Source organism: Mauremys mutica, unplaced genomic scaffold (genome assembly GCF_020497125.1).
Source record: "Mauremys mutica isolate MM-2020 ecotype Southern unplaced genomic scaffold, ASM2049712v1 Super-Scaffold_100416, whole genome shotgun sequence".
NCBI classification, from domain to species: Eukaryota; Metazoa; Chordata; order Testudines; family Geoemydidae; genus Mauremys; species Mauremys mutica.
In genome coordinates, this window is record NW_025423336.1 from 1 (window position 1) to 52,547 (window position 52,547).

Here is a 52,547-nt window from a genome sequence, read left to right on the forward strand (position 1 = left end):
CCCCTTCCCCCATTCTGTGGTTGTCTTGTCTAGTTAGATTGTAAATCGTTTAGGGCATGGGCCATCTACTATTCAGTGTTTGTACTTTGCCTAGCACAATGGGGATCCACTGTTAGCTGGTCCTTAGGCACTAAGGTACTGCATATGATTTATAATAAGAATAACTCTCCTGCCACTTTGAGCCAAGGAAGCCGGCCTTGGGATGTTACTGCTTAAAAATGAACTGGGGTTAAAACCGTGGACTATTCTTTGTGACAAGTATCCCACAAATTCCACTGACCTCCCTTGTTTTCTTTTCCTGGCATAGGGTTTCTAAATTCCAAACCTGATGTGATCTCGCAGCTGGAACGAGGGGAAGAGCCGTGGGTCCCAGACCTCCAGGGCTCTGAGAAAGAAGTGCTCCCGAGAGCTGCCTGTACAGGTGAGGGATTGGTTAAACCAACTCAAAAACTCTCCATGAATACAGGAAACATTTGGGATGCCCTACAAAGACCTTGTGAGCTCTCCAAGTTCAGGATTGTTCCCTTCAGATGTGGAATCATTAGGCAGATGTCACTCATGGCTTCCCACCTATCCTGACTAACAACTGGCAGCAGATCCCTACCTGATCCCGCTTTCCCCTGCATGTTCTGGTGAGATGCAGACCAAAACTGCTTCCTTTCTTTCTCCTCTGGGGAAGGGTGTGGGGAAAATCTGCTCCTGATAGGTTTGATCTCTCCTGCACATATTTTGGTTTGTTCATCCCTTTTTAAATTCCTGTCTCTGAGATTTCCTTTTTCTCAGGCACAGGGAGTGACCTGTGTCTGGATTCTGTCTGTCTCCCATCAGGTGTTCGGATGGCGAGTGAGAATGAGGAGACACCCCAGCAGGAAGATGCTGAGCAAGTAGAACCACATGGGATGTTATCAGGAAGACCCAAAGGGAATGTTTCCGGGAGTTGTGCACTGCCAGAAAAAGCAAAAGCCTGTGAGTCTCAGCAGAGTCCAGAGGAAAATTTCAGTAGCCACTCAGACCTTATTACACAAGAGAGAATCAACTTGGAAGAGACTCGCTACACGTGGCATGAGTGTGGGAAAAGCTTCAATGAGAGCTCAGACCTTTTCACACATCAGGGAATCCACAGAGGAGAGAGACCCTACATGTGCTCCGAGTGCGGGAATAGCTTCAATCGGAGCTCTACCCTTATCGCACATCAGATAACCCACATGGGAGAGACGCCCTACACATGCGCTGAGTGTGGGAAAAGCTTCAGTCGGAGCTCTACTCTTATCACACATCAGAGAATCCACATGGGAGAGACGCCCTACACATGCTCTGAGTGTGGGAAAAGCTTCAATCGGCGCTCAAACCTTATTGCACATCAGAGAATCCACACTGGAGAGACGCCCTACACATGCGGTGAGTGTGGGAAAAGCTTCAGTTGGAGCTCTACCCTTATCACACACAGGAGAATCCACACAGGAGAGCTGCCCTACACATGCTCTGAGTGTGGGAAAAGCTTCAGTCGGAGCTCTACCCTTATCACACACAGGAGAATCCACACAGGAGAGCTGCCCTACACATGCTCTGAGTGTGGGAAAAGCTTCAGTCGGAGCTCTACTCTTATCATACATCAGAGAATCCACACCGGAGAGACACCCTATACATGCTCTGAGTGCGGGAAAAGCTTCAATCGGAGCTCAAACCTTATTGCACATCAGAGAATCCACACTGGAGAGACGCCCTACACATGCTCTGAGTGCGGGAAAAGCTTCAATCGGAGCTCACACCTTATTGCACATGAGAGAATCCACACCGGAGAGACGCCCTACACCTGCTCTGAGTGCGGGAAAAGCTTCAAATGGAGTTCAAACCTTATCAAACATCGTAGAATCCACAGTGGAGGGAGACTCTACACATGCTCTGCATTTGGGAAAAGCTTCAATCAGAGGTCATTCCCTATTAGACATCAGAAAATCCAAACAAGAGAGACCCTACACATGCTCTGAGTGCGGGAAAAACTTCATTGAGCGCTCAGACCTTGTCATACATCATAGAATCCACAGTGGAGAGAGACTCTACACATGCTCTGCATTTGGGAAAAGCTTCAATCAGAGGTCATTCCCTATTAGACATCAGAAAATCCAAATGGGAGAGAACTGTAAGAAATGCCTTGATTAGTGTTGGCCAAAGATTTGTTTTTAAAAAAATCACATTTGCTAATTCCAATATAGTGATCTTTGCACCATCTTCACCGTGGTCTCTCAGCTCCCCCAGATCACTTGCCTCCTTCTGCCTTTTGCAGCTCACCCTTCTTTGGGGTCAGTCCTATGATCTTTTCTATCAACTCCTTTCCTTTTGATTCGTAGGAGCGTGTTCCCCTCCAGCCAGGAATGTTCATCAGCTGCAGGTCGGGGAGAGAGGGTTGATGCCGCCAAGCTACCCTGAGGCAAAAGCTACCTGTGCCTTATATCCACTAGGACTGTACATGGAATTGGCTGCTCAAGTTAGTGATTTTGGTGTAAAAAGACAATTATAGTTGTAGAGCAGAAGCAGCCCAGGGAGTGAACCGAACAGGCAATGATCAAGTGATCTCTCTCCTGCCATCCATCTCCACCCTCTGACAAACAGAGGCTAGGGACACCCTTACCCATCCTGGCTAATAGCAATTAATGGACTTAACCTCCATGAATTTATCCAGTTCTCTTTTAAACCCTGTTATAGTCCTAGCCTTCAGAACCTCTTCAGGCAAGAAGTTCCACAAGTTGACTGTGTGCTGTGTGAAGAACTACTTCCTTTTATTTATTTTAAACCTGCTGCCCATTAATTTCATTTGGTGGCCCCTAGTTCTTGTATTATGGGAGTAAGTAAATAACTTTTCCTTATCTACTTTCTCCACATCACTCATGATTTTATATACCTCTATCATATTCCCCCTTAGTCTCCTCTTTTCCAAGCTGAAAAGTCCTAGCCTCTTTAATCTCTCCTCATATGAGATCCGTTCCAAACCCCTAATCATTTTAATTGCCCTTCTCTGAACCTTTTCTAATGCCAGTATATCTTTTTTGAGATGAGGAGACCACATCTGTACGTAATATTCAAGATGTGGGCGTACCATCAATTTATATAAGGGCAATAATATATCCTCCGTCTTATTCTCTATCTATTTTAATGATTCCTAACATCCTGTTTGCTTTTTTGATTGCCTCTGCACACTGCGTGGACATCTTCAGAGAACTATCCATGATGACTCCAAGATCTTTTTCCTGATTTGTTGTAGCTAAATTAGCCCCCATTATATTGTATGTATAATTGGGGTTATTTTTTCCAATGTGCTTTACTTTACATTTATCCACATTAAATTTCATTTGCCATTTTGTTGTTCAATCACTTAGTTGTGTGAGCTCTTTCTGAAGTTCTTCACAGTCTCCTTTGGTCTTAACTATCTTGAGCAATTTAGTGTCATCTGCAAACTTTGCCACCTCACTTTTTACCCCTTTCTCCAGATCATTTATGAATAAGGTGAATAGGATTGGTCCTCGGACTGACCCTTGGGGAACACCACTAGTTACCCCTCTCCATTCTGAGAATTTACCATTTATTCCTACCCTTTGTTCCCTGTCTTTTAACCAGTTCTCAATCCATGAAAGACCTTCCCTTTTATCCCATGACAACTTAATTTACGTAAGTGCCTTTGGCGAGGGACCTTGTCAAAGGCTTTCTGGAAATCTAAGTACACTATGTCCACTGGATTCCCCCTTGTCCACATGTTTGTTGATCCCTTCAAAGAACTCTAATAGATTAGCAAGACACAATTTCCCTTTATAGAAACCATGTTGACTTTTGTCCAACAATTTATATTCTTCTATGTGTCTGACAATTTTATTCTATTTATTGTTTCAACTAATTTCTCCAGTACTGACATTAAACTTACTGGTCTGTAATTGCCGGGATCACCTCTAGAGTGCTTTCTAAATATTGACGTTACATTAGCTATCTTCCAGTCATTGGGTACAGAAGCCGATTTAAAGGACAGGTTACAAACCATAGTTAATAGTTCTGCAACTTCACATTTGAGTTCTTTCAGAACTCTTGGGTGAACGCTGTCTGGTTCCTGTGACTTGTTACAGATAAATGTATCAATTAATTCCAAAACCTCTTCTAGTGACACTTCAATCTGTGACAGTTCCTCAGATTTGTTACCTACAAAAGCCAGCTCAGGTTTGGGAATCTCCCTAACATCCTCAGCCGTGAAGACTGACACAAAGAATCCATTTAGTTTCTCCTCAATGGCTTTATCATCTTTAAGCGCTCCTTTTGTATGTCGATCATCAAGGGGCCCCACTGGTTGTTTAGCAGGCTTTCTGCTTCTGTTATACTTAAACATTTTATTACCTTGTGAGTTTTTGGCTAGCCAATCTTCAAACTCCTCTTTGGCTTTTCTTATTAATTTTTTCACTTAATTTGGCAGTGTTTATGCTCCTTTCTATTTACCTCACTAGGGTTTGACTTCCACTTTTTAAAAGATGCCTTTTTATCTCTCATTGCTTCTTTTACATGGTTGATAAGCCCCGGTGGCTCTTTTTGAGCTCTTTTACTGTGTTTCTTAAATTGAGGTATACATTTAAGTTGGGCCTCTATTATGGTGTCTTTAAAAAGCGTCCATGCAGCTTGCAGGGATTTCACTTTAGTCACTTATCAGAGGGGTAGCCGTGTTAGTCTGGATCTGTAAAAGCAACAAAGAATCCTGTGGCACCTTATAGACTAACAGACGTTTTGCAGCATGAGCTTTCGTGGGTGAATACCCACTTCTTCGGATGCAAGACTTGCATCCGAAGAAGTGGGTATTCACCCACGAAAGCTCATGCTGCAAAACGTCTGTTAGTCTATAAGGTGCCACAGGATTCTTTGTTACTTTAGTCACTGTACCTTTTAATTTCTGTTTAACTAACCCCCTCATTTTTGCATAGTTCCCCTTTTTTAAATTAAATGCCACAGTGTTAGGCTGTTGAGATGCTCTTCCCACCACAGGAATGTTAAATGTTATTATATTATGCAGTTTATTTCGAGCAACTGCAGTTAGTCGGGAGAGTACACATGGGCCGAGTTTCCCCTCCTGAGGTAGGTCTCGGTTAGATAAACAGTTAAGGCAAGCATTTATACCTTTTGTGACATACAGTAATGAGCAACAACTGCATTTTGTTTATACATATTCCTTTCTGATAGCTTACTTCTCTCAGCAATTTCTGCTACAGTCTGCATTCTATTCTTCTCTAACACAAGGTCAAAAAACAGCATCTCTTACAGTTCTTTTCCACTCGCCCAGGCCCTGCTTGGAAGTCTCGCGTTATTAGCTGTTAGAGTTAGCCTGTTAAATATCAAAATAAGGAGAAAACACAGTACTACAAAGCAAAACGAAATCACAAACAAAAATGTCATTGGAAATACAAATATAAATAAGGGAAATGCAATCCCCATCACTTTATCATGTCTGGGCCATTCCTGTATCGAGAGCACCTGCTAAGGTCCCTGTGTGCTTACGAGAAACCTGGAGGAACTCATACCACAGCCTGAACATGAAACTCAACTGCTACCAGGTGCCTCAGTAAAACCCTGTCCCTGCTGTGACGGTGCACTCCATGTGATTTTATGAAAATATGCTAATGAAGTGTGAATATAATGTAGTTGGAATATGCTTCATGCAAAAGGTCTCTGGTACAGTATCATTACAAAGCTTATAATCTACTCTGTGTGTTCATCCTATTTGTATGAACCGATCATTCCTGTATCTGAAACTAGAAATATGAAGTATCAGAGGGGTAGCTGTGTTAGTCTGGATCTGTAAAAGCAACAAAGAATCCTGTGGCACCTTATAGACTAACAGACATTTTGCAGCATGAGCTTTCGTGGGTGAATACTTGCATCCGAAGAAGTGGGTATTCACCCACGAAAGCTCATGCTGCAAAACGTCTGTTAGTCTAGAAATATGAACTATAACTCTGAAGTCCTGTGGTAATGATGCAAAGTGTGGGCCATTAATAGTGGTTTGGACTCTTGAATGCTCCCATTAACCAGGACAATTGACTGGAGATGGCTCTGTCCTGCACCATCTGTGAGTCAGGCCAGGAAGAATGAAGGCTTGGGGTCTCACAGAACATGTGACCATGTCCCCCGGTACAGGAATCCATCTTAAACCTGGGGCTCTTCTCCAGAAGAGAGACAAAAGATTCCTGCCTTGTACCAAAGCTGTATAAGGGGGTGCAACTGAACAAACATGGCTGCAGTCATGAGACATCCCCTAACTATCACCTGAACTGGAACACGGACTATACCAGGTGAAAATATTGGGCCCAGACTAGAAATAAGTCTAGTCTGCAAAAGAAGCTTATTGGAAGATCTCTGAGGATGAGATTTTTATCTGTATTAGGCTTAGACTTGCATGTTTTTGTTTTATTTTGCTCTATGGAGAATAGAAACTCCACAGAGAAGGAAAAGTTAATGCCCTAGAAAAGTGTCTGTGTGTGTGTTAGATGGGTGGGAGGGTGTCTAGAAACCACTCTCCTCTAGTTTCTTTTCTCTGATTTCCTGTAGAAAATCTGAAGCAGGGAGCAAAAACCATTGCTTTCTCTGACGCTTGAACTCAGGACCTTCAGATTATGAAATTGACATGCTGCCAACTGCACTAAGAAGGCTTGGAAAAGTTTTAGGCTCAGTGCATATAGGACCCTCCTACAGCAGTGACTGGGGCAGGGAAGGAGCCAGGGATGTGCTGGAAGAAGCAGGGAGCTCTGGTGACCAGAGACTTTTCCTGGCAGCTTTCACAGTAGCAAAGAAATCAATTCATGCTGCCAGTGAACAATCTACTGGAACTAATGGCAGCACACGGGGGATATTTCCAAGCTATGCACCTACTTCCACATTTTAGAACTTACTCTCCTTTTCCTAGTAGGGCACTTTCCATGTGAGTTAAGCAAAGCAAGTTGGGGAAACTACACAAGGAGTAGAAACCAGGGCACCAGATAAGGCTTGAATTCATAACCCCAGCAGTATCCCCCTCTGCGCTAACCAGTTGCACCACTGCAGGTGCTTCTTAGACAAAGCTGGGAAGTGGCAGTTATCAGTCTCTGGGGGTTACACCTTTGCCTGGCGATTGTCAGGCTGATGCATCAAACCTAATTCAAGATGCGGCTTTTCAGCCATGAGACTCCAGTACATTTTAACAGGAAGAAAATCTCCTCGATTCTCGTTTAGCCCCATTTGACTCCTTCTGCCCATCTTCTCCACCCCCACCCCCACCCCCGCCAGTCTCTTTCCTTCCCCACTGGGGCCATGCAGAGAGGAGCCCCAGTCAGTTTCTGTCACAGAGTCTGTATCCTGTAAAGGGAGGGAGGGGTTGCTCCAAAACATTGATAGTGGGGAGGGGAGGGGTGGGCATGTTTAGGGGGAGAAAGGCTGGAGAATTAACAGTGGGGCCCAGAGAGATTCCCCCAGATTGGGGAGATCCCCCACTACCCCCATCAGCCAGCTGGGGGAAGAACAACTTGGGATTGCTTGGGGAAGCCACCTTTAAAAAAACAAGTGTAACATGCTAGTTACATTTTAATATGACCAAAGCCTCCTCAAACCCAGGGTCACGATTACTGGAATGATTTTGTCCTGATATTTTACTGGCCGCAGACACAAAGTGAGTCAAATTACAGTTTCCGTTTGGAGTCAGTGCACACACAAGAATCCGGAGGCTTTTAATTCCTTAGGTTCTGCTGCCATTTCATTTCTGTCCTGTTCCAAGATTTATTGTTGTGCAAAGCAACGTTAGGCCCTTGGGAGTGTTCCCCCTGATCCCGCCTGCCGCCCCTGGGCAATTTAAAAGAGCCTGCGGACCCCCGCCATCACCACCAGCAGCAAAAGGGGACTGGCACTTTCCTGCCCGCCCTCGCTCCATGTGGCATGCCACTCCCGGAAACACCTGGCACATCCCTGCGGCCCCTGGGGTTGGGCGGAGTCTCTACATGCTGCTCCCTCCTCGAGTGCCAACTCTGTCAACTGTGGCAATGGGAGCTGCGGGGGTGGAGTCTGCGGGCAGCGGTGCGCAGAGACACCCCCGGCCCTCCCGCTTAGGGGCTGCTGCCGGGGGGGTGAGGTGCGGGTTGCTTTTGGGAGATGCCTGAGGTAAATGCTGCACCCCTCACCCTCTCCTGCACCCCCTGCCCCAACCCAGACCACACCTGCACCCCAACCCCCTGACTGAGCTCAGACCCTGCACCCAAACTCTCTCCCAGAGCCCAGCCCCTCTCCCTCCCTCACCCAAACTCTCCCCCAGAGCCTTAGGCAGGTGTGTGGGGGTGGGGTGGGGTGGGGCAGGACTTGGTCCCATTCTGGGCACCACCAAAAATTATACAAACCTGCCGCCCCTGTCCAGCCCAATCTTCTGCTGATGCACCTCAGCCCACACCCCTGCAGGGTTTGAAGCTTCCATTGCTTAAACTCCAGGACACTGAGGGATTTCAGCTCCCCTTTGCCCAGAGGGAACCTTCACCCCACTCCCAGCCAGGTTCTTGTCCATGGGATCACTGTAGGGGGGCTGGGTCCCTCGATGTCTTTTCTCTCTCTGTGACAGGCCAGGGTGCAATAACTGGGGCATCTGAGCACCCAGGACCTTCTGTGGGGCTGCCATTCCCCTTCCCCTTCTGTGGTCTCGTCTGTCATTGACTCCAGCCTTTTTTCTATCCATCGTCAGCACCATCCCAAGCCAGCTGCACTCGCCTCAAAAAGACAGAGAGTCCTGTGGCACCTTACAGACTAACAGACGTATTGGAGCATGAGCTTTCGTGGGTGAATCCCCACTTTGTCGTATGAATGTAGTGGAAATTTGCAGGGGCAGGTATAAATATGCAGGTAAGAATCAGTCTAGAGATAGGGAGGTTAGTTCAATCAGGGAGGATGAGGCCCTCTTTTAGCAGCTGAGGTGTGAACGCCAAGGGAGGAGAAATTGCTTTTGTAGTTGGCTAGCCAGGCACAGGATTCCCACTCCATTCATCTGACGAAGTGGGGATTCACCCACAAAAGCTTATGCTCCTGTACGTCTGTTAGTCTATAAGGTGCCACAGGAATCTTTATCGCTTTTTACAGATCCTGACTAACACAGCTGCCCCTGTGATACTCAAAAAGACAGTGTGCCCTGTTGGGTGCAAATCACTGACCTCTCTCCTCTCTGAGCACTGACTGCCCCTGTTTCCTTGCCTCTCAGTCTGTGCAGATGGGACCTTTCTCTCCAGTGCTGGAGATTTGCCCTTCTCATCTACCCTTGTCCCAAGCAGCACAGCGGGTGGGAATCTTACATGTACCAAGGTGACTTAGGAACAGAACCCCCCCCAGACCTTCCATGCAATTGGCACTTGCTCCTCACTGAGCAGGACTGAAACTCCTGCAGGGAGACTGCTGGGCCACATCCCCTCTGGGCATGAGCAAAGCTGCAGGGTGAAAAAATGAACGTGGAGATTGAACCCAGGGCCTCATACATGCTGAGCATATGCTCTACCACTGAGTTACATCCCCAGATGGGCTGTGGGTGCTATGGGTCACTCTCAGAGCCCTCCTGTTCCCAGCACATCCAGTGACATATACGTTTCACAAGAAGCACATTCCCTTCTCTGAGGGCCAGACCTGCTCTCCTGCAGGTTAATTGTTCATAGGGGTCACTTTGCAGCAGGACCAGATTTGATGTGTGGGGAAGAGAGAGTTTGTGCCCTGGACTCAAGGTGCAGAGATGCACTCAGCCCTCTCCCCTGCATTGGGTGGGTGGTGCTGCCACCTCCTGCTGGAATGTCATGATGGTGGTGGGCTCTGTGAGCAGCTCACTCCCTGATCCTGGTGGCAGAAATGATGAGATGGAGGCTCCAGCTGTTTCTAGGATTTACTATTTCCACCTGCCTGTGAAGTCCAGCTTTCCCCAGCACATTCACTGCGGTGCAATTGGGTCACTGTTTCCATGGCTGAACAGCAAAGAATCACTCCCAGTTTCCCTTCTATCTGCAGCAGGGTTAGCCTGTGTTGGTGGTTAATGAGGTGGATCTAGTTGTAAATTGTTATTCATTCCCCACCTTGACAATTCACACAGTCCCTTTCCCATGCAGATTCCCAGCACCTCAGTGATCCTGGTAGCAGGGGTTGGGGCCTGAGATTTTCAGGGTTCTTTCCCCTTCTACCTGGAGTGAACTCAATTTTTTCTCCATCCCAGAAATTCCATGAAATAACAACAGGGGCATAAAGAAAGAGGGGAGAGAACATTGATCCAGACTCTGGGGCTTTGGGCTGATTTAATTCTTGGTAAAAACATGAACTTGATTCCAAGAAGGGAGAGAGGAGAAGCCTGAAGCTGACTTTAGTCCCAAGCTGGGGTCTCCTAAATGGTGGGAAACATCCTTGGCTGCTACCCAGGGACAGCAGCTACTGGTGACATACCAGGGCTGGGATGAGAGGGGAATGTTACATGGACTTTATCATACAGGCCCCAGCCTGCTTCTCAGAGCCCACGGGCAAGAATCTAGAGAAGGGTGAGTCATTTCTCAGCTGCATTCTCAGGAGAAACCGGTAGCCGTCCTTGACCAGAGACCCAGGGGAGCAACCACGGCAGTTCTGCAGAGAGCTCTGGCTGCCAGGGGATCCAGCCAGGAGAGGAATTGCTGGGGGATCTGGAGGGCCAGTCCAGTGGGGCTGTCTCAGGAGTCAGAGGTGGCTTTGCCAGTGGGGAGGCGCTAGGTCACACGTTGGTGGGGTGGGGAAGTAGGGACTACACGATGTGAGGCTGGTTAAAATGAAACTGCACAAAAAACCCTCCCCCTTTGCTCCAGCTAAAGGCCCTACTTTGGCCTCTCCCCTTTCATAAAAATCTCCATATCTACCCATCTGTCAGAAACCCCCTTTCTCCCATGGGTAGTTTCACAGTTTCTTCCTTTTTTCATGGACTCGTACAAATATTTTTGCCATGGAAATGATCAAGTACATTTAACATGAGAAAAACAATCAAACAACACATCTGTGTCTTTTTCTCCAAGCATGGCGTGTCTCAATTTATCTCCTGAAAAGTCTAGGCAGGCAGAGTCACCCCTATGCTGTTTAGGGGAGGGATAGCTCGGTGGTTTGTGCTTTGACTTACTAAATGCAGGGTTGTGAGTTCAATTATTGAGGGGGGCACTTAGGAATCTGGGGCAAAATCAGTATTCAGTCCTGCTAATGAAGGCAGGGGGCTGGACTCAATTGTCCCTTCCAGTTCTAGGGGATAGGGTACCTCCCTTATCTCTTTTTTCTTACTTCACATCAGACCCAGGATTTGCACCCAGCAGTTCTTGGGGCCGTGGGACAGAACTGAGCTTCAGAGGCAGCAGTGAGGGAGAACGGTTGGGACTGAGCTGTCTGGGGAATATTTTAATCCTTATCTATTTTTCAGAGGATTAAATCAATGCAGCTTCCACTTCTCCATCTCTCCCAAGGAAATGATGTTTCTGTGCAAAGTACCCAGACCTTTAAACAATAAGAAATGAAATGAAATGGCCACATGATGGCAACAGAACCTAAGAAATTTGTTAATCTCTCAGGTGCCACACGTACTCCTGTTCTTTTTGAGGATACAGACTAACACGGCTGCTCCTCTGAAACTGAAGAGATGAGAAGCCATGTTCTTGTTCAATGAGCATTGAAGCTGAAAAGGGAGATGTTTTTCTTTGATTTCTAGGCCCCCACCTCTAATCCACTAAACACCCCTTTCCTCCTACAGCCAGGACTAGAACCCCCACAATCATGACTACTAGCCCCCCGACCCTGCTCCCTGCAACAGAGGCAAAGCGCTGAGGCCCCTATGCTGGCCCCTCACTACCCTGCTTGTGCTGCACTTGAAACCCAGTGACGTTTCCTTGGCCAGTTTTGACTCACTCCTAGGAAGGGTGTAATTTTAGGAGCAGGTTCCAAATAGTGCAATTTACCAGCCAGAAGAGGCAGCAGATGTCAGTGTAGGAGCCATTGAAATAACTCTGCACTTACTTAGGCTGTGGCTACACTTAGCGCTTCAAAGCGCTGCCGCGGTAGCGCTGCCGCGGCAGCGCTTTGAAGCGCTAAGTGTAGTCAAAGCCCCAGCACAGGGCGAGAGCTCACCTAGTGCTGTCCGTACTCCACCTCCAAGTGGGGAATAACGTAAAGCACTGCGAGCCACGCGCCCAGCGCTGGGGCTTTGACCACACTGGCGCTTTGCAGCGCTGCAATTTGCAGCGCTGGAGAGGGTGTGTTTTCACACCCTGCTGCAGCGCTGCAAATTTGTAAGTGTAGCCAAGCCCTTAGATGCAGACACACCCAGCTCTATGGTTGGTAAACTTACAGAGACTCTGATCCTGCTCATGAACTAGCAGCACATGACCTGTAAACAGCTGCCATTTGAATGCATTTGAAAGCTACACAGAACAACGATCTGTGTTAAAGGAAGGCTGCCATTTATTAGAGCCCCAATTGATGCCGTGTGCACAGAGAGAGGTTTGAATGTGTAACAGGGAGTTTGGTAAATCTTGGTTATTTTATTTTTCTAAGAGGCTCCTGTCCACCCCCAGTAGAGTTTTCAGTCCCAATGGCAACTTACTTACCAAATGTAATACAGACTAGTACATTCCTCCCAAGTGGATGTGGTTCTTGTTCTTCTCCACATTGTAGCCCATGGAGGCCAAGAACCTGCAAATGTGTCTTCATGTGCCTTTGTTTAATTGATGAAAACAAACCTAGACACTTAGAGGATTGGAACTGATTTCAGCTGGGGGCCATGTTTGGGAGGTTTTTATGCATTTGCACAGGAAAACATTGGGTGTGTCCATTCATTTCAGGGATCCCTATGTAGTAGAGCTCCTGAGCATACTGGAAATGGAATTATTTTTACTGAAGTAACAAGTTTGTAAGGGGGCACTTGGATTTGAACTAAAAACCACTTGAACTGTAGTCAAACACTCTACCACTGAGCTTTACCCCCATGTCATTTGCTTTGGCAAGTCCATGATCTTAAGGATTTTGAAGGACAGACTCTGCCTCAGTGAACTCCTTTTCTATTCCCAGACCACAGGGGTTTTAAAAATGGGGGTTAATTAAACTTTACATATACATGTAGACACTACAGCTTGTACACACACCAGCATAGCTTCCCCCACTGACATAGCTACCACCTCTCGGGGAGATGGGTTAACTACACGGACGGGACAGCTCTCTCCCCTCCGCTTAGAGCAGCTTCATTATTTATGAATAGGTGGGAAATAACCTCCTGAATGGACAGGAACCAATGTATCAGATATTGCTGTGTCTGCATTCAATATGGGTAACTGGTCATATTGGGCTGGATTAGTAGGAGCGTTGCCAGCAGATGGAGGGAAGTGATTATTCCCCTCTATTCAGCACTGGTGAGGCCACATCTGGAGCATTGTGTCCAGTTTTCGCCCCCCACCCCCACTACAGAAACAAATTGGAGAGAGTCTAGGGGAGGGCAACAAAAATGATCAGGGGGCAGGGGACTTACGAGGAGAGGCTGAGGGCAGGGCCGCCCAGGGGGGGGCAGGGGGGGCAATTTGCCCCAGGCCCTGCAGGGCCCCCAGGAGAATACAGGATTCTATCGTATTGCAACTTTTTTTTATGGAAGGGGCCCCCAAAATTGTTTTTCCCCAGGCCCCCTGAATCCTGTGGGCGGCCCCTGCCCAGACCGTGGTGCTGCCCCCCCACTCCACCCCCTTCCCTCGTTCTCCTCCCTCCGAGGCCCCACCTGTGCTCCGCCCTCACTCCCGTTTGGCCACTTCCCACCCCTGCTCTTTGGCTGAGGCCTGCTGGTCACTCGCTCCTCTCCTCCCCCAAGGCCTCCTCGCGCCTCTCCACCCCCTACCCCAAGGTCTGCCTGCTGCCCACACCTCTCTGCCCCCTCCCCTGAGACCCGCCCTGCCCATCACCCACACCTCTCTGAGCCCTCCCCTGAGACCTGCCCTGCCCATCACCCACCCCTCTCTGCCCCCTCCCTGAGACCCGCCCTGCCCATCGCCCACACCTCTCTGCCCCCTCCCCTGAGACCTGCCCTGCCCATCGCCCACCCCCTCTGCCCCCTCCCTGAGACCCGTCCTGCCCACTGCCCCCACCTCTCTGCCCCCTCCCCTGAGACCTGCCCATCACCCACACCTCTCTGCCCCCTGCCTACACCTCTCTGCCCCTCCCCTGAGACCCACCCTGTCCACCTCTTTCTTTGGTCATTTGTTGTTATTCCTTGAAACATCAAGGATGGAATAAAAAGCTGAGTTTACTCTAGGGTGAGGAAAGAAAGGAGCCACCAACCCCCTGGCAAAGCTCAGTGCCTCAGAGAAAACCTGCCCCCTGCTATCGCAATCACTGATGTACTGGGGATATGATGGGAAAGGGACTGTCTGAATGATCGAGGCAGGAAATGGACAACAAGCTACAGCAACATCATTAGCCACAAATGCACTCTCCTCATGCTCCAGCCAGAAGGGAAAGGAGCAGGAATTCTTGCTGTTCAGCCATGGACACACACACACAATGGCACAGCAGTGTGTGTGTTGTGGAAGCTGGTTTGAGGAAACAACTGGAATTGATCACTCAGTGAGAACAGAACTAGAGTGCAGTGAGAGTCCCATACCCAGCAAGTAGTTGAGGCTGAGTGGTTAAGGCGATGGACTAGTCATCCATTAGGGTCTCCCTGCGCAGGTTCAAATCCTGCTAACTATGGAGGAAGTTGTGGTTCTTTATTTTCAATGGAGCTGGGTCATGTCTCACTTTTAAGCTATGTCTACATGAAAGAGTAACATGGCTTTAGTTAAAGTGTTTTAATTGAACAGCTGTTGCATGTCCACCCTATGCCCCTGTGTCACCAGAGCACATCCATGCTAGCGTCTCTTGTCTCGCCACAGAGAGCAGTGCACTGTGGGTAGCTATCCCACTGTGCAGCTGGCTGCAGGGTGTTTTGGGAAGGGTTTGCAATGCCTCACGGGCTGGTACAGCATCACATAAACAACCTGCTAAACAGTGAGCTGACAAAATGTGCAGATGATCCAAAACTACCGGCTTGCTTCCTAGAACGAAAGCTCCTTGAGTGGGGTGACTACAGGGAGTAGCTCAAACCTCCAAAGTGCCTGGGCAGGGGCAGGACATTAGCACAGCAAGGGAGGGGTGTGGCAGTGACATCACAAAGGCCTTTTGCAGGACCTCAGACTATTGGTCAAAGGTGGTGGGGAGGTGGTGACCTCACAGAGAGATGCTGACATCAGCCAGGCAGGACAGGGGCGAGGGGCCAGGGAAACCTCAGAGACCCCTGTGGCTTTGCTTCAGCAAGTCTCCTTCTCCAGGTCTCTCTTTGAGGACTGAGAGAGTATTCGGGTTCACGTACGTGAGCGCCAGGAGGAACCTCTTTCGAGTTTTCTCCTTCCCTTTTCGTGATTTTACAAGAAAACAGCCGTCCCTGTTTAGAAGGTAAGAGCCTCCTCGAGGTCTGAAACCTGTCCGGTCTAATCCATCTGGTGACAGTTGAATTCTAGGCATGGAAAACATGAGTTTAAAGAGGCAGAATTCTATTCCGCACCTGGGATTTTGTCCCATAGAATCATTGGGGACATAAGGCTTTGTCCTTTTTGTTTCACCTTTTCCTCCATCCATCCCTTCCTCCTTTCTCTTCTTCTCTTGCTTCTTTTGTCCTTTCTCCTGTTCCCTTCCCAACACCAGGAGCGAGGGGTGTGTGTGTGTGTGTGTGTGTGTGTGTTGCGGAGGAGTGCTCTGCAGCTCCCACTGGGAGGTCCACCCAAAAATGTGGGGCTGAAATAATGCTGGGGCAGTGATCCCCACCGGTGACCTGGGCCATCCTTTGGGCTCTCTGGTGAGAACCCTCAGCCTCCCGTCCTCAGTCTCTACCCTGATTGGCTGAGCAGGGGGTTATTGACAGGGAGGAGACTCAGGTCCTTGTTGTTCTCTTTTAAGACCAAGTAAATAAGTCATAACCTGTTATATGTTTGATGAATTTTGCTGCTTCTCTGCATTAATGGTCTCTGAGCAGTTCATGATTCTTTCTAACATTGCAGTTCTCCTCAAATACTTGCTGAATAAATACTGTGCACTGTTGTTGGTCTGGAGCTCATCTGAGAGCACTTTATTCAGGTCATTCAATGTCTGAAATTCAAGATCCAATGGATAGTCTGAAAATCAGGGCTCTTGGGTCCTATTCCCAATGCTGCCACTGACTGGAATTCTCCTTTCTCAGCCTTAGCTTCTCCCTCTTTCAAGTAGGGATAATAATGATCCGCTCCTACCTACCTCAACACACTCACTGTCTCTCCGCACACACAGTCTCCACACTGCAGTTGAAAGGCAGCTGGCAATCTAGTAGGATGCCCATGGAACAATGGGAGAGAGAAACCTGCATCACTGAAAGTACAGCCATGAAAACACCAAACACCAGCCTTGCCTAGCTGGCAAGAATCAAGCCTCCACAGAAAGATCCCCATGGTGTCAGCCCAGCTCCCTAAGCCCTCAGCCACAACTACTTAACACAGGGGCCTTTCTACACTCTGGTTCTGTTCTCACTGAAGGGTCATTTCCAATGGTTTGCTCAGACCAGCTTCCCCAGCACACTCACTGCTGTGCAGCTCTGTACGTGTGGCCATGGCTGAACCAGGGGTGAGCTGGAGCACGGGTTCGCGCGAACCCGTTGTTAAATTTAGAAGCGGTTTTAGAACCGCTTGTTAACTAGCTTCCCTGCGAGGGAAGCTTTGATGGGCTCTGCCTGGGAAGCCTGTAATTCCTCCTCCCGGCCGCCGGGGGGCGCTGCGCTGTGCTGCGAGAGGCATGTGAGCTGCCTCCTTGCCCCGTTGCTGCTGCTCTTTGGACCTCTGGCCCTGGGGCTCTGGCTGCTGCCGGGTGAGTCCCCGGCTGCGTCCTGCTGCTCCCAGCCCCGCCCCCCCGTGTGAGTGTCTGCGCCCCTCCCCCGCCTTCCCTGCCCGCAGCCACCCCCTGCCCCCAGCCAGCCCCTGCCCACAGCCACCCCCTGCCCCACCCCCTGCCCGCAGCCAGCCCTTGCCACAGCCACCCTCTGCCCGCAGCCAGCCTCTGCCTGCAGCCCCTGCCACAGCCACCCCCTGCCTGCAGCCAGCCTCTGCCCACAGCCGCCCGCAGCCACCCCCTGCCCACAGCCACCCGCAGCCCGCCCGTCTGCATCACCTGCCCACAGCCAGCCCATGTCACTCCCTGCCTCCAGCTAGCCCTGCCCCACGCCCCTGTCTGCAGCCAGCCCCACATCCACTGGTGCCCTGCAGTTCCCAGGGCAGTAACCCTGCACACCTGCTTTAATGAGGGGGGGGCAGGGAGCAGCTGGGACCCACACATGTGCACACCCTAGAGTGACCAGACAGCAAGTGTGAAAAATCGGGACGGGGGTGAGGGGTAATAGGAGCCTATATAAGAAAAAGACCCAAAAATGGAGACTGTCCCTGATCACCACCCACACATGTGAAACGGAGCTCATTTCTAGTTCAGCCCCATCTTTTTAAAAAAGAATTTAGGTAGGGTTAAATACATCTGTATTTTCCTGGACATGTCAGGCTTTTCGGTTCTTAATCACCTCCTGGGAAAATATGGACGTATGGTAACCCTATTGGTACAAAAAATACATGCTGTCGCACATCCCTTAAATCAGAACTTTTTATAGGGAACCCGTTGTTAAGATTTTGGCAGCTCATCACTGGGCTGAACAGCAAGAATTCCTGTCCATTTCCCCAGTGGATGGAGCATGGTTAGAGTGTGTTTGTGATTAATGACGTTGCGGTAGATTGTTCATTCCCTGCCTTGGCAATGCAGACTGTCCCTTTCCCAACATATCTTCAGCACATCAGTCCCTGGCTGGGTCTCCTGGGCAGTGGAAAACATCCCTTGTTTGGTGCTGCCAAGGGGATCGTGCAGAGCTGAGACGTCCCTCGGCTTGGATCAAAGTGGGAGTTGGATGGAATTTATCACACAACCCTCCCTGCTCCCCAGAGCCCCATGGGGAGAATCTAGAGAAGGGGGAGTCATTCCTCCCCTGCGGTCCCAGAAGAGCTGCTAGGACTCCTTCTGCCAGCTACTCACCCCTGGATTCACCCTCAGCTCCTGGGATCTTTCTGCTCCAAAGGCTCCAGAGGCCTGGGGTGGGGAGGGCGTCACTGCACAGTCTGAAACACAAGGGAGGTTTCTGGAATTGAAGGAAGGAGCAGAAAATGGAGAGGAAAGAAACAGAGAGAAAACACCTCATCTCTCTCCCCTCCCCCTCCCAGCAAGAAATGTGACCAAGGACCAGCGTTAGGGGAAATGGTGCCCGGGGCAAAACTTGTACTTTGGCATTTCCCCATTGCCCCTGGACGATCCCCCTCCCCCTTTACCGCTAGCTCCTGCACTCCCAACCCTTGCACCTCCTTCACCCCTAACTCCTGCCCCCTCCTGTGCCCTAACCCCTACACTGTGTCCCCTTTGCCCTTAACTCCCGCACTCCCCTCCTGTGCCACCAGCCACTGCCCCGCTCCTGCACCCCCTTCACCCCTAACCCCTGCACCCCATCCTGCACCCACGTGGGGACACTGACCTGTGTGCCTGGAGCAGCTGGCATTGCTGCCTGCTCCTCCCTGGGATGCTGCTCCTCCGGGCACACCTAGGGCCTGCGGGGGCAGGGTGATAAGCGACATCATCCGAGCTCCCTGCATCCAGCTCACTTTCCTCAGCCGGGCTGCATCAGGGGAGGGCAGAGAGCAGCAGCTTCTGATGCTCCCCTCACAGCCCAGCCCAGGTGGGGAAAGTGACCAGGACGCATGGAGCACATAGTGTTGCTCCTCGCTCCCCCCACCCTCTGTGGGGCCACGGAGGAGCACTGGGGCAGGGAGAGCAGTGAGCACCTTTGCACTGGCACACGGTGCCCTTTGACCCCCTGGAGCCCTGGGCGGCTGCCGGGGGCCCCACCCCTAAGGCCGGCCAGGCTCCCCAGCACGAACAGCAGAGACACAGGGAGACTGGCCACACACTGAGCAGAGGTAGCCTGGATGGCTCATAATGGAGGCTTGCGGGGGGACTCAGCCTCCCCAAACCTTGCGTTGCCAAGGGGGCAGTAGGGCCCATGACTAGGGGCCCTGGCCAAATTGGGGCCCCCTGGAAAAGTCTCCCCCATGTTGGCCCCAGGGCTGGAGGAGCTCCCACTCCCTGCTACGGCCCGGGGGCTGCAGCAGGGGCACAGAGCTTCTCTGGTCTCGGGGCCGCAGCGGGGCCGGGGTAAAGGAGTGACAGGGTGGGGCCAGTGGGGGAAGGGGTGGAACAGAGGTGACAGTGGATGGGGCCGTGGAAGGGGGCAGAGCCACAGACAGTAACGGGGGGTCATGGTTCCGGTTCTGGGGCCCCTGCACTTGTTCTCCCTTTCCCTGGGCTTTGGCATCACTAGCCCCTGCTTAGCGAGTAGGGTTCAGTGGTCCCAAAATGTGGGGCGTGACTCCTAGGGGGACACAGAGGAACATTCATGGGGGCACCTCAGGGCCTGAGCCAGCCCCCATGGAGGGAGCAGCACTCAGCCCCACTCTGTCCCAGCTCTTCCCCAACCCCACACTCAGCCTGGGCCTCTGGTGCCCAGCTCGGCCTTGACCCCCTTACCCCTGTCTGCACCCCTCTCCCCAGCAAGCAACAGCCCCACTCCCAGCCTTGGTTCTCGACCGCGGCTTCCGCGGGGCCACAGCCATGGCTAAGAGGGAACAGTGTGAAATGTTTGGGGACCACTGGTTTAGGGAGATGTTCTCAATCGCTTCTATGCAGTCCAATAAAAGCTATTCCTCACCCACCTACCCCTCCATCAGGACAGACTAGGTGTGTTCTGCTGCCCTTCACTCATGCAGGAAGGATAATAACATTTCATTCCATTCAATCCTAAAGTGATTTGTAACCCACCACCTGCCAAAATGGTCATTTTGGGAAAGTGGCCCCATCATGCTGCATATCTAGGCAGAGTAGGTGTGTCTATGCAAACACGATCTGTTCCTGAAGTCTTTCCCCCAGATCCTCACTAGATGTGAGAGGGGAGCTCATTCACCCCTGCTTCTGCTTAGTATTTAGAAACTCCTTATTGTCCCTATCTCTGCTGGCCTTAGATTTCTCTTCCGATCTCCTTCTTGGCAGCTCAGATGAGGTGGCCGAGTGGTTAAGGTGATGGACTGCTAATCCATTGTGCTCTGCATTCATGGGTTCAAATCCCGTCCTCATTGGATACCTTTAGTCTTCACCTCCCTTTTATAGACAACCATCTCCCTCTTTGGTACAATGACAGATTGACCAATGTTGCTTCTTGCAAACAAAAACCTTCTCAGAAACTCAGAACTCTCTTGCTTTAAATAAAATGTCTAAATCCCAGATTTCTTTAAAAAAAATCTCTAGTGCTGTATTTCTTAGTTTTTATCTCAAAAGGAAACATCCTCATCATCTCCCCCAAACACCCTGGGACCTGCCCAAATTATTAAAATACCCTCAACCCGAGCAAGGCCAGAGCAGTGAACCAGAGCTAGTGTCTAGGCCGAGCTGTTCTGAAGGAGGCAACTCCAACATTTTCTCCCTACTTCCCTTGGCAAGGTCTGACTGAGAAAACAAAATTCCCCAAACTGAAAATTTTCTGCTGAAAAACCAATACTATTCTGGTTGGGGACTTCGGTTTGCAAGTATTATTGTTATTATTCTCTTCTGATTTCTGAATCAGTTCAGTCTTTGTCCTCCAGGTGTGTTTCCACCTGCTGAGTTGTGGGGGAGAGAGGCCAAGTCATGATGTCTCTTCCCCTCTTTCATAGTTTCTTCCAACTTGCTAGGAAGCTCCTTTGCTACCATGTGAGTCAAGCAGTATCTATTGTCGCTGTGCTATCTCGGAGAAGTCTGCATTGTACACGTTTCCTGGGATAGTCCTTGGGAGTGTGGATCCCTTCAATGGGCCAGCAGCGAGTCTGGCTCCTCCATTGTCACACCCGAAAGGCTGGTGGGGGGCATTTCCCAACCTCATAACATATCTCAGTAACGCACACAATGCAAAACTTCATAACTTCCCAACCAATGTGAGCACACACAATCCAACACGATATTAATGTTCAACAGATCAAGACTTTTGAAATGATACCTCACCAGGCAGACTTTGTACAAACCATGTCATCATTATATGAGAGTGGTGAATATGGGGCTTCCAGGTGCTGTTTTGAGCACAGCGTGCCACACCTGGGCTTCCATTGCAATGGAGACGTAGCCTTAGAGTCCATCTCTCCTGGGATAAAGATGACAGCAGGGCTGGCCTGGGTCATCTGACTTGGGCTCATGGAGCTAAAGGTGTGGGGCTCAAAACTGTGGTGCAGATATTTGTGTTCACGCTGAAGCCTGGGTTCAGAAAGCCTCACCCCTCATGGGGCCTCAGAGGTTGGGTTCAAGCCCATTTGTCGACATTGTAATTTTATAGTCTTGCAGCCCAAGCCCCATAAGCCTGAGTCAGCTGACCCGGGCTTTGAGACAGGTGCCCTGGGTGTGTTAATCACAGTGTAGACATAATATTAGGCTGCGTCTCCAGTACAATGAAACACCCAGGGCTGGCCCATGTCATATTAATCAGGATCCTGCAGCTTGGTCTGGATAAAGTTGCAGTGTATGTGTCTCAGCTCAGACTCTGTACCCTGCTCTAGGAGCCCAGAAGGTTGGGAGGGAGTTTATCAAGTGGAAATGGTAAAACCGCAGTGAAGTATTACCTTGGACTCATGGCATTTCTCCATTGGTCTGTCTGCTCTTAACTCCCAAACTTTCTGTAACTCTGTTATCAGTGCCTGTAATTTAAACCATAGGAATAGCCACTCTGGGATAGACCATTGGTCCACCTAGCTCTGAATCTTGTCTTCTGACAGTAGCCAATGCCAGGTGCCCCAAAAGCCACTCCCCAAAGCACCACTGGGAATTGAACCCAGGATCTCCTGTTTACAAAAACATGTGTTTTAACCAGCTAAGCCATGGTGCCTGCTGTTATTTAAAGCCTCCTGTCTGCCCACACCTGACTGTCTGCCAACCCCCACAGGGGCCTGACAAGTGTTGCTCATGTTTGGATTCTGTAAAGCAGAGGAGCAGGTGAAGTTTTGCTCCCAAGGTGGGTGTGTGATTCTTTGGACAGGTCTATGCTACAAAATTAGGTCAGTGTAACTACATTACAAGGGGTGTAAAAAATTTACACTCCCCCAAGCAATACAGTTCTCTCAACCCAGCCCCGGTGCAGATAGTGCTGTGTCAACAGGAGGGCTTCTCCCATCAACAGAGCTCGGGGAGGGGCTTGGTTAGCGAAGTCCGAGAGACTAGGTGGCCTGTGACGCTTGCATGTGGGGAGGCTGGGCATGAGCGCTGGAAGCTCCCTAAGAGCTAGTCCGCCTCTTGCTCGCTCCTCTCCTCCCCTGCGACCTCCTTGCCTGATGCTCGTGCCTCTACACCCTCTGCCCCAAGGTCTGCCCACCACCCCCACCTCTCTGCCCCTCCCCTGAGACCTGCTCTGCCCACCACCCCCACCTCTCTGCCCCTCCCCTGAGACCTGCCCTGCCCACCACCCACACCTCTCTGCCCCTCCCCTGAGACCCGCCCTGCCCACCACCCACACCTCTCTGCCCCTCCCCTGAGACCTGCCCTGCCCACCACCCACCTCTCTGCACCCTCCCCTGAGAACCGCCCTGCTCACCACCCACACCTCTCTGCCCCTCCCCTGAGACCTGCCCTGCCCGCCACCCCCACCTCTCTGCCCCTCCCCTGAGACCCTTCCTGCCCGCCACCCGCACCTCTCTGCCCCTCCCCTGAGACCTGCCCTGCCCACCACCCCCACCTTTCTGCCCCTCCCCTGAGACCTGCCCTGCCCACCCCCCCCCCCTCTTTGTCCCCTCCCCTGAGACCTGCCCTGCCCACCACCCCCCCCTCTCTGCCCCTCCCCTGAGACCTGCCCTGCCCACCACCCACACCTCTCTGCCCCTCCCCTGAGACCTGCCCTGCCTGCCACCCACACCTCTCTGCCCCTCCCCTGAGACCTGCCCTGCCCACCACCCACACCTCTCTGCCCCTCCTGTGACACCCATCCTATCCACCACCCACACCTCTCTGCCCCCTCCCCTGAGACCTGCCCTGCCCACCACCCACACCTCTCTGCCCCTCCCCTGAGACCTGCCCTGCCCGCCACCCACACCTCTCTGCCCCTCCCCTGAGACCCGCCCTGCCCATCACCCACACCTCTCTGCCCCTCCCCGAGACCCGCTCTGCCCACCACCCACACCTCTCTGCCCCTCCCCTGAGACCCGCCCTGCCCACCACCCACACCTCTCTGCCCCTCCCCTGAGACCCGCCCTGCCCACCACCCACACCTCTCTCCCCCTCCCCTGAGACCCGCCCTGCCCACCACCCGCACCTCTCTGCCCCTCCCCTGAGACCTGCCCTGCCCATCTCCCACACCTCTCTGCCCCTCCCCTGAGGCCTGCTCTGCCCACCACCCACACCTCTCTGCCCCTCCCCTGTGTCCCGCCCTGCCCACAGCCCCCAACTCTCTGCCCCCTCTCCTGAGACCCGCCCCGCCCACCACCCACACCTCTCTGCCCCTCCAGTGAGACCTGCCCTGCCCACCACCCACACCTCTCTGCCCCTCCTCTGAGACCCGCCCCGCCCACCCCCCACACCTCTCTGCCCCTGCCGTGAGACCTGCCCTGCTCACCACCCACACCTCTCTGTCCCCTCCCCTGAGACCCATCCTGCCCACCACCCACACCTCTCTGTCCCCTCCCCTGAGACCCATCCTGCCCACCACCCACACCTCTCTGCCCCTCCCCTGAGACCCGCCCTGCCCACCACACGCACCTCTCTGCCCCTCCCCCGAGACCTGCCCTGCCCACCACACGCACCTCTCTGCCCCTCCCCTGAGACCTGCCCTGCCCACCACCCACACCTCTCTGTCCCTCCCCTGAGACCTGCTCTGCCCACCACCCACACCTCTCTGCCCCCTCCCCTGAGACCTGCCCTGCTCACCACCCACAGCTCTCTGCCCCTCCCCTGAGACCTGCAATGCCCACCACCCACACCTCTCTGCCCCTCCCCTGAGACCTGCCCTGCCCATCGCCCCCACCTCTCTGCACCCTCCCCTGAGACCCGCCCTGCCCACCACCCACACCTCTCTGCCCCTCCCCTGAGACCTGCCCTGCCCACCACCCACACCTCTCTGCCCGTCCCCTGAGACCTGCCCTGCCCACCACCCACACCTCTCTGCCCCTCCCCAGAGACCTGCCCTGCCCACCACCCACACCTCTCTGCCCCTCCCCTGAGACCCGCCCTGCCCACCACCCACACCTCTCTGCCCCTCCCCTGAGACCTGCCCTGCCCACCACCCACCTCTCTGCCCCCTCCCCTGAGAACCGCCCTGCTCACCACCCACACCTCTCTGCCCCTCCCCTGAGACCTGCCCTGCCCACCACCCACACCTCTCTGCCCGTCCCCTGAGACCTGCCCTGCCCACCACCCACACCTCTCTGCCCCTCCCCAGAGACCTGCCCTGCCCACCACCCACACCTCTCTGCCCGTCCCCTGAGACCTGCCCTGCCCACCACCCACACCTCTCTGCCCCTCCCCTGAGTCCTGCCCTGCCCACCACCCACACCTCTCTGCCCCTCCCCTGAGACCCGCCCTGCCCACCACCCACACCTCTCTGCCCCTCCCCTGAGACCTGCCCTGCCCACCACCCACACCTCTCTGCCCCCTCCCCTGAGACCTGCTCTGCCCACCACCCACACCTCTCTGCCCCTCCCGTGAGACCTGCCCTGCTCACCACCCACACCTCTCTGTCCCCTCCCCTGAGACCCATCCTGCCCACCACCCACACCTCTCTGTCCCCTCCCCTGAGACCCATCCTGCCCACCACCCACACCTCTCTGCCCCTCCCCTGAGACCCGCCCTGCCCACCACACGCACACCTCTTTGCCCCTCCCCCGAGACCTGCCCTGCCCACCACCCACACCTCTCTGCCCCTCCCCTGAGACCCGCCCTGCCCACCACCCACACCTCTCTGCCCCTCCCCTGAGACCGGCCCTGCCCACCACCCACACCTCTCTGCCCCTCCCCTGAGACCCGCCCTGCCCACCACCCACACCTCTCTGCCCCTCCCCTGAGACCCGCCCTGCCCACCACCCACACCTCTCTGCCCCTCCCCTGAGACCCGCCCTGCCCACCACCCACCTCTCTGCCCCCTCCCCTGAGACCCGCCCTGCCCACCACCCACACCTCTCTGCCCCTCCCCTGAGACCCGCCCTGCCCACCACCCACACCTCTCTGCCCCTCCCCTGAGACCTGCCCTGCCCATCGCCCCCACCTCTCTGCACCCTCCCCTGAGACCCGCCCTGCCCACCCCCCCCACCTCTCTGCCCCTCCCCTGAGACCCGCCCTGCCCACCACCCACACCTCTCTGCCCCTCCCCTGAGACCCGCCCTGCCCACCACCCACACCTCTCTGCCCCTCCCCTGAGACCCGCCCTGCCCACCACCCACACCTCTCTCCCCCTCCCCTGAGACCCGCCCTGCCCACCACCCGCACCTCTCTGCCCCTCCCCACAGACCTGCCCTCCTCACCACCCACACCTCTCTGCCCCCCCCCCCGAGACCTGATCTGCCCTCCACCCACACCTCTCTGCCCCTCCCGTGAGACCTGCCCTGCTCACCACCCACACCTCTCTGTCCCCTCCCCTGAGACCCATCCTGCCCACCACCCACACCTCTCTGTCCCCTCCCCTGAGACCCATCCTGCCCACCACCCACACCTCTCTGCCCCTCCCCTGAGACCCGCCCTGCCCACCACACGCACCTCTCTGCCCCTCCCCCGAGACCTGCCCTGCCCACCACACGCACCTCTCTGCCCCTCCCCCGTGAGCTGCCCTGCCCACCACCCACACCTCTCTGTCCCCTCCCCTGAGACCTGCCCTGCCCACCACCCACACCTCTCTGCCCCCTCCCCTGAGACCTGCCCTGCTCACCACCCACAGCTCTCTGCCCCTCCCTTGAGACCTGCAATGCCCACCACCCACACCTCTCTGCCCCTCCCCTGAGACCCGCCCTGCCCACCACCCACACCTCTCTGCCCCTCCCCTGAGACCCGCCCTGCCCACCACCCACACCTCTCTGCCCCTCCCCTGAGACCCGCCCTGCCCACCACCCACACCTCTCTGCCCCTCCCCTGAGACCCGCCCTGCCCACCACCCACACCTCTCTGCCCCTCCCCTGAGACCCGCCCTGCCCACCACCCACCTCTCTGCCCCCTCCCCTGAGACCCGCCCTGCCCACCACCCACACCTCTCTGCCCGTCCCCTGAGACCTGCAATGCCCACCACCCACACCTCTCTGCCCCTCCCCTGAGACCTGCCCTGCCCATCGCCCCCACCTCTCTGCACCCTCCTCTGAGACCCGCCCTGCCCACCACCCACACCTCTCTGCCCCTCCCCTGAGACCCGCCCTGCCCACCACCCACACCTCTCTGCCCCTCCCCTGAGACCCGCCCTGCCCACCACCCACCTCTCTGCCCCCTCCCCTGAGACCCGCCCTGCCCACCACCCACACCTCTATGCCCGTCCCCTGAGACCTGCCCTGCCCACCACCCACACCTCTCTGCCCCTCCCCTGAGACCTGCCCTGCCCACCACTCACACCTCTCTGCCCCTCCCGTGACACTAATCCGATCCACCACCCACACCTCTCTGCCCCTCCCCTGAGATCTGCCCTGCCTGCCACCCACGCCTCTCTGTCCCCTCCCCTGCCCAGCCCAGCCCAGCCTACCGCTTGCACCTCTCTGCTCCCGCCCTGAGACCCGCTGTGCCCACCTCTTTCTTCATGCTGCTGTTGTTATTCCATGAATCATCAGGGATGAAATAAAAAGTTGAGTTTACTCCAGGGTGAGGAAAGAAAGGAGCCACCAACCCCCTGGCAAAGCTCAGTGCCCCAGAGAAAACCTGCCCCCTGCTATCGCAATCACTGATGTACTGGGGATATGGTGGGAAAGGGACTGTCTGAATTAAGGCAGGATTAATCAAGGCAGGAAAGGGACAACAATCCTCTGCAACATCATTAACCACAAACATATTCTCATCATACTCCAGCCAGAAGGGAAATGGGCAGGAATTCTTGCTGTTCAGCCATGGACACACGCACAGCAGTGAGTGTGGTGTGGAAGCTGGTCTGGTTAAACAATTGGAAATGATCACTCAGTGAGATCAGAACTAGAGTGTAGTGAGAAAACTGCATACAGCAAGTAGTTGTGTCTGAGTGATTAAGGTGATAGACTAGAAATCCATTGGTGGCTCCCTGCTCGGGGTTGAGTCCTGTCAACTATGGAGAAATGTGTGGTTCTTTAAATTTAACAATTTAGTTTCAGTGGCTGAGCATCCTTGGTGGCAACAGGAGCTAGATCTTGTCTCACTTTCAGGCTGTCTACACAACAGAGTTATGCGGCTTTACTTAAAGCATTTTAATTAAACTGCTGTTGCGTATCCACACTATGTGGCTTGTGTCACCAGAGCACATCCACGCTAGCAACTCTTGGATCGCCACAGAGAGCAGTGCACTGTGGGTAGCTATCCCACTGTGCAACTGGCTGCAGGGTGCTTTGGGAAGGGTTTGCAATGTCTCATAGGCTGGTACAGCATCACATCCTACTACACTGACAGCCGCTTTTCACTTGAAGTGTGTGTGATGGGGCAGAGACTGTGGGGGGGGGGAGAGGGAGTGTGTGCGTTGCAGAAGAGTGAGCGTGTTAGCGCACTGTCTCTAAGTTCAGACAGCTGCTGGAAGCAACCAGTCCTGAGGCAGGGGGAGGGGGACAGCACCGATATCAGCCCCCGCTTCCCTCACTGGCTCAACACAGCACCGCAGTCTCTGTCACACACACACATGCTGCTCCCTGCCTGGCTCGGTGTCAGGGGTGCTGGCTCATGGGGGTTTAGAGAGCCATGGCCCCACTACTTTTTACAAGCCGTAAGGATGAACGACAGAAGGGTGGACAGAGTGGAGTCTTGGGGGGAAGAGGGGTTCTGTGGGGGTGGCCTTGGGGGAGGAGTAGGACGAGGCATCAGGTAGAAGGGGTGGTGTGGGGTTGGGGGCCTGAGGGAGAAGGGGTGGAGTGAGTGTGGGGCCTTAGGGAAGGGGTGTCATGGTGGCACCACAGTTCGGATGCCAGTGCCCCCCCACACACACTGTAAGGAAGCTTCCGCCGCCTGCTCTGTGTTCGCAGGGCGGGAGAGAGCAGCATCCACGGCAGTGATTTGCTCCTGGCTGCCGGAGCAGAGCAGCAGGCTCAGCTGTCAGAACTTCCCAGAGCGATGAAAGGGGAGGGGCCCATGGCTCTGTAGCAGGAATGCAGGGCAGGCGAGTTCACAGCGGGCATTGTGGGATACTGGAGGAGGCCAGTTATGGTGATATCATGAACAGCAGCGTCTACACTGACAATTTGTCACTTTAAGTTTGCTGCAAAAAGCTCTAGGCTTCTCGTCGAGGTGATTTTATTTTGTCACCAAAACAGGGCAGTTTTGTCGCCAGACGTGGCATTGCAGTGTGTGCACCAGCCACAAGCTGCCGACTGAGGGAGCATCATGTGTTTTTCACACACCTGAGCAATATAATTCTGCTGAAATAACTTTGTAGTGCAGACCTGGACAAAGATTAACTCACACACACAACTTGCAAGGAAAATGTCACCTGCTCCTCTGCTTTGCAGAATCCAAACACAAGCAAAGCTTGTCAGGCCCCGGTGGGGATGGCAGGGAGTCAGGTTTGGGCAGACATGACACCTTAACCATAGCCAGGCACCATGGCTTAGGTGGTTAAAGCACCTGTTTTGTAAACAGGAGATCCTGGGTTCAACTCCCAGTGGTGCCTTATTGACTGGTTGTTAGAGCACCTGGTATTGGCTACTGTCAGAAGACAAAACAAGGAGCTAGAGGGACCTTTGGTCTAGCCCAGGGTGGCTGTTTTTATGGTTTAAATTACACTCACAGGCACTGATAACAGAGTTACTGAAAGTTTGGGAGTTAGGAGCTGGTACATGAGTGTTCTAAGCCCCTCACAGATGACCCTCTGGGACGGGGCAGGTCTGAGCTCTCACACCAAATGGCTCATTGGGGCTGCTAGAATCTGTGAGCAGCTCATTTAGTTTCCACCAAGGGTTGAGTCCTGCTTCGTGCACCGTGTGTGAGAATGAAAATCCTATACCGCCCTTTGAAATAACGAATGCAGCAGGACGTGTTATTGTCCCTGCCCCAAAGCAGACAGACCAATGGAGAAATGCCAGTGAGTCCAGGCTAATACGTCACTGTGGTTTTACCTTTTTCATTTGCTAAACTCCCTCCCAACCTTGTGGGGTCCAGAGCCCGGTATTGAGTCTGAGCCGAGATGTCTACACTGCAAATTTACCACCCCACGGCCCTAGCCTGGGAGCCTGCACTGGCACGGGACAGCCGTGGGTGTTTCATTGCAGTGTGGACATAGCCTAGCATTATGTCTACACTGCCATTAACACACCCAAGTCACTATTCTCAAACCCTGGGTCAGTTGATTCAGGCTTGTGGGGCTTGTGCTGCAGGGTTATAAAATTACAGTGTAGACACTTGGGCTTGAGCCCAGCCTCCGAGACCCCACGAGGGGTGAGGGTCTCCGAGCCTGGGCTCCAGTCTGAGCCCCAGGAGCCCAAGTCAGATCATCCAGGCCAGCCGGGCCACAGGGATTTTGTCACAGTATAGATGCCCTCTCAGGGTATGTCTACACTGCAATGTAAGCCCAGGGTTAGCAGAAGTCATGTCAGTAGCCCCAACACATAAACCTAAACCAGGAGGGAAAGTCCCACCCCCAAATAAGCTGGGCAGTGTCCTTCTCCCTACGGTTCGTAAGTCCGGCAACCAAAAGTCCTTTAACATGAGCCCCCGCCACCCTGCACCCCACTCACAGCTGTTGTCCTTAGTCAGTGCAAGCCCAGAGGTGCCTCTGTAGAGTTCACCTGCCATCCCGGATGGAAAAGGGGGAAAATAAGAAGGCACCGTACTCACTATGGTGTCTAGGGATTCACTCATCCCTCCACAGCCACCCTGTCCTAACGTTGGCCTAACACCTAAATTTTAGAATTGGGACCCAAGCCCCAGCCCACTTGGCTTTGGAACCCCTGTCCCCTGCCTAGCAAGTGCTATTGAATTGAGGGTGAGTCCCTCAATCAGGGTCTGCCAAGTACAGTTGTGCTGCCCTCGATTCACACAGCAAGAATAACAACCCTTTATTTCTCCTGCCCCTATAACATGGAGACTGGGAATCCAACACCAGCCACAAGTGATCATTTTGGCAAGCAACCCAACCTATTTCCAACATACTGTAAAATCCACATGCAGCCTCATACACGAAACCTTGCAAGAAAATCTTCCTGAGGGGGTCTGAAGCACCTGCTGCTGGAGGGAAGGAGGGAGCTGTGGGTTGGGATTGAGGAGCACTGGGAATAGGAGGGGGCTGTGGGTTGGGATTGAGGGGCACTGGGAATAGGAGGGGGCTGTGGGTTGGGACAGAGGAGAAGGGTGAAGAGGAGCAGGCTCTGGTTGGGAGTGAGGAGCAGTGAGCATAGGAGGGACTGAGGGTTGGGATTGAGGGGCACTGGGAAAAGAGGGGACATGGGTTAAGGCTGAAGAGCATCTTCATTTGGGGATCCAGCAGGACAGGGGAAGGCAGCAGGTGATTCTAATTCCTTAGGGATATTCTGTGTGTTTGTATGTGTGTGTGTGTGTGTGTGTGTGCAGGGGAGGAACATGCTATATGCCCAGAGGTCGTTATTCCTCCAGGCTGCAAGGACAGAGGGGCTGTCAGGAAGTTGCCCCTTCAAACCCACACACAAAAAGGCCCTTCTGAGGAAAGGGAAAATCCTGCAGAGAAAAAGTAACATCAAAGAGGACTCCAGCAAGACAGCTTAAGATCTTGGGAAGTAGTTTATCACCTGGCCAAGGATTTGAACCCTGGACCCTCAGATTAAAAGTCTGATGCTCTGCCAACTGAGCTAGCCAGGCTCATAAAGCAAAAGATCAAGTTGGTACAGAGGAGAAACTAGTCAAGAAAACAGCAGGAAACAATACTGGAAACCTGCTGCTCTCTCTGGCCTGGTCAGGGGTTGTGTCGATCGGGTGTCCGCACTAAGTTCGGCATCAATATGGTGATCCCGGGGAAGCTTGGGGTCCCCAGGTTGCCTAAGGAGAGGTGAAACAGAGCAGGTCAAAACTCCCGTGCTGATCAGTAGTGAGTTTGTGCCTGTGAATAGCCCCTGCAGCGTAGCCTGGGCAAGACAGTGAGACACGGTCTCTTTTTAAACACCCCCCCTCCCCCGCAGAGCCTGGAGGGGGGGATGGGAGTACCCACATGCTGGGGATTCTGACTTGAAGGGGGGGGAATGCTCCCAAGCAACACGGATCTTGAAAAGAGGAACAGAGACACCCACAGATCCCGGATGGGGGCAGGCAGGGGAAACCACACACTGGAGCTAGTTCATGGGGTGGGGGACAGAGACACCCACCAGAGATCCTGGATGGGAGCACCCACATGATGGGGATCTTGAACTGGGAGGAGGGAAGCACCATGTACCAGAGGTTCTGAAGGGGGAACAGGGACACCCACACACCAGGCGTCTTTCAGCAAGAGCTGCGGTCTTGATTTACACAGGGCAGTGATGGGGAATTAACCACGTCCCTTGCGGAGCTTGTTCCACTAGAAGATTAGCCTCATTGAAGTACCCAAACCTTTTAATAATAAGAAGTGAAATGAAATGGCCACATGATGGCAACAGAACCTAAGAAACGTGTTAGTCTCTAAGGTGCCACACGTAATCCTGTTCTTTTTGAGGATACAGACTAACACGGCTGCTCCTCTGAAACCGAAGAGATGAGAAGTCATGTTCTTGTTCAATGTGCATTGAAGCTGAAAAGGGAGATATTTCCTCTTTGATTCCTAAGCCCCCAACTCTAATCCACTAAACACCCCTTTCCTCCCACAGCCAGGACTAAAACCCAGGAGTCATAACTAGTGGCCCCCCTTTACCTTCTCTCTGTGAGGAAGAAGAAGCTCTGAGATCCCTGGGCTGTCCCCTTGCCACCCTGCCTGGGCTGCCCTTGAAACCCAATGGGGTTTCCTTGGGCAGTTTTGAATCTTGCTCCCAGGAAGGGTGTAATTTTAGGAGCAGGTTCCAAATAGTGCAATTAACCAGCCAGAAGGGACAGCAGGTATCGGTGTAGGAGCTATCGAAATAATCATAGCAAAGTAGTTCAGGGAAACTGTTATTAATGAAGTGTGAGTGAAAGGTGAGAATCTGATGGTGTCAGTGTCACACTAGAGGGCGCTGAGTTGGTTTTAAATTTGTCATCCAAACCCAGCCACCACCTAGCACATGTTTTAACCTCTTCCTCTCTTACCGTTGCTCCTTATCAGAGAAGGGGAGAGAGCAAACGAGCAATAGAAACACAGACCTAGTGACCGGAGCAAACATTTCTTTGCTCCTTGCTTGGTTCTGTCAGTTATTTGGGTACAAATTCACCCCCCACCCACTGTCTGGGCTGGGCTCAGTGGGCAGGAAGAGCTCAGCTGTCAGTGGGACTTGGGGAGCTCGGGACATTGCTGTGAGCTGCTTGAACGTTCAGGTGAAAACCACCTAAACACGGACACAAGGTCTAGGCTGCAGTAACTCATCTTGCATCTGCGGCTGTTGAAGCTACAAGGCAGAGGACTAAGTATAACATTTAAACTTATGTTTGACCTCAGAGAATAAAACAAATGTGTCTGTGAAAAGAGGGGAGTCGAGTTCAATCCCTTGTCACAACCAATATGCAAACCAGGAACTTGTTGCTTTGCATTCCTGATGTGTCGCCCTCATGTGGCTATTCTCATAGACCCATAGACTTTAAGGTCAGAAGGGACCATTATGATCATCTAGTCTGACCTCCTGCACAACGCAGGGCACAGACTCTCACCCACCCACATCTATAACAAACCCCTAACCTATGTCTGAGTAACCTATTCTGTTCAGTACCTTTAATTAAAAAATTGTGTTTTTTTCATAGAAACTATATTTTCCTTGTAGAGACTCAGGGGCAGATTAATCTACAAAGGGAAGGTGATTCCAAGGCAGTTCTGGAGGAGAAGGGAACATTTTCAGCATCACTAAATTATTTTGTTGTGCCTCACAGAGAGAGAAAGAGAGAGAGAAAATAAAGCTATTAATTTGAGCTACCGACACAGTTCACAGCATGAAATACACAATTTTGTGTTCAATGAGTTGTGTTCATTTACATAATATGAAAAATATGTTTTGGGCAATGCATGAAAACCTCACTGCATTGAACAACCCACCTGATCTAGTCAATGTACTACAGAATATTTTAAGAAGTTAAGAAAGATGTACTTATAAATTAATGTGTTGTGCCATTTACACACGTACAAGACACAGAAGAAACTGAATTATTTGAGCTACTAAAATTTCCATTTTCTCACAGCATTTTAGGTCTCAAGGTTGACCTAACAGTTAACAGAGAGTTAACTTTGACTGTGACTATCTCTTACCTTCCAGAACATCGAGTTCAGTAAAGCTCAAACTCTGGAAAAACAGGGAATACAGAGTGAGGGTACATGCCCAGATAACCTTAACTCTGCCCTCTAGAAGAGAATCCCTGATAGCGTATGAGAACAAGGAAAGGTTTGGGGACAAATTACAGCTACTTCCCAAGAGTTTGTTTCTTCTGTAATTAATTGATCCTGGCCCCATCAATTGATCCTGGCCTGGTGTCTGGCTGTGAAATTTACTATTTACTATTTTTATCCCAGCATATTTAAAGATGAAACTGCTTTACAAAAGCTCCTTTATTTTAGGTTATACAAACAGGTCACTTCCCCAGCTATTTCAAGGAGATGGAATTTTCCTGACCCACAGGGAACTTAAACTATCATGCTCAAGGTCACACATTCCTTAGGAGAAAACGAAGGGGAAAAAAACCAAAACCCACCAAACCGTTGCTGTTTCTACCCAAATGATCAATGAGACCAGAAAGTGAGACTGTGAAATTAACTGTGTGGTACTACAGTGACTCTGCAGTTACTTGGATGCAGACACACCCATCTCTACGGTTGGTAAACGTACAGAGACTCTGCTGCTGCTCATGAACTAGCAGCACATGACCTCTGAACAGCTGCCATTCGAATGCATCTGAAAGTCACAAGGAACAATGATCTGTGTTAAAGGAAGGTTGCCATTTACTAGAGCCCCAGTTGATGCCGTGTGCACAAACAGAGGATTGAATGTGTAACAGGGAGTTTGGTAAATCTTGGTTATTTTAGTTTTGTAACAGGCTCCTGTCCACGTCCAGTAGAGTTTTCAGTCTCAATGGCAACTTACTTACCAAATGTAATACAGACTAGTCCATGCCTCCCAAGTGGATGTGGTTCTTGTTCTTCTGCACATTGTAGCCCATGGAGGCCAAGGACCTGCAAATGTGTCTTCATGTGCCTTTGTTTAGTTGATGTCTTACTCTAAAGCTATGTCTACATGAAAGAGTAACATGGCTTTAGTTAAAGTGTTTTAATTGAACAGCTGTTGCATGTCCACCCTCTGCCCCTGTGTCACCAGAGCACATCCATGCTAGCATCTCTTGGATTGCCACAGAGAGCAGTGCACTGTGGGTAGCTATCCCACTGTGAAGCTGGCTGCAGGGTGCTTTGGGAAGGGTTTGCAATGACTCATGGGCTGGTACAGCATCACATGATGCAGGTTTCTATCCCGTTGTTCCATGGGCATCCTACTAGATTGCCAGCTGCTTTTCAGCTGCAATGTGCGTGGTGGGGTAGAGAGCATGTGTGTGTGTGGGGGGGAGAGACAGTGTGTGCGTTGCGGAAGAGTGAGTGTGTCGCACACGGTCTCTAAGTTCAGACAGCTGCTGGAAGCAACCAGTCCAGAGGCAGGGGACAGCCACGACATCAGCCCCCCTTCTCTCCCTGGCTCAGCTCAGCACAGCACTCTCTGTCACACACACACACTGCTGCCTGCTTAGCTCTGTGTCAGGGGTGCTGGAACAGGGGGGTTAGGGGGCCATGGCCCCACCACTCTTTACTGGCTGTTAGGACAAATGATGGGGGGTGAAGGGTGCAGTCTTGGGGAAGAGGCGTCTGTGGTGTTGCCTGATTTGGGGAGGGTTAGTAGGGACAGTGGAATTTATCCACTTAATTTGGTTGTATGTAATAATTAATTTTATAATTAATTAAGAGTGTTAGTAATAATTAATAGATATTAATAATATGGGTATGGCTCGCCAATATGTGTGATCAGAAGATAAAAGTTCGTCTTGAATCAGGCTTCACAGAATTTAATACAAGGAGATTGGGGTGTATTACAGGAATTAGGACAGAGACAGAGTTTAGTCAAACAAGACCTTTTATTTAAAATCAACAAAACAAGAAGTAAATGTAAAATGTTAAAAGCAGTATGAGATTACAAAGTTACAAAATATCACAGTTCTTTAAGAGATATAATATGATATTATACAGTTCTAAATGTACTCTACAGCGCTAGAGTAAATTTCACACCTCTGCTAGAGGAAGTTACAAAGAAACTGGTTATAAGTAAAACCCTCTTTTGTTTAACCTAAATGCTCTAGCAGAAATGAGAATATGTTCATACTCACAACTTTGAGAAGAATCAATACTACGACTTAGTATTAACAGCTTTCATAGGAGAAAAGGCTTCGAAGCAAGTTGAGACGACAAGGAAACAGAGAGATGTATCGCCTGCTCTAATGGTGGATTATCACACCTTTTATAGGGAGAACTCCTTCCTCTTACGCCCAAATTTGGCTTTCCCCATGGAAAGGTGAGGGTACCTGTTTTCATAGGCTGACCTTTGTATACGTATTAATGACAACTATCTAGTATCTTGTGGTGTACTTGTTAGGTCCTTTTGCACCTAACTAGGTGAAAGGTTAGCAGATATTCAGAAAGTCCCTAGACAATTTGCGTAGGTCTGTTTCCTATTATCACTTTTCTGAGTAAGGGTCTTAAAGGTTGCTTTCAGCGTCACAGAGGAAATAGGCCAGGATGTCTGGTCTAGAAGTTTCTAGGTATCTTGCGTTTACAGCTATTGCAAATTCTATTAATCTATGCAGCCTACACACTTTTATCAAAAAGACATTTTATACAGACCAACAGATTAATCCTCAGGGCTACACGCCCCCCTTTGATGGGGTGGTTTACATAAAGAAACCCCATCACCTAGGACTTAACATCTGTGGGGCCCTTTTTAGTTTCATACCTGGGCAAATTTTGGTAGGTATCAGGAATGGGCACCATGTATATATATTCATCTTTATCCCCAGATGGTGCTCGTCTGTGCATTTGTTTAGGTGATTGTCTGGGTGTCTGTCTAGGTCTCTGCCTAGGTTTTGGCTTGGGTTTGTTGCGTTGATACAGCATATAACCTAATATAAGGAAATTAATCACAATCCCAATTCCTTGGATAATTATCCATACTTCTAATCCGAATTTTTCTTTAGAAGTTGTTGCAGGCTCATTCCCTTCATTCATTAATTGGGTAATAACTTGTTGGGCTTCATCCATATTGTTAGTAATTTGAATGAGGTGAGTCTCTTTACGAGTCATTAAGGATTTCAGTTGCAACCCTAATGGTGGAATATAAGCCAGAAAAGTAGGTGTACCTTGAATAGTTAAATTCTGGTAATCAGGGTTAGACTGAATAATGGTAATGTTCTCAAAAATAGGAATAGGGGAAATAACTTGATTCCCTATTACCGTGGGTTGCCTTGGGGTAAAACAGAAATTTGGCTCTGTGACAGGACACTCCAAGGGACCATACTGGTACCTCTTTTGGTTGGTAACCACGCAAAATTGGTTCCTTCCAGCATAGGTCACCTTCTCCATCGGAGTCTTCCATGTGGTCAGCCTCACCAGGCATGACGATGATGAATTCTGTGCTTTCTCTCCCTGTAGTCCACACAAAACAGTGTCTGTTTCAAACACATTACACCTACAGATATACTGGGGTCCCTTTTCAGAACAACAGGCCATCTGTGGTACCTTCCAAGTCTGAGTTGGAGTGTGATAGACTACCAGGGGAGGTGCATTAACGCGTTCCCTGTAGATGTCATCTTCGAGGTGACCTATAGAATGGATAGCAGCCAATTGCCTGTACACATCTCTGTCTGGGTCAAACACTGGTAACGAGACCGTGAATGAAACATACAAGGATCGTGCCATTATACACTCTTTTGTAAGAGAACAACTGTCTCGATTGGGGTGAGGTGTCACAGATCCTATCTCTCTCATAGCACCCACTGACAAATGCTGGCATGCATCCAAACAAGTGGATCTTTCCTTTTCCAGCTTCTGAAAACATTTAGGACAATACCAACTCATTAGTTGTTCATCCTTAATTAAGTCAGGGACTTCTCCTAATTTTAAGGATCGCAATGCATCAGTAATTGTGCTTACAACATATTCCCCATATGCAGAACATATAATTTCTTTCCCCAAATGCTGATCTCTTTTCTGATCATTGTTTAAAGAAATTAACTGGTTAATTTTCTGTTGAGTTTCATTAAACAATTGGGTTATATCATGCATATTATAAACAGTAAATCGTTCTTCCTGTGCCAATCCCTTTATTCCCTGTAACATTGGATTGACTACTCGGTTAGCTTCCTCCTTTAACACATAATCTATATGCTTGCGGATTTTTCCAATATCCGCTTGGTTCCAAATTGACATTCCTGCACCAAATAGTCCAGTTAGGGATCCTAAACCTCCAAGGAGATTTAGGCTACGTTTTCTCCTAAGAGTTGGTGACTTAGGGACTTTATCATCCTTCAACAGAACAATATCCCGTACTCGTTGCTGATAGGCTACAATCCTATCCACAAGTCGTACTGAGAAGAAAGAAGCTACTTTGGTATGCTGACAATAGCTAAAGTCTCCTAAGTACCAATTAGACAAATTTAGCACTACAGGAATATGCATAAATTGAACTTGATTAATTATTTTCCCCATCATGGGTGTTGTGGTAAGACCACTAACAGGTCCTGGGCTTAACACTGGACAATTTACATCATTTATTCTTGACTGATCAACATCATAGTCAATAACTGGGTCCTGAACTCTAAGTTCAAATGTCATATTCTGGACATATTTTTTGTTTCCTGTTTTGGTTTGAAAGGTAGCTATAATGAGCACCTCATATCGCCCTTGGTCTTCATATTCAAGCTTATACAAGGTTAAACTTCCCCCTGTTATCAAATTATTACAGCTAGCCTTATTTTTCCAAGTTCCATAAGCTATACCATGTTTTAGGGAAGTTGAATTTATAAACGTCTTGCAACCACCACCCTTTGAATCCTCATCCAAGGGCCACATCTTTTTCCAACCACTAGAGGGTAGTGTAGTTACTTCTACCAATTGATATTCAAAAGTAACATCTTCCCCCCGAATTCCCTTAACCTGTTGAATCGGGTTGTTGACCAGTTCTGGATTAAGGATAATAGTCCGTTCCTTCTTTGTTGGTATGTTCTGTTGCTTGGGCTCAGATAACTGAGTACGATCCGGTCGTCTGGTTTCCTGGGGTTGCAATATTTCGGTTTCAGACTTAAGATTTTGGCATAGTCCTACCCTTAGAGCAACAATAAGGGTGTAATAAGTCAAAAATGTCAATGTCAATTTCATGGTTGCAAACTGCTGGGCTCCAATTGTTGCGATTTCGTCTGATCACTTAAGTCCTGAGGAGGAAGTTGCTCCTGCGACCTGGACGATCGATACAGCTTTAACTGGTTAGCATGATAAATTTTATCTCTATTATGCTTTCCTCCTGTTACTCTGATCTTATATACTGCTGAACTGAGTTTATCAATGATTTGGAAAGGACCAATCCATCGATTACACAACCCATGTTCTGGTGACTTATATGACAATAACATTACTTGGTCTCCTACCTCCCAAGTATTCTCTCTCTGGTTTTTGTCAAAGTAAGCCTTTGCTTTACGTCTGGATTTTCCCAATTTAGCAGCTACCTGCAAATGAATGTGATTTAAATGTTTTTGCAGATTTTGCAGGTAGGTATCCATTTTTATTCCCTCTAATTGAGTGCCACTAGCTTGCCAAATTAAATGTTCTGGTAATCTCATTGTTCGGCCTGTCATCACTTCAAAAGGTGTTTTATCAGTAGATGCAGCCGGTGTCGCCCTTAATGCCATTAAAATTAAAGGCATGAGGGTGTCCCAGTTACGTCCATTGGCATCAACCAGTTTCCTCAACATCACTTTTATAGTCCGATTGGTTCGTTCCACCATCCCAGATGACTGTGGTCTATATGGGATGTGTAGTCTCTGCGGGACTCCCATCAATTTAAGACAATCCCTAAAGAACTGTCCTGTAAAATGTGATCCCTGGTCTGATTCTACCTTTGCAGGGATCCCCCAGCGAGAGAAGACTTGTTCTACCAAGACCTTGGCAGTGGCTTTTGCAGTATTGGCTTTAAGAGGAAATGCCTCTATCCACTTTGAGAAAGGATCGATAATCACCAATAGATATTGGTTACCTCTTTGGGTCCTTGGCAAAGGACCTACAAAGTCAATCTGCAAAGCCATCCACGGACCTTCATACACCTGGGATCTTAGTGGCGCATTTCTTTTGGATGGAGTAGGATTAGCTTGGGCACATGCCAGACAATTTTCACAATATTGTTGCACATCCATCCTAAGAAGTGGCCACCACCCTACAGATGCAAGACGTTGGACAGTTTTGTCCACTCCCTGATGTCCTCCTGTAGGAGTGTCATGGACCATGTACATCATTTCCCTCCGTAGGTGAGCTGGAACTACCCACACAGGGAAAGGACCTCCTGTGTACATGAGAACTCCATCTATGACTTGTAACTGCTGTTCATGTCGTTTGTACAAAGGGTCTATTGTAAGTGATCCCTCTTTGTCTATTTTGGAAAGCTCTAAAATTACTTTTATTATGTCCTTATCCAATTTTTGCATGTCTTTTAGATCTGGTATATTGGGTTGTACCAATTTAGTTGCAGCTATAGGACATTTAGGATTAGGGTTAATAACAGAATACTCCTGATCCTTACTTTCCCAAAATTCTCCTGATCGGGCTCCTTCACGGGCCAATTTATCAGCTTTCTCATTTTCCATAGCATAGGGGTCTAATTTCCAGTGAGCTTTTACTTTTTTTATATTGATTGGCCGCTCTGAAACAGTAACTATTACTGTTAACCAATGGATATATCTCATCAGTGATGCATACCTAATAGGTGTGCCATCAGAAGATGTAAAACCATTTGTTTCCCAATATGGTAGGAACTCTGTGAGAGAATTGCATACCCATGCAGAGTCTGAAAACAGACAGATATCTTGGTATGTGGTGGTGATGGAGAACTGCACACAGTACTCCAACACACAAGCCACTGCAGCTAATTCTGCATATTGAGCCGAATGTGGAGTGCATGAATATGCCTTTTCCCAAGGCTCTCCTTTCCCCTCAGGGGGAACTGCATAGATTCCGAACCCAGTATAGGGTTTGCCTTGATGGTAATAACTAGAACCATCAACAAAGAATTTATACCTATTAATGGGATCTGTCTCCTGGATTAAAGGTTGAAAGAGCCTTTGTTTTTCCTCCCCCCTTAGATCCAATTGAGCAAAGTTGGGACACTTGTGTGGCTCTCCCTGATATAATAGAGCTGTTGGTAACAAGGATGGTGTCCTAATAGGTTTGACTGCAATATCTTTCCCTTGCAGTAATAATGCCCAGTGAGCAAGGCGAGCATTTGAAACTTGCCCATCTTTTACCCTGTTGGACAGTAAAAACTGAAGAGGAGTGTGCGATGAGTGTAATATGATCGGGCTGAGGCCAATTAGAAAAGAAAAGTGTTGTATGGCCCAACTGGTTGCCAATAGATACTTTTCACAATTGTCATATTTGAGTTCAATTGATGACATTAAACGTGAGGCATAGGCCACAGGTCTGATTTTCCCATGCCTTTCTTGTGAGGCCACAGCCGCCAACGCATTAACACTCACCGCTACCTCCAGATGATAGGGTATTTCAGGATTTGGTGTGATCAACACCGGAGCCTTGATAATGGCCTGTTTTAGTTGGGATACTGCCTCCGTGTGTTGCTCAGACCATTCCCACTGTACACCTTTCTTTAGAAGTTGGTACAAAGGACCTGCAATAGAAGCAAAATTAGGGATGAAATCCCTGTGGTACCCAGTTAAACCTAGGAAAGCTCTTAAAGCCGTAGGTTCCTGTGGTAAAGGCAATGTTTGGATTGCATCCACCTTCTGTTGCGCTGGAGTCCTACCCCATTTTGTCAGGGTGAGGCCCAAGAAAGAGACACAATTAGCCATTAGCTGAGCCTTGGCTGGATTGCACTTTAACCCTGCTTCTTTTAGAATTTGCAGGAGCTCATCAAGTCTTTCTAAGTGCTCCTTTTTCGTCTGTGTTGCTAAACACAGATCATCTACATATTGAAATAGAACATTTGGTTTAGAAAATGGTGACAGTATCCGTCTCATTTGTGCATGGAATAAAGCTGGAGAGTTTTTATATCCCTGGGGCAAACGTGTCCAAGAATATTGCACTCCCTGAAAACTAAATGCAAAACGGTACTGTGAAATGTGTGCCAATGGTAATGTCCAAAAGCTGTTACTGATATCTAATACAGTAAACCATACAGCCTCTGGATCAAAGGATTTGATTAGATCTGGCATTTTGGCCACTGTGGGGGCACAAGTTGGTGTGACTTGGTTTAGGCGTCTGTAATCTATTGTGAGACGCCACGAACCATCCGGTTTCTTAACAGGCCAAATAGGTGAATTTGCAGTGGAAGTACATTTTCGTAGTACTCCCTGTGTCAGCAAGGACGTAATAGTCTTTTCTATGTATGGATTTGCTTGTTCTGGGTAAGGATACTGTTTTTGGGCTGAAATTTCTCCTCCTTCCACAACAATAGTGACGGCCATGCATCCACAGTCATGTTTGTGTTTAGCAAAGGCATCTGTATGTTTGTACAGTAATGCCTGTAACTCAGGTTGGTCTGCATGTTTAGCCACTATTTTGTCCAAATCATACCCTTCAGGTTCAAAGTCCTCCACTGGAGATACCATGCCACACTCAGGTATGACCACTGGAGAGTCATCCTTTTCCTGTTCTACTGAAAGACACAATAATTGGTTACACAAATCAAGAACACATCCCTGTTTGTATAAGAAATCAGTTCCCAATAAGGAATTCTTTGGGTCTGCTAACTTCATTAATGCAAAAGTATGATTCTTTCTTAGGTGACCTATCTGTACTTCAAGGGGTGTAGAAAGTGTGGTAGTAACCTGATTACTTGCAAAGGTTGCAAGTGTCTTGGTACATCCTGATGATAGAGGAGAGGATCTAGGATCCTCGACATGGAGAATACTGATTGCTGCTCCAGTATCTATGATGAGATTCCTGTCTAGTCCCTCTATCACTGCAGATATTGTGGGTCTTCCACTTGTATCTCTGTCTAAAGGGGTTATGACTACACTCGGGGTTGTTTGTAGTCATGCAGCATATGCTGTCAGATAATCAAGGGGTTCCTCCTCTATCTCCTCAGAGGCAGCCAATTCTGGAGGAGTGGCTGTCCACTGGGGAAAAGGGGATGGATCGACGGAGGCCACTGGACGGTTCAAGGTTGCTGAGCCTTGGCCTTCCATCATCATCAGCTCATTCACACGGGCATGAAGTTCTCGGATAGCCCGTCGTTGAGCTTCAAGCGTCTGTTGCACTGTTTTAAACATTTTCACAACTGAGTCCTCAGTTTTGTGCAAAGGCGGTGATTTGGGTCTCTGCAGACGTGAACTGTTCTGTGCAGCATCTGAAAAGAAAGGAACACGATCCCGGGCTCCTGCATAGGATCCAAACGCATAACCCTGTCGAGGGGCCTGGCCACTCGAAGGTCCAGGGTTATTACGTGGGTTAGGGTCATTTTGCCAACGTTGATACTTAGGGAATTTAGGAACTCCTCGTCCTAATCCTGGCTGAGGTTGAGGTCCCTCAATCCTCACCGTAGGATTAGTTTGTGGTTCCTGAAGTACTGCAACCGGGGCTCCACGCCGACCTAATTTAGAGCCTCCCTGTGCATGTGCTTTAGCCAATAAGGCTAATGTTCTTTTTAAAGAAATATCATCAGTGATATGCATATTAACCATTTCTCTTAACTGAGGAAGAGAATTATTAACTAACAGACTGATATATGGCAGTTCATCTGTTTCCTCTTTGATATGACTCCGCCAAGCTGCACTTAACCGCAAATGAAACTGATGTGGAGTTTCATTAGGTTTCTGCTTTAAGTTAGACAGAATTGCTACTCCAGCTTGCCCTGGGTGCTGATTATGTTCCAATAGGGCTACTGTCTCTTGAAAAGTTTTCTCTCCTACCCTATACTTAAGTGGCAAAGTACTCCACAATGCTCGATTCACTGTGAGTTGTAAGATTTTAACCCAATCCTCCCTTGGTAAGCCAAACACTTTTGCTGTCTCCTGCACACGTTGTGCATGCATAGCAACTGAAGAATCCTCCATCATTCCTACTTGCTTTGCTACCAGGTCTAAGGTTTTAATATCTGTAACAACTGCTACAGGACAATCAGAATTGGAACCTGCAGTTCCTTCTTCTGGATCTGAATCTGAGCTTTCATCTGAACTTTCATCTGAGCTTAAATCTACAATTTCTATTCCTTGCCTCCTTCTACCTGGATTCACATTTTCCTCATCTGAACCATCAAAACTTTCCACTGGAGATAATCCTGGGTATCTAGGATAATTTTCCATGAAATGTCTATGGGTTACATTCAAAGTGTCTCCACACTGACGCAGGACATCCCTCAGTCCACTAAAGTCTGGTGTGGTAGGGCGTTCTATCGATACACTAGGTGATACCAGCATATACCACGGGGGTGTAGAGGACCCACGAAATTCCTGGAGTCTAGGCAATGTTGATTGCCCGAATGCCAATAAATGTCCACCCAAAGGGACTGGATTTTCTACTCTATATGGTGCTAATGTAACATTGGGTGGAGGAGCAGGAATTCTATTCCCTGCTTGTTGTTGTAGCTCTCTTTGTAACTTAGAGATCACTACATCACATGCATTAGCTACCTGTGTTACCTGTGATACAGCCTCTTCTAACCCTTGAACAATGACCGATTCTAAAGGTACACTCATAGAAGCTGTCTCTACAGAAGCAGAAATCTTTTCCTCTCTCTCTGCTTCTCTGTTGGTGTCACTAACTACTTCACTGACTGTGACACTTGTCTCCGCCTCCTGAACTGTCACTTCAGAACTTCCGTCTTCTACCAGCAGACTATCAGTGACTGCTGCACTGCCAATTTCTTCTGACTCCACAGATTCAACTTGCAAATTCGCTTCTGAAGGTACTGTGTCTGCTTGAACTAATTCTCTTGTTTTACTTCTAGTCACTGGTCCAATAGGATTTTCTACCTCTCTCGGATCTACCATACCAATAGGGATGGGAATCAATTCTTCAACCTCCTCTGCTATATTTTCTCCCTTTTCTAGTTCTTTAATCTTTTCCAACAGCCGACCGCGGTCTACTCTATAGGCTACTAGCATCTGCTGAACTTCCCTGAGTAACTCCATCTTTTTATCCAATTTCTTTCCCAATGAACTACAAGCTACAAGCAAGCATTCAACAGCTATTCCCTTCACCACCTTAGCTCTCTTCTTTTTCTGCTGTGTTTCATCCTCAAATACATTACTCACAAAACCCCACGGGTTTCTCTGCTCAGAAATCATTCCACTATTTCTCAGCTGCTCCAAACCTCCACCATGTTCCTGAATATATTTCCTAGCAAAGTTTTCCAAAGCTAAACTGCTAGAAATTCCAACACACTCCACTCCAGTTCTATCTTCACTTTTAACACTCTTACTACGAAATAGAGAATTCATCTCTTTCTTTTCCTAGTATATTCACTAGAATCTAGTATAGTCTAGTATATTCACTAGAATCTATCCTCTGTTGATTTACTTCTGATACACAAAAAGGCGTCCCTTTTACAGAAACAACAGGAATATAACCCCTTAACACCGGTTTAAGCACTGTATCATAAAAGTCCCAAGTAAATAGAGGGAGTGGGGATACTCTCTTCTCTCTTCTCTCGATGGCTTATAGCAGATCGAGAGGTCTTTCCCCTCTGTCGGGACCTGCCAAATATCAGGGAATACTGAGGCAGACGGATCAGAGGTGCAGTCCGGAAGAGTTAATGGGACTGAGATAAGGTATCTTTGAACTATTCAAGTTCTGACTGATTGCGGCCTTTCTGGCGGCTATGAATACCTTGCTTTATTAACTCCCCGCCACCACTAGTGTGGGTCATCGGATCCAGATGCGGCTGCTATTATTTTATTCGGTACCATTCATTAACTTCTTCAACATATAAAAACCCCTTTCTGTGCACATATATCACTTTTAAAACAATATTACTTCAATATTCAGTTAGCTAATACAGTTAAAATCCTTTAGGCAAAAGTGAAAGTAAAAACCTTTCGGATGTATAACCACAATACAAAACGGAAATACTGGGCGTACTGCCAGCAACAATAATCACAGGAAGGTGTCTCTGGTTTAAGAGTTCCAGAGTGTACTGAAGTTAACTATTTACTTACGTTACAACGAAAAATTCTCCAAAGGGTCCAGAAATATCTCTGGATTCCTGTCACACTCCTCAAATCTCCTCCTGGCGGCTCGCCAGTCTGTTGCCTGATTTGGGGAGGGTTAGTAGGGACAGTGGAATTTATCCACTTAATTTGGTTGTATGTAATAATTAATTTTATAATTAATTAAGAGTGTTAGTAATAATTAATAGATATTAATAATATGGGTATGGCTCGCCAATATGTGTGATCAGAAGATAAAAGTTCGTCTTGAATCAGGCTTCACAGAATTTAATACAAGGAGATTGGGGTGTATTACAGGAATTAGGACAGAGACAGAGTTTAGTCAAACAAGACCTTTTATTTAAAATCAACAAAACAAGAAGTAAATGTAAAATGTTAAAAGCAGTATGAGATTACAAAGTTACAAAATATCACAGTTCTTTAAGAGATATAATATGATATTATACAGTTCTAAATGTACTCTACAGCGCTAGAGTAAATTTCACACCTCTGCTAGAGGAAGTTACAAAGAAACTGGTTATAAGTAAAACCCTCTTTTGTTTAACCTAAATGCTCTAGCAGAAATGAGAATATGTTCATACTCACAACTTTGAGAAGAATCAATACTACGACTTAGTATTAACAGCTTTCATAGGAGAAAAGGCTTCGAAGCAAGTTGAGACGACAAGGAAACAGAGAGATGTATCGCCTGCTCTAATGGTGGATTATCACACCTTTTATAGGGAGAACTCCTTCCTCTTACGCCCAAATTTGGCTTTCCCCATGGAAAGGTGAGGGTACCTGTTTTCATAGGCTGACCTTTGTATACGTATTAATGACAACTATCTAGTATCTTGTGGTGTACTTGTTAGGTCCTTTTGCACCTAACTAGGTGAAAGGTTAGCAGATATTCAGAAAGTCCCTAGACAATTTGCGTAGGTCTGTTTCCTATTATCACTTTTCTGAGTAAGGGTCTTAAAGGTTGCTTTCAGCGTCACAGAGGAAATAGGCCAGGATGTCTGGTCTAGAAGTTTCTAGGTATCTTGCGTTTACAGCTATTGCAAATTCTATTAATCTATGCAGCCTACACACTTTTATCAAAAAGACATTTTATACAGACCAACAGATTAATCCTCAGGGCTACAGTGGGTGTGGCCTCGGGGGGAGAGGTGGTGTGAGTGGGGGTTCTTAGGGAAGGGGTGTCATGGGGGTGCCACAGTTCAGACAATGGTGCCCCTCCCCCCACTGTAAGGAAGCTTCTGCCGCCCCTGCTCTGTGTTGGCAGAGCGGGAGAGAGCAGCATCCATGGCAGTGATTTGCTCCCCGGGGCTCCGGCAGGGGGGTTCGGAAGGCGACTTAAAGGGCCCGGGGCTCCGTCCGCTGCAGGAAGCCCTGGGCCCTTTAAATCAGCAGCCTGGGGAAGCCGGGTGGGGCTGGCACAGCGTACCGGCTCTTGCCGGTACCCCATACCGGAACATACCGGCTTACTTTCACCTCCAGAAGGTCCTCACGTGGATCAATAACTGGTTAAAAGATAGGAAACAAAGGGTAGGAATAAATGGTCAGTTTTCAGGATGGAAACAGGTAACTAGTGGTGTCTGTACTGGGACCAGGACTAGTCAACATATTCATAAACGATCTAATAAATAGTGAACTGACAAAATGTGCAGATGGTCCAAAACGACGGGCTTGCTTCCTAGAACGAAAGCTCCTTGAGTGGGGTGATCCACAGGGAGTAGCTCAAACCTCCAAAGTGCCTGGGCAGGGGCAGGACATTAGCACAGCAAGGGAGGGGTGTGGCAGTGACATCACAAAGGCCTTTTGCAGGACCTCAGACTATTGGTTAAAGGTGGTGGGGAGGTGGTGACCTTACAGAGAGATGCTGACATCAGCCAGGCAGGACAGGGGCGAGGGGCCAGGGAAACCTCAGAGACCCCCGTGGCTTTGCTTCAGCAAGTCTCCTTCTCCAGGTCTCTCTTTGAGGACTGAGAGAGTATTCGGTGCCACTCCCAGAAATGGCCGGCATATCCCAGCATCCCCTGGGGTGGGGGGAGTGTCTCCATTCATTGCCCCTGCTCCGAGTACCAACTCCGCAGTGCCCATTGGCCAGGAACTGCAGCCAATTGGAGCTCTGGGGGCAGCGCCTGCAGGCAGCGGCACATGGAGACCCCCTGGCACGGCCCACCTAGAAGCTGCTGCCGCAGGGTTGTGTGTACCAGTCACTTTGGGAGCTGCAGTGCCTGGGGTAAGCGCCACCCCTCCTGCACCCCAACCCGCTCCCCCAGCGCAGAGCCCGCACCCCGCACCCAAATTTCCTCCCAGAGCTTTGCTTGTCTTCCTTTCACCCAGAACCATCCTTCTTCTCCTGGGCTGCAAGTAGCCATCCCTGGGAAGCCAAGGGATGGAGGATTCTACCTCCCAGCAGCCAACCGCACCTCCCCAGGCTTTGCAGAATGAATGGTGGTGCTCTACTAACCCCACTTAGCCGCACTGAGGTGCTTAGCTTCTGCCCTGCCTTCCTCAGCTCGACTTTCCTCTTTTGCCCCATTCCTGCCTCACTTCCTCCTTTGGCAAGTCACGCAGAAGAGCCGGCCGCCATAGGCCAATCTCCAAGGGCAGAGGAGACCAAGCCACAAGGCTTCAAAAGGTGCCTGGCCCAGATCCTCTAGCTTTCCCCTGCTGATGCCAAGGCTTTTTCCTCAGCTCATTTCACCACCCTCTGCCATGCAGGGGTTGGGGTTATCGCAGGTGTTACCCGAAATTGGGCCAGCTAGTCAGTGTAGGGAGCACTAATGACCCACCAGAGTTTGGCAGAAAGCAGCACATTTATTATATGGATAGCTAAGCTCAAACGAAGGGGGGCGGGGTGTCTCACACACACTCCCAGGACAGGAGCGGGACTGGAGATGTCAGGATTCTGCAAGGTAAGTGTCCCACAGGGGAGCTATGGATGGTGTGATGAAGGTAAGTCTTCCTTAGGCACAATGAAATACAACGCAGAGAACCACTGGCCAGGCAGTCCGGGCAAAGGGCTTTCACTGGAGGTACAAGCTTGTGAGTGCTCTCCTGAGCACATGGCCCCTTCCCCTTTTAAGGGCCTGCACCTCATGGCCTGTGACTAGAGATGACTTGGCTGCATCTGGTTGGTCACACTCCACCTTGGGCAGTGTCCATGCTCTGGGTGTGTGATCGCTGCCTAATTAGAGTCCCAGACACCTTGTCTACCTGGGAGCTCTTCTGCTCTTCAACCAGCCCATTCATCCCATGAGCATTCCAGGGGGGAGCGGGAGGGGGAAAGCCACTTCACAGGCATTCAGAGAGGGAGAGGAGACAAAAGTGGGAGCAGGGGAAGTATAACAGACCTTCTGAGCATAGAAATCACTGCTGCTCCTACAACACTAGGGATAGGCCACTAGGAGCTGGGAAAATTAAGCCAGCATGTTTCTGTCTGGTTTCGAACCAGGGACCTTTTGCGTGTTAGGCAAACGTGATAACCACTACACTACAGAAACTCTGTCACAGGGCTGTGCCCCTCCCTTCATAAGAACATAAGAATGGCCATACTGGGTCAGACCAAAGGTCCATCCAACCCCGCATCCTTTCTGCCAACAGTGGCCAATGCCAGATGCCCCAGAGGGACTGAACCTAACAGGTAATGCTCAAGTGATCTCTCTCCTACCATCCATCTCCATCCTCTGACAAACAGAGGCTAGGGACACCATTCCTTACCCATCCTGGCTAATAGCCATTCATTGACTTAACCTCCATTAATTTGTCTGCAAAAAGAACAAGGAGTACTTGTGGCACCTTAGAGACTAACAAATTTATTTGAGCTTAAGTTTTCATGGGCTAAAACCAACTTTATCGGATGCATGCAGTGGAAAATACAGCAGGAAGATAGATATATATATACACACACACACACACACACAACATGAAAAAATGGGTGTTGCCATACACACTATAATGAGAGTGAACAGTTAAGGTGAGCTATTATCAGCAGGAGAAAAAAACCTTTGTAGTGGCTTTCATGGCTTTTGAGAAAGCAAGACAGAGCCTTGGAAGACCCAGCAGGGTTTGTGGCACAGGAATTGTTCTCAGATTCCACTGAGACTTCAACTCAGATTGCAGAATTCAAAGTCCTGAGTGCTGGCCCTTACACCATGAGACCAGCACAGCACATGTTGATTACTGTAGACTTCCAGCAGGGAGGATTCTGTGGGCATGGGCGGCTCTAGACATTTTGCCGCCCCAAGCACGGCAGGCAGGTTGCCTTCGGCGGCTTGCCTGCGGGAGGTTCGCCAAAGTCGCAGGACCAGTGGACCCTTCGCAGGCATGCCGCTGAAGGCAGCCTGCCTGCCGCCCTCGCGGCGACTGGCAGAGCACCCCCCGCGGCTTGCTGTCCCAAGCACACACTTGGTGTGCTGGGCCCTGGAGCCGCCCCTGTCTGTGGCAACAATTTTTTCTGGCAGGGAGGACTCAGTGGGAACATGCCTCTCTGGCCAGCCCTGCATTTGCTCAAAAAGTCAGCACACAGCACTTTGCTGCAGCCCCAGAGGCCTTTCTTCCTCCAGACCGTGAGGCCAGTGGACAGGTGAGGCAGTAGCACCTTCAGTCCCAGGCAGTAAAGGGCCCTTCCTAGGAAAGGCCATGTCCTGAAAAGAGGAAGCTGAAGTCAAGGAGAGTCCTCAAAAGATGCCATCTGAAGATCTTGGTGGCTATTACACAGAGAGCTGTCTTCATGGCTGACCAGTGCCTTGAACCCTACACTCTCAGATTAAAAGCCTGATGTTTTACCAACAGAACTAGCCACGTTCACATGTAAAAAAGGCAAATTTCATGCAGAAGAGAAATTAGTCATGAAAATGAGGGCGGGAAACAATACAGAAAACCTGCTACTCTTGCTTTCTTAGCAGTCCTAGCCCCAGCCTGATCCTCTATCTGCCACCCTGAGGCCTTATTCTTTTTTTAGTTAAATATCAAATCCAGGAGAGAAAACAGTTATACAGAAATGTCATTGGAAATAGAAAAATTAAAAAGAAATAATAGAATCCCCATCACGTTATCGTAGCTGGGCCATTCCTGTATCAAGAGCACCTGCTAAGGTCCCTGTGTGCTTACGAGAAACCTGGAGGAACTCATACCACAGCCTGAACATGAAACTCAACTGCTCCCAGGTGCTGCAGTAAAACCCTTTCCCTGCTGTGACGTTGTACTCCATAGGATTTTATGAAAATATGCTCATGAGTGTGACTATACAGTAACTGGAACCTGCTTTATGCAAAAGGACTCTTGTAAGGTATTATTACAAATCTTATAATCTACTGTGTGTGTTCATCCTATTTGTATGAACCGATCATTCTTGGATCTGAAACTAGAAATATGAACTATAACTCTGAGGTCCTGTTGTAATGATGCAAAGTGTGGGCCATTAACAGTGGTTTGGACTCTTGATGGCTCCCATTAACCAGGACAATAGTTGGAGATGGTTCTGTCGTGCTCCGTCTGTGAGTCAGGCCAGGAAGAATGAAGGCTTGGGGGGGTCTCACAGGACATGTGACCATGTCACCTGGTACAGGAATCCATCTTAAACCTGGGGCTTTTCCCCAGGAGAGAGACAAAAGATTCCTGTCTTGTACCAAAGCTGTACAAGGGGGTGGAACTGAACAAACATGGCTGCAGTCATGAGAAATCCCCTAGCTACCACCTGAGCTGGAACAAGGACTATACCAGGTGAAAAGATTGGGCCCAGACAAGAAATGAGTCTAGTCTGCAAAAGAAGCTTATTGGAAGATCTCTGAGGGTGAGATTTGATCTGTATTGAGTTTCATACTGTATTAGGCTTGGACTTGCATGTTTTTGTTTTATTTTGCTCTATGGAGAATACAAACTGCACAGAGAAGGAAAAGTTAATGCTATAGAAAAGTCTGTGTGTGTGTTAAATAGGTGGGAGGGTGTCTAGAAACCACTCTCCTCTAGTTTCTTTTCTCTGATTTCCTGTAGAAAATCTGAAGCAAGGAGCAGAAGCCACTGCCTTGTCTGAGGCTTGAACTCAAGACCTTCAGATTATGAGACTGACACGCTGCCAACTGCGCTAAGAAAGCTTGGAAAAGCTTTAGGCTCAGTGTATATAGGACCCTCCTACAGCCGTGACTGGGGCAGGGAAGGAGCCAGGGATGTGCTGGAAGAAGCAGGGAGATCTGGTGACCAGAGACTTTTCCTGGCAGCTTTCTCAGCAGCAAAGAAATCAATTTGCCCTGCCAGTGAACAATCTACTGGAACTAATGGCAACACGGGGGATGTTTCCAAGCTGTGCACCCACCTCTTCATTTTAGAACTTACTCTCCTTTTTCGAGTAGGACACTTTCCATGGGAATTAGGCAAAGCAAACTACACACCCAAACTCCCTGCAAGAGCCTGCTCCCTGCACCCTATCCTACACCCCAACCCCCTGACTGAGCCCAGACCCTGCACCCAAACTCTCTCCTAGAGCCTTAGGCAGGTGTGTGTGGGTGGGGTGGGGCAGGACTTGGTCCCATTCTGGGCACCACCTAAAATTATCCAAATCTGCTGCCCCTGTCCAGCCCAACCTTCTGCTGATGCACCTCAGCCCACACCCATGCAGGCTTTGAAGCTTCCATTGCTTAAATTCCAGGACACTGAGGGATTTCAGCTCCCCTTTGCCCAGAGGGAACCTTCACCCCACTCCCAGCCAGGTTCTTGTCCATGGGATCATTGTAGGGGGGCTGGGTCCCGCTGGGTCTTTTCTCTCTCTACGA

The 52,547-nt window shown here is 49.7% G+C and overlaps 6 non-coding genes across 6 annotated transcripts; 3 read left to right on the forward strand and 3 right to left on the reverse strand.

Annotated features, from left to right (window-relative positions):
• The first annotated feature begins 14,645 nt into the window (after window positions 1–14,645).
• TRNAT-AGU lies at window positions 14,646–14,727 on the forward strand. Its single transcript has one exon. It is a non-coding gene; the product is annotated as a tRNA-Thr (tRNA).
• Window positions 14,728–20,170: 5,443 nt separating this feature from the next.
• TRNAS-GCU lies at window positions 20,171–20,252 on the forward strand. The gene has a single exon. It is a non-coding gene; the product is annotated as a tRNA-Ser (tRNA).
• Window positions 20,253–28,853: 8,601 nt separating this feature from the next.
• TRNAT-UGU lies at window positions 28,854–28,927 on the forward strand. The gene has a single exon. It is a non-coding gene; the product is annotated as a tRNA-Thr (tRNA).
• A 2,086-nt stretch (window positions 28,928–31,013) lies between these two features.
• Window positions 31,014–31,086, reverse strand: TRNAK-UUU. The gene has a single exon. It is a non-coding gene; the product is annotated as a tRNA-Lys (tRNA).
• Window positions 31,087–49,207: 18,121 nt separating this feature from the next.
• On the reverse strand, window positions 49,208–49,280 carry TRNAV-AAC. Its single transcript has one exon. It is a non-coding gene; the product is annotated as a tRNA-Val (tRNA).
• A 2,519-nt stretch (window positions 49,281–51,799) lies between these two features.
• Window positions 51,800–51,872, reverse strand: TRNAM-CAU. The gene has a single exon. It is a non-coding gene; the product is annotated as a tRNA-Met (tRNA).
• Window positions 51,873–52,547: the final 675 nt, after the last annotated feature.